The sequence below is a fragment of the Macaca nemestrina genome, chromosome 3 (assembly GCF_043159975.1).
Source record: "Macaca nemestrina isolate mMacNem1 chromosome 3, mMacNem.hap1, whole genome shotgun sequence".
Classification (NCBI taxonomy): domain Eukaryota; kingdom Metazoa; phylum Chordata; class Mammalia; order Primates; family Cercopithecidae; genus Macaca; species Macaca nemestrina.
In genome coordinates this window covers 37428058-37493614 of record NC_092127.1, presented here as the reverse complement: position 1 = coordinate 37493614, position 65557 = coordinate 37428058, and the positions used below count along the sequence as shown (strand labels likewise).

Below are 65557 nucleotides of genomic sequence, written 5' to 3'. Positions count from 1 at the left end.
TCTCTCTCTCTTTCACACACATACACACACACACACCAAATACGCCTCGCAGGTGGTTCAGTTCAGGCCTTGGTTCACCAGATTCTTGAGGAGGGTCCACAAGCCCACCCATACTGTACTTGTACTGAATTCAAGTTGAACTGTTGAGCCTGGTGGCCAGAACGCCAGACCTGAGGGACACAGCCAAAGCAGGCTGAGCCCAGTGAGCCCAGGCAGTAGAAGTTGTGTCATCCTGGGGTCAGAAGCAGGCAGCCAGCCAGTGGCTGCCTAGAAATAGTTCTGAGGCTCACAGTGACCAGCGGCTTCTGGCTTATAGTCAGCCCTCAGATAGCCCCAGAATGGAGATACAAGTCTCCCGCCTTTAAAGGCATAGCAAGGAGTGGACAGTTCCCTTCCTCTCCCCCATCTCTGGTCCCTGCTGTTATGACCTGTCTGGAATCCCAGGCCCCCAGGCCATAAAACTAAATATAGGACAAGGGCTGGGACTAGGCTATCCCTGACAATCGAAGGATAAAGATGTAAAATTTTATATTCAATAATGTACATGTGCACAAGCAAAAAACTAGAGGCAAAACTACATCAGTGTAGTTATTTTGGGTGGTGGGATTATGGGTGATTTTTATTTTTTGTCTGCTTTTCTGCATATCTTAAATTCTCTGCAATGAATATGTATTACTGTTATAATCGGTAAAAGGTTAGTTTTAAAATTCATATGAAACTACGGTTTTATGGAAGTCATTTTGCAATCAAATCTATTTTGCTTACATGTGGAATTCTTGTTTTTACTGTTCTTCCTTTATGCTTTTCCCTATCTCTATTTTTACTGTCCTGCTTTTAATGCTCTGATGGCCAGCTGTCCCCTCCAGCCAGGCATTCTGTGTGGAGGGTTTGAGTGACATGCACACACAGGAAACAATCCAAACTGCACAAAAGGTGCACAACGAGAGAAGCAGGTGCCTCTCCCTGCCCCCGTGCTCACTGGGCCCCTGGCCACTTCCCGCTGTTCCCTCAGGCAGGACTGGCTGCCCCACTCACCCCTGGCAAAGGCAAGCCTGCATTTTCTCCTATCCTCTGTCTAAAATTCTATTCCTATTAGAAAGCTGACACATGTCAGTTGTTCACTCATTCATTTATTCATTCACAAAATGGTTCTGGAGCATTGTCTCCACACCAAGTGCTGTGCTTGTCGGGGCTGGAGACACAGCCCTAAGCTAGTGTGCTGTGGAGGGTGACAGGCAAGGCTGGGGAGTGACCCGCCAGCCCAGGGGACTGGCTGCAGCAGCTCGCTCAGTTTATCCCCAGTGTGTTGTCAAATCTTAATATTTGCTGTGGGGCCATGACCTGGGAAAGGTTGGGGAGCTAGCAGTTCTTAGCATTGGGAGGACACTAACCAGAATTTATCACAGTGATAGCTAGCATTATTATACCACATACTTTTGTGTGTGTGTGTGTGTGTGTATATATATATGTGTATATATATATAATATATATATGTACATGCTGCATTTATATGTCTATTGGTTTAATGTTCTGATTAAAATATTGTTTTCCGATTATTTTAACAAGCAAGCTTTATCCTAATGGCAGCTAACATTACTGAGGACCGAGTATGTGCCATGCTGTAGTCTAAGTACTTTTAATATAAAATCTCATGCACTCCTCACAACAGTCCTGTGCTGTAGCTTCCATTAGTATTCCCATTTAATGGATGAGAAAATGGTGACAAGGATGGTAAGTAATTTACCGTAAGGTCACAAAACCAGTCAGTGGTGGGTCTTGGTTTTAGATCCAGAAGGTCTGACTCAGAGTTTCACTAATGTGTTGATTCCCAATTACAGACACTGAGAACGCTCTCTGAGTACCGGCTAAGAAAAGTTCCGGAGCAATGAGGCCCACATGGAGAATACCAGCCTAGTCTCGGAGAGTTAGAGAACTTCCCAGAAGGGAGGAAGCCGAAGGTGAGACTGAAGAACTGGAGGTAAGTGAACAAGGAGGTGAGAACATTTCAGGTGGAGAGATCAATGGTGAGGTTGAGAGAAGCAAGGCCGCTTGTAAAGGAAACAGTCAAACTGCCTGGAACTCAGGGGTGGACTTTGCATTAATACCAGGCTAAGGGGTTGGGCTTTTTGTTAAGGCCAATGGGAAGCCATTGAATTTTAAGGATTTTAAGAAGTAAACGCTATAGTGACATGTGCTTTTAGAGAGATCCGCTACTGTTTTAATGTGGAGAATGGGTTGGGAGGGACAAGACTGCAGCCGTGGAGACAGGTCCCTGTGATGCGGAGAGGGAGGACAGGAGCTCCCCCTGCACAGTGGCAGTGAGGGTGGGGAGAGCAATCACCTTCCCTTATTTGCATTTCCTCTACATTTTGGTTTGAGGGCTCTGCCATGCTGGCTGGTACTTGCTTAAATAATGCCTTCAAGCATATTGTTCTTTAGCTGTTTCTGTTTATTCATCCTGTCTCAACTGGACTGTAAGCTCCCCCAGGATAGGAACCACTTTTATTTATTTATTTATTTTTTAAGATGGAGTCTTGCTTTGTTGCCCAGGCTGGAGTGCAGTGCACAATCTCGGCTCACTGCAACCTCTGCCTCCCAGGTTCAAGTGATTCTCCTGCCTCAACCTCCTGAGTAGCTGGGATTATAGGCCCGCATCACCACACCTGGCTAATTTTTCTATTTTTAGTAGAGACGGGGTTTCATTATGTTGGCCAGGCTGGTCACGAACTCCTGACCTCAAGTGATCCACCCGCCTCGGCCTTCCAAAGTGCTATGATTACAAACGTGAGCCACCGCGCCCAGCCAGGAACCACTTTTAACACATACCCATTAGTCCTGGGCATAGTAGTGGACATGGAAATGAGCTATTGCTGTGCTTTGAATAAATAAATTATCATGTTTGTTATCTCAACGACCTTACCATCAAGGAGTTTTATAATCTAAATGCATCTTGCTGAAATCAAAGGCTCTTTCTCTAGCTTTTTCTTTTGGCTTACATGTAATCACATGCAAAGCAAAACTAGGTAACTAATATATATAAAGTGCCCCGGTAAAACAGTGCAGAGGATGAGTAGGAAGAATTAGTTATATGCAGATAGATGCGTGTATTTACCACCACGTGTTTGTGTGTTTTGAGTACACAGGGCCCTATAGGATTTGTTCATCTTGCATCAAACTGGATTTAGCTTCTTAAAGTCCATTTTTCTCTTCTTTAGACCTTCTGAAGGATTCATGCACCAAATAACTAAATTATGTCTTGGTAGCTAAACAAATTATGCTAAATTATATGCCATGAATATTTTGTAATTCTAAACCCTGAAGCCAGACTCCAGACAGTTTTATGTCTGCAGCAACTCGTATCATACCCAGATGAATTTGGCTGAAGACAAATGACTTCTTTCTAAAAAACGTAACTTTTTTTCATGTTGCGTTTTTCTTTAAGAATGTCTCAAAGGTTTTATTGCAAACAGATAATGATAGTAAATGCACTTCACCTTCCTCTTAGCAGGCAAAAGCAAGCGATTGTGCTTCATATAATTTAACTCTCTGCTGACAAGACCACTTAAGGGAAGTAGTGGTCCAACTCAGGCATGCATTGAACAGATACGAATCAACAGGGCACAATCGTCCACAGTTCAACTAGTTTCACATACTTCCTTTGTCTTAGAACTTGTCCTAGCTGTTGAAATGGCCTACAAAATGCATTTTTCTAAATAATGAGGTTTGAGTCACCCAGGGGTAGGAAGGAGAGAGGATTGCAGCGGCGTGTGATCTCAGTATTAAGAAAGATCAGAACTGCTTATACGTTACAGTTGGTTTCCTTCTCCTTCTTCTTTCTCAATTACCTTTGCTAGTTTTGATCCTCCCCTTCTGGTGTTAAAAGAAAGACCTACCCTACCAAGGTTCATGGTTGTGCTCTCAAAAAGACCAGCAGAAGAAAATGATGAAAGCGTAAGTTAATAAGGCTCTGCTGGCCCCTCTCCTTGGCTCCCGGGATGCAGAGTCTTGCAGGTTAATGCTTCCAATTGAGCAACTTCAAAATGGCTGTGAATCGGAGGAGGGCGGAGAGAGATCTGCGTCTCTCCCAGCTTCTTCGGACTGTTCCGAAGGCACCGAGACGAACCGAATGGAACTGGAGCGATTGCATAGGCGTCCAGCAAGAGGCTGATGAGGACGCCAAATAATGGAAACAGACGATTTTGTTGGGAGGGTGGAATTTCTGGGAGACAGCTCGTTCTTCTTTAGTTCTTTGTTTTTTGTTTGTTTGTTTTTTAAATTTCTGTTAGTCTTACTTTTTCATCTGTGCAATAAATGAATAAAATTTCTTTTTAAAATACTGCTGACTCATGGTAGCACAAAAGAAGCCAGAAGCATTTTTTCCTGTCTAATCAGCAGACTGAATTTCCAGAGATAGGGTTACCATCTTCTTCCCCAGAAAAGGGCAAGGAAAAATTTATAAAGAAAACGAAAAACACATTACTCAGAGGCCACTGGGCAAATCCCTGAGATGGTCTGATTCCGGGTATAAGCCCAGAATGTGATCAGGAACAGGCTAGCCTGGAGGCTGGAAACCACCCATGCGGTAGAGTCTTCGGGTCAAGCCCCACCAAAGCTGGGAGTAATAGAGGAAGGTGGATTAGCAGCCATGGGTTGATGGAAAGAGAAGGAACACAGGAGTCAGAGATGTGGGAGGGAATCCTGGAGCTGCCACTTACTAACCACATATCCATTAACCAGTTACCAGGCCTGGTTGAACCTCAGTGTTTTAATCTTTAAAATGGCTGCAAATTATACTCACTTCCCAGGGCTGTTATAAGATTGCAACGAAATAATTGCTTGAAATCGCCGAATGCAGTGTCCAGAGCCTAGCAGATGCTCCATAGCTACTAGGGCTTGCAAGATGAGTTCCATCTCAACTGACTCTGTTCTTTCTGTAGTGACCCTATCTCTCCCTTCCCACGAAGCAGTCACCGAGTGCCCACGCACTCTTCTCACTCGCCACCATTTATCCCTGTTCCACCCCTTTCAGAGAGGGACTCAGAAAGGAATTTCATAGAGGCCGACAGGGTGCAGGACATGCTACCCCAATATATGGCACCTTGGAGGTCAGAGGTGCCTTTCTGTGGGACAGATATCCATGGAAGAATTCTCTGTCCTACTCCTGAACGTAGGTCATAAGACCCTCACACAATAGGTGTTCTATCCTGTTCCCGGGAAAAGGGGTGTCTTACAGAGACACAGAAAAGAATCACAACAAACAGCCCCTACTTTGCTCTACCCACTGCTCCTTACTGTCACATCACACCCTTTTTGTCCAATCAACTATTTCCCCACAACTATCTACTTCTTTCCACAGACTTAGCATAAAAAATAGATAGTTTTCCCTGGGTCTTTGAGTCTTCATTTCCAGAGGCTCCCTGTCATGTAAAATTTTAGTTAAATAAACTTGTTATGCTTTTCTCTTGCTACTCTGCCTATTATTATAGGGATGTCAGCCATGAAGCTTGCAATTGTTGAGGAAAAGATATGATTTCTTCTCCCCTACAAAACATTTATATTCAAGAATATCTAATAAGTTTTTTCCTTTCTGGGACTATTTGCATGTGAACTGGGGATTAAAACAAAACTATTCTAGCAGAGCAATTTTAGTCCTCAGCAATCTAATAAGGGAGGCATGTTGCTTTTGTTTTGTTTGCAGGATGGGATAATAAGGAATCCTTCAGTGGGCCTTTAAAATCATGCAAATAAGTATCTCTTAAATGCCTGGCTGAGCCTCTAAATTTAACTACCAGTTTAGAGAAAACACAGAGGACAGAGGAACTTGATAAATGGCACGAAGGGAATGCAACAAGCATTTTTCCCCGTATTTTTTCTGAGTTTTTCCCATGCAAAACCTAGACTGTGAATGCTTCTATAGGACAAATAATATTTTTATAAATCAATTTCAAGCAAGAGAAATGTTGGGGGAACCTGCAGATTAAGAGGTATAAAACACAAATTTAATCACAAGCTATGGAACTTAGTTGGAACCTAAGTAACATTAAACAAATTATTAAATGAAAGTTATGACATTTATGAGACAAATTGGAGTTGAGCATTAGTTTAATTTGACATCTGGTGATATTAAGTGTAATTGTTAATTTTGTAAGTGTGATAATATAGTTGTTTTTTAAAAAGAGTCCTATTTAGATACACACACTGAAATATTTACTAATAACAAGGTCTGTGATGGTTAATTTTATGTGTCAACTTGGCAAGGCCGTGGTGCCCAGTTGTTCAGTCAAACACCAGTCTACATATTGCTGTGAAGGTATCTTTTTAGATGTGATTATGATATGGTTTGGCTCTGTGGCCCCACTTAAATCTCATTTTGAATTGTATTCCCATAATTCCCATGTGTTGTGGGAGGGACCTAGTGGAAGATAATTTAAATCATGGGGACAGTTTCCCCCATACTGTCTTTGTGGTACTGAATAAGTCTCATGAGATCTCATGGGCTTATCAGGGGTTTCCGCTTTTGCTTCTTTCTCATTTTCTCTTGCCACCGCCATGTTAGAAATGCCTTTCCCCTCCTGCCATAACTCTGAGGCCTCCCCAGACACGTGGAACTGTAAGTCCAATTAAACCTCTTTATAGTCCCTGTCTCAGGGATGAACTATGAAAACAGACTAATACAGATGAACACTTAACTAAGTAGACTTTGACTAAAGTATATACCATTCATAATGTAAACAGGCCTTACCCAATCAACTGAAGGCCTTAATACCAAAGGTTACGGTTTCTAGAAGAAGCAATTCTTTCTTAAGACTGCAACATAGAAACTCCACCCAAGTTTCCAACCTGTGGAATTCAGACTCAAGACAGCAATGAAAACGCTTACTCAAACTACTAGCCTCTACAACTGCATAATCCAATTCCTTAAAATAAATCCAGATAGATAGATAGATAGATAGATGATAGATAGTTCTCTTTCTTCAGAGAACCCTTGACTAAAATATGGTCTTTTGTCTGACACTTGCTTCAAAATAAGAGAAATGGGGGGAGTGAATTGGCAAATAGATGGGGCACAACTGACCATGGGTTAATGGCTGTTAGGGCTGGATGAAGGATATTTTTTTAAATAGGAGTAATAGTATCTAATTTTATGTATGTTCAAAATTCTCCATAATAAAAGTTTTAAAATAAGAAGCTCTCCTGATCCATGCAATTATTTCCCAGGCTCATTTTGCAAGGCTGCAAGGGTCACATAAGCAAATTTTTAACCCAGCTCAGTAATTTTAAGCCCTCCTCCCCCATGCTGCCCTGTGAGCAGTAGGGTCTGCCACTTGGCTAACTCAGCATCACAAGGGTGCAGCCAATAGCAGGGGCCAACTCCCGAGCAAGGCTGCCTTCCTAGGACGACTTCCAGAAACAAAGGCAGCTGGACTCCAGGAGAGAGTTGGGAAGCCCTGCCATTACAGAGCAGGGACCTGAGACTCAGGAAAGGGAACGGCTCACTGATGATCACTTGGGTCCTGAGAGACGCAAAACTGGTTCTGGAATCTTGTTCTTTGAACTCTCCATCAATGCTGTCCCATGAACATTCTTGTTTCCCTGAAAGGGTCAACTGATCCCATGGAAAAAACAGCAGCCCAGCTCTCCTCTAGCCCCCTTTCACTTTTTAATGAACTATTTCAGGTATAGTAAAAGGATCTCTGACAATAGCATGAGTAACTTGCCACCCAGCTTTAAAAAGTTAAACATTACAGTTAGCCCAACACAGTCAGCCCTCCTCAGATTCACTCGCTTGCTTCCCTCCTAAGAGGTAACCATCCCCCTGAACTTAGGCTACAGCCTGAACATGCGTTTTCTTTCTTTCCTTTAAAAAAAAGAAAACAAAAAGATGATACGTTGAATTTTTAAAATTGCCATGAATTTTTAAATGCTTACACTATATATATATATGTCACCCATAAACACTATACAGTATATTCATCATCATGTTTTAAATTTTTACGAATGTTTTCATATTATAGGTATCCTGTGAAACTTGTCTCCTTAAGCTCAACAATATGTTTTTAAGATTTATCCTCATTGATACAAGTAACTCATTCACTTTCTCACTGCTAAATTGTAATCCACTGTAGGAATGTACCACCATTTATTGATCCATTTCTCCTGTGAGAGCATTTCGGTTGTTTTTAGTTCTTTTTTACAAACAGGGGCAGAATGAACAGTCTTGCAGTTTCCTTGTGCACAGTTGAGGGCCTTTCTCTAGGCCTCTTTTTCAATCCATTGTTTCCCCTCCATCCTCTTTCCCGCCAAGTTCGTGGGGGAAACACTTACAGCGCTGGCCCGTATCTTCCATGAGTTAAGTGTTTGCTCTCTGTCTCCCTGAGCAAAGTGAGAGAAGGGTGGAGTAGTTACTTAATTAATTCAGGAAGGCATCACTCCATAACTGAAGATTTCCTCGTAGGGTCTTTAAGAATAAGATCTGGGGGCTTAGTTATCTGAATAATTGCCCTGTCTAGACTCCACTGCCTCCTCCCTGAAGTTCTTGGCAGTATCCAAAAGGGGTTAGCGTTTACGGAGCACAGTTAAATATAGACATCTAGGAATAAAAGGCCTAATTAAGAACCAGGAAGTTGCTCTTGGGAAATGAAAAAGTTTGCCAAGGCGTCCATAGCTGTGCCAAAGCCCAATTTGGCAGGGAAATGCTGAGTTCCAAAGTGGGGAGGGGGAGGTTTCTCCCCCACATCACCAGGGCATGCTGGCTGGCTGCATCTCATGTTTCCCCAAGTCACACTTTCTCCAATTCCGAGTAAGGACACCACCGAAGGCAATTGGATTCGATTCCCTCCTGTGTCAGAGTCGCTCTCTCCGATTTCTCTAAACTACGCATTTACCAGGATGAGTTTTAGACTCTGAGAAACCTTTCTAATTCAAAATGCATTTCTGATCCTTCAGACTTGGGAAGGACTGGCATTTACCTTTATGCCAAATTCCCCTGACCATGAGAAGTAACACAGCAGAAACCCCTTTTTCAGCCTGCTGGGAGGGAGCAGGGTGAAGACCAATATTCTAGCTTGTCAGTTTTCAGTGAACCCTTGCTCTATTTAAATTAATATGGTTTCTCAAATTCAACATGCTAATCTGGGTATGTGGCCATGTTTCTAGCAGATTCTCAAAGCTTGAGTTAGGAATGTTTATTCTTCATACAAATATAAATGAGATTCTTAAAGCTCTGTAACATCCCCTTGATATACAATATAAAGTTCATTTTTCTCTAGCCCTCATTAGAACGATGGAGGCTGCAGGGAGCAGCACAGACCTGGTTCTGAGCTGTCCCAGGCGGGGTGCATCCTGACCTCACCTGTAAATGGGGTTGCCTGTCTCCTAGGGTGCCTGGGTGGATCAATGGAGATAATGTACTGGAAAGCACTTTGAAAAATACAAAGTGCAATTCAAATGGGTTATTGACAGCCCTTTGTTCCCTTTGTTAAGTGTTCGTTTGATTGCTGAATGTCCTTGAACGCAATGAAGCATCATTTCTTATAAACCGTTTTATAACTCAGACCTTTTTACTAATTCTGAACGACCTTCCCTCCAATCAGTTCAGCTCTTATGGTTTTATTCTAAAGCCCAGGAAGCTGCCACATGGAATCTTATAAAGTAGAGGAAAAGACTACCTCGAGGTCACCTTGTATCTCACCCCTGTCCCCACCTCTCCAGCAGGAATCCCCTCTGCATCACCACAGATATTCCCCAGGCCCCCTGGCTTTGAAATCTCTGGTGAGAGCAGCTTCCCAGGGCACCCAGCAGCCCTCCCTACTGATGGGCCTCTCTCTCCAGCTGATGCTTCCAGCAACCAAAAGCCACTTCCACTCACGGGCTCTAGGCCGGCTATCTAGAGCAGGGGTCTGCAAACGATGGCCCATGGCCCAAATCCACTCTGAAGGCTGTTTCTATACAGTTTGTCAGCTAAGAATGGTTTTCATATTCTAGAATAGTTTTACATTTTTATAATGTGAAAACATTTTACATTTTAAAAAGAATATTTCCTAACATGAAAACTATATAAAATTCAAATTTCAGCCAGTCTCGGTGGCTCATGCCTGTAATCCCAGCATTTTGGGAGGCTGAGGCGGGCGAATCATTTGAGGCTAAGAGTTTGAGACCAACCTGGCAAACATGGCACAACCTCATCTCTACTAAAAATACAAAAATTAGCTAGGCATGGTGGCACAGGCCTGTGATCCCAGAAACTCAGGAGGCTGAGGGAGGAGAACTGCTTGAACCCAAGTGGCAGAGGCTGCAGTGAGCTGAGATGGTGCCACTGCACTCTAGCCTGGGCAACAGAGCAAGACCTTGTCTTAAAAAAAAAAAAATTCAAATTTTAGTATCTATAAAGTTTTATTGAAACACGGCCACGCCTACTTCTTCTCATATTGTCTATTTTTTGCATTACAGCAGCAGGGTTGAGTAGTTGTAACAGAGACCATATGGCCTGCATAGCCGAAAATATTTAATATCTGTCCATTTACAGAACATCCCCTAATTTTGGAGTTTTACAGGCAATCCTAATCCTGCTTCAAATGTGTTAATAATGTTATGTCATTTACCCATCCTAACAACTTTTTAAGGGCCTATTAAGGTCCAGGTGTCATGCAGGGGACTGGGGATGTAAAAAAAAAAAAAAAAAAAGTAGTATTAATAATGTTTAGTGGTTTCTAACTTCAAGGGTCTACGATCTAGTAGAAAACAAAGGATGCACCCGGTGGTTTAAGATCACACGCCCTGGAGTCAGACAACCTGGGCTTGAATCCCAGCTCCACCCTTACTAGCAGAGCCACGTTCACTAGGCAAGTTATCTGAACTGCCTATGCCTCAGTTTCCCTTATCTGTGAAATGGGGATAGTCATAGTATGGACCTTAAAGAGCTGTTGGAAGGATTAAATGAGGCGATATGTGTAAAGGGCCTGGAACCATGCCTGGCCACAGTAAATGTTCAATGGGCATCGTTACTGTCACAGGCAAACAAACAAATACAATGATGTGCTGTGGAGGCAGCAACAGAACCTGCTAAGGAGAGAATAGGGATAAAAAGTGGGACACGACCGCTTCTGTCTGGTAAGGTGTGGGGCTGAGAATGGCTTCATGCCTGTTGGAGTGTTAGAGGACAGACAGGTGTTTTCCCAGCAGACAAGTGGGATGGTGATATTTTAAGGAGACTGCATTTTAAGGAAGCTGCATGAGCAAAGATGTCCCAGACTGATCTCATCTTCCCCCCACCCCCCACCCCATCACTCCTTCCCCTCTGCTCCGCATCTCCTTGAACTGGACTCCTCTCTCCTCAGCCCCCATCACCATCACCATCAGCTGCTCAAGACAGGACACACAGGGAAGGGGACATCCTTCTCTCCTCCCCCAGCTCATCTCCTTCACCAGGTCATGCTGATGCTGCCTCCTGCATATCTCTCAAATCCATCCCCTCTCTGTATCCATAGATCTCTCTCTATCTCCGTGTATTCCTCGAATGGCTTCCCCTTGCTCTGAGGATCAAATCCCACTTCCTGACCCTGTGGGGTCCATTCCTCCCCTCCACCTCTAACCCCAGCCAGCTTCACTTTCCTTCCAGTCCTCAGATGCTGGCTTTTCCCTCTGCCTGAAAAAGTTCCTTCCTCTTTCCACCCCACTCTCCCCGAAGTACTCACCTTTCAGGCGGCCGTCTCAATGCCACTTCCTCAGGAACACTTCCCTGACTCTTGCACTAGGCTGCTACCCTCTTTGGGTACTCTGTCCTTACCACAATCAGAATTGATTAATTATTTGTGTGCTTGTTGTATATAATCTGAAGACTCCATGAGAGCAGGGATTTTATGGATTTTGCATGGATGCCCCGATAGAAGCCCAGCTTCGAAAGCAGTGGCCGGCAGATAGTTGGCACTCAAAAAATATGTGTTGAATGATTGTGTTTTTCTCGCCAGACAGTAAGCTTCAGTAGACATGGGCTGTGTCAATATTATGTCCCCACAGCCTAGCCTGGTGTTTGGCTTGTGCTAGATATGCCATAAACATTTGTTTGATAAACAAATAAATGAATGACTTCAAAAATACATCTCCAGCCAGGTACAGTGGTGCATGCCTGTAGTCCCTCTAGGCTGAGGCAGGAGGATTGCTTGAGTCCAGAAGTTCAAGTCCAGCCTGTGCAACATAGCAAGACCCCGTCTCTAAAATAAATAAATATATATATACTTTCCATTTGTGGCCTGATTTGTGGTCTGAATGGCAGGGAACTCTGCCTTCACCTCTGAAGAGATGTACACTGTGCTTCTGACAGCATAGCCTAAAAGGGCAGAAACATCTTAGCAGCCAATCCCACTAATACAACCATCATGTCTCAGGAATGAAAAGGACCTTATGGATGATTTAATTCAGTCCCCATTTGATATGTGACTCCTTTCTGCACTGCTCTCATGCCTTCATTCAGCCTACACTGGAATACTGCAAGAAGCAATAACTCACTGCTTCCTGAGGAAAACAATCCCATCTTTTGCCACCTCTGCTTGATAGAAGTTTTTTGTGATCCTGAAGCAATAGCTGGCACCTCATAGCTTCCATCCATGGGTCCTAGCTCTAGTCCTTAGGGCAATGATTTTTAAACTATGAGTTGCAACCCATTAATAAGTCAGAAAATGAATTGAATGGGTCTTGACAGGTATTTTTTTTTTTCTCCAATGAAAAAGAATAGAATAGGATAGAAAGAATAGAATAGAAGGCCAGGTGCGGTGGCTTACGTCTGTAATCCCAGCACTGTGGGAGGCCAAGGCGGGCGGATCACGAGGTCAGGATATTGAGACCATCCTGGCTAACATGGTGAAATCCCGTGTCTACTAAAAATACAAAAAAATTAGTCCGGCGTGGTGGCGGGCGCCTGTAGTCCCAGCTACTCAGGAGGCTGAGGCAGGAGAATGGTGTGAACCTGAGAGGCGGAGCTTGCAGTGAGCTGAGATCGCGCCACTGCACTCCAGCCTGGGGGACAGAGTGAGACTCCCTCTCCAAAGGGAAGGGAAGGGAAAAGGGAAGGGAAGGGGAGGGAGGGAAGGGAAGGGAAAAGGGAAGGGAAGGGGAGGGGAGGGGAAGGAGGGGAGGGGAAGGAGGGGAGGGGAAGGAGGGGAGGGGAGGGAAGGGGAGGGGAGGGGAGGGAAGGGGAGGGAGAGGGGAGAGGAGGTCAAAGTGAACTGAACACAGTAGGGTCAATATTTTCTGGTGTGCTTATTTCAGTTACATATGGGTGTTTACACATATTCTGTGTTGAGATATAACACACATATATATACACACACATATATATAAATAAATATATATATATATATATTTTTGGAGACAGAGTCTTGCTCTGTCGCCCAGGCTGGAGTGTAGTGGTGCTATCTCGGTTCACTGCAAGCTCCGCCTCCCACGTTCATGGCATTCTCCTGCCTCAGCCTCCCGAGTAGCTGGGACTACAGGCTCCCGCCACCTCGCCCGGCTAATTTTTTGTACTTTTAGTAGAGACGGGGTTTCACCGTGGTCTAGCTCTGCTGACCTCGTGATGCGCCCGCCTTGGCCTCCGAAAGTGCTGGGATTACAGGCGCGAGCCACCGCACCAGGCCAACATATAATTCTTACTGTAGGTAACAGCCAAGCAGCTTTGAAAACCAGTGTCCTGGAAAATTAGCAGACTTGTACTTTTGATGGCCCTTTCAGTGTGAGAAGACCAGTTGAGATGGCTTCTAAAGCCTTCTCCTCTCAGCCCCAAACCCCTGGCTCCTTCCCTTGTTTGCATATGATGTGGTTGTTGGTTGCTTTCCCCTGGAACTCTCTCTACAGCCCTATCAAAGAGTAGTTCTGGGAAACAGCAGAAACAGCATTCTCTAACGCCACATTTCTCTCTCACCAGCAGTTGGTGTACATTTTGTAGTCCTAGTGTTTTTCTGAAAATAAAGACAGACAAAAAATCGGGGTGAGGAATTCTGCCTTATCTCTTTAATCCATCATTACACTAATGGACCCAAACAGCAGACATAGACCTTTTTCTGTCTTCTTTGTCCAAATCTCATTGTAGCTGTGCTATGCTCTCAAGGTAGACCAAAATCTAATTAGTTAGAGTTTTTGTTTTGTTTTGTTTTTTGGCTGCCACAGAACACTATTGTCTCAGATTCAGATTCCTGTCAGCTAAGTCTTGTTCACATAATAAACCATGTCTATTCCATCCTGTACTTATGTGGGAACACTGTGGGGTAGGAAGTTAAATTTTCCCAGTTAAATTGCTTCTTGTTGGGATTCAGTCTATGCCCCTGATGATACCATGTTGGGTCCTGATGATCTCATCTCCCTTGTTCACCACTCCTCCCACCACTTCAGCTTTTGAGCCTTTGGTATAAAGGAAAGAGCAATGACTTTGGGTTCTAGGGCTCCAATCCCCACTCTCTGCCTTCATCTCAGTGTACCTTCAGGAAGTTATTTAACCTTTCTATAACATAATATCTATCCCACAGTTTTATAAAAATTCAATTAAACGATGTTATATGCATATATATCACATCTCATCTGACACATAGTGGGCTTGTAATAAATAGTAATCATGAATAGCAACAACAACAAAATATGTGAACTCGACCGGAGGAAATAAAGCTTTTTTCACCACTAGAAACACCCCTGTGGGCTGAGAGTTTCCATGATCACAACCATTAAGTACAGCCACTCAAGCAGTTCCCAAGTTTTTTCATTACTTGGGAACCAGCCTATTTTTATTTTTCTTACCCTCAACAACATCCTGAGAGAACTATCAAATGCTTTGTTGAAGTCCAAACACAAGGCTGGGCATGATGGCTCAAGCCTGTAACCCCTGGGAGGCTGAGGCAGGAGGATCACTTGAGCCCAGGAGTTCAAGACCAGCCTGGGCAACATAAGGAGACCCTGTCTCTACAAGTAGAAAAAAATTAGCCAAGCATGGTGGCACATACCTGTAATATCAGCTTCTTGGGCGGTTGAGTTTGAAGGATTGCTTGGGTCTAGAAGTTTGAGGCACAGGGAGCTATGATCATGCCACCAAACTCCAGCCTGGGCAACAGAGCAAGACTCTGTCAAGAAAGAAAGAAAAGAAAGACATAAAAAAGAAAAGAAAGGAAAAAAAAGGAAAAGGAAGGAAGGAAATGAAGGGAGGGAGGGAGGAAGGAAGGGAGGGAGGGAGGGAGAGATGGAGGAAGGAATCCAAACACACAATTCAGTTGACCTCTCAAGACTCTGGTCCCAAAACACCAATGAAAAAGAAAGAGGAAGAAGAGAAGAGTTGAGATCAGCCTGTTGCAACCTGTTCCTTGTCAGCCTGTGCCATATATTCATGGTCTCCACATTCTCGGCGAAGTGTTCACCAATTAACCCTTCCGTGATCAATTCCTGTGCAAGCTGGACAACATGCTTAACTATCTGTAGTCTGTAAAATGAACTTGTTTTCCATCTTGAAAAATGGTGAGATGTGCTCATGGGCATTTTTTTTTTCCAGCACATCTTCATTTCCCTAAGATTCTTTAAATTTCAAGAAGTAATGACTGAGAATCTGATTTGCAAATTGCCTCAGTACCTTGCAACATCATTAATTTATTCCAGAGATCTGAACTCATCAAGAGCAGCCACATGCTTCTTAAAAGCTCACTGGTGGGCTGGGCACGGTGGCTCATGCCTATAATCCCAGCACTTTGGGAGGCTGAGGTCGGCGGATCACAAGGTCAGGAGTTTGAGGCCAGCATAGCCAACGTGCCGAAACCCTATCTTCTACTAAAAATACAAAAACTAGCCAGGCATGGTGGCATGTGCATGTAATCACAGCTACTCGGGAGGCTGAGGCAGGAGAATTGCTTGAACTCAGGAGGCAGAGATGGCAGTGAGCCAAGATCGCATCACTGCACTCCAGCCTAGGCAAAACTCCGTCTCAAAAAAAAATAAGAATAAAAATTAAAAAAAGCTCACTGGCTTCCATGTCACTGGCCAGTGCTCATTCTTTCTTTGCATTCTGTTCTACCATTCTCCTTGTTGGATAAAAGAGACAAAAGCAAGTCTTGCAGAGTTCTGCCCTCTCCAGACTGCCCAGCTACAGTTTCACCATCAACTCCAAGCTCTAGATCTGCCGCTGTCTTCCCTGAGCTTCTTGCCTGGAACGTCATTAAGTCCTTTTTTGTTGTCTTTAGAAGTTTCTTGCATGCCTCAGCTCATTTTAAACTTTCACCTTGCCAATACTCCTCTTGTAATCATTCTTGGTTGTGTGTTTTTTCCCTGCAAAAGTCTTTGTGAAACCTGAGCTCATTAAGTATATTGCAGCTACTTTGGCTTCTTTAAATACTTCCAAATTTCCTTCCTCCTCGAGACTGTCGTGGTTGCAGAGACTGAGTTCATTGTTGAGAGGTTTTCACTATCAGGAAAGGTTCTCTCTGGTAGGGTCACATATCGCAGAAGTGCACAGTGGGCCTGTTTTCTCTCTGGTCCTATTGATATTTGCCTCCCTAATGGCTTAAGTAGGTGTCCAACCATATCCAGATTTTCTCTTCTTGCCTATAGAAAACCCCAGGATGACACTTTCTTCTTTTGGACTGAATACCAGGTATAAAGTAGTGAGTTGCACGCTGCCTCCTGCCCTTTTAGACCAGCGTACAACCCAATGAGCTTATCAGAGAACTGCTGACTGCAGCTGGGCAAGTTGTAAATTAAAAGTCTGGGATCTTTCTTTTTTGCTTTTCTAAAAGAACCCTTTGTGAGTAATAACAATCCCTGTTAGATCTTACTGAGGGCTGATGTTTTTGCCAGGCAATTTTCTAAGAACTTGAAAGGTATCATTTCATTTAATCTCGCCAACAATGCTTTTGGGTAGGACCTATTATTGCTTCCATTTTATAGATGAGGACACTGAAGTACAGAGAGGTGAAGAAAATTTGCCACAGTCATGGAAGAAGTAATGGCGGGGCCATGATTGGACCTGACCCACTAGTGTATGTCCTTGCCAACCACATCATGTGGAGGTATCCCCAATCTTGTTATTATCCCATGGGTATTTTTACTCCTATGCTGGATGCTGTATTTATCTCCATCAAGTATTATCCTTTGGTCTTTTTATACGTGTGCTGGATCATGTATTTATCCCCATTAAATGTTTCCCTGCCAGTTTCGCCTAGGACCCAGGGCCTATAAATGTCTTCTTGAATTTTGATTGTCTATAAATTCATTGAATACTTCCACTTTTATGTCAGAAATCCTGGCTTTCTAAATCTCCCTCTATTATCCTTCTTATGACTACCCTGACCTTCAATAACTTGTTTATATGTCTGTGAGTTCCCTGATATAAGGGGCGATTACTTATTCATTTTTGGTGTCTGTTGAATAAATGAATGAATGAACGAATGAATCCCATGTATTCATTCACATTCTCAACTTTTAGGAAGTGCTGAGTAGGCTGACTCTCAGGGAAAACAATAGCATCTGGGTTTTTCAAGAATGATGCTGTCTTTTTCCTGGTGGGGTTGACCTTTCCAAGTAGACTGCCTGGTGGAGTGTCATAAAACTCCCTCTTCTCACAAATTATCCCACATGCCTGCAATTCCACCATGAAAGATTTATTCCTTTGACCTATGTCTTACCAGCCATTTCTACCTTAGTCCCCACTTCCCCAAAGAAAAAAGATTTCCTAGACCCTAGAGGAGGAAGCTTAAAGACCATGAAAACAGAGCAGAGGAACCCAGGGGACCTCGGAGAGGAGCCCAGGGCCCGCACGATGTACTGATAGTGACTGCAAGTCATACGATAAAGCCCTTGAATAAGAAAAGAAAACAAATAGAAGTGTCCTGTTAGATGACTCTCAGAACACTTTCCAAGGAGATATAGGCTCATTATTTTAAAGCAGGGAAGAAACTTAAACCAAATCATCTTCTTTGAAAACGAAAGGCTTTATCAAAGCTATTTTCTTTAAGAAAATAGTCCCAAAGGCCTTGGTGAAACACCTGAGGAATTAGAGCAGATGAGGTCAGTTTAATACGTATCGTGTGTGTGTCTATAAAGATGTGAACCAAATTGAACTGTACTTATCAGCAAAGTACTGAGTCGGCAGAAGAGCCCAGCTGCACCCCGAAGTGGCCACTTCTGAGAGCCTGTCGACAGCTTTATCTTGGCCCAGTGGCCACCCCTCTTCTCAGCACATTTTTGACTTCGCAGCTATCCACACCCTGTGTTGGTTTAGAAATAAAAGGTTGCTGTTATCTTAAGTGAGCGATTTAGCCCTTATTTAAGCATTTCTTTAAAAAAAAAAAAAAAGTTCCATCAGCGTGCTGAGGAGCAGCATCCCCGTCTTCCTTTTGCTGCTGACTCTCCAGGGGCCTCGGGTCAGTAATTTCAGCTCTCTCTGCCTCAGTTTCTGCATCCAGGCTTTGCGATTAGGGGCAGGGGAGGAGGAAGTGATGGCTACATTAGCAAAGTGCTTTCTACCATTTCATTACTCCATTAGCGTCTTCCTTCCTTTCCTCCTCACTGGAGTATTTTGAGAACTAATGAGATAATGGTCTGCAAGTGGTTGGAAGCCCCTCAGAGGGCCTTAGTACCCAGGACACTGGTCTGACTTCCTCCTAAACCAATTCCAGTTATGAACAATGCACACACACATTCAGATCCGAGGAGTGACCTCACTTCAAGACTCGGCAGCCAAAGCCACACACATTGCCTCACAGCCATTGATCACAAGAGATATCCACATTATCTACCAGTTTTATTCTAATCTTCAAAGCAAATACATAAAGCAAATATACAGCAATTCTGCATGATCCCAAGAACTGCATATTTTAAAGTGACAAATAATAAATAAATAATAGAAAATCACTCAATTCTGATCTGGAAACGAGCCTGCAAAATGTATTTCCAGTAAGCATGCTTTTAAAAGTCCAAATTCACATCGAGAAAAATCTATTTGTGTGCAGATTAAGATTTTCGTAAGGAATGCTTCACTTCCTGTGATGTGTGCCTCTAATAAGGATACCAGAGTAAAGGGAGTTTACTTGGAACTGCATAACATGAAAGGAAAAAGACCTGGTTCTTTAACAATCTCGTAGAGATCAACTTAATTAACTGATCAATTTGGAGTGGGGCAGGTTAGAAAATCCATTCAAGTATCGCTGATGAAATTGGCAGGTGAGTTTGGTGCAAATAGGCGGGGAGAGGGCAGAAAGAGAAAGACGGAGAGAAATGAATCTCATGCAAGTAATTCCTTCCAGGTCTCTGGTTGGTAGATTTGGAGGACAGTCCCCTCTCCAGTTTCACAGCTTTGCAAAATTTAACTGTTTCTCTGTGCTCCACTGAAAAACTTCATTTCAGAATCCTGCAAATGATTTTGTCTTCTGTTCATTTGTATTAGGAATTTAGAGACTGACATCCGAGCAGTGCAGGCTGTGGGAATTAGGGAAATAATGTTAGAGTTATTTAGATTTCCGCTTTTCATTCAACAAATATAAGGGGAAGACTTTAAATTTTAGATGGAGGAAATAAAATATGGATAAAGAGGTATTCAGACTAGGTCTTTATGGAATAGTAATTGCAAACCCTTTCCAAGTCTCTCTCCTAATTGCTCCTGAATATTGAGGCTGCCTCTTTTAGTTTCTGTGGCTAAGTTCACCTCTGTAGGATTATGTCAGGCAAAGAACTATGAACACAAACGGCTCCCATTAGGGCTCTCAGCTCCGGGGTTCCTGACAGCTGGGAAGTGTTGCAAGTAAACTATTACAAATAATGGAGAATTGAAGTTTATCAATGATTTATTACACAGACTATAAGCAATATTTCAAGATTATTACCATAAGGATACCTCTCATTCACCCGCATTCCAATTTTATTTTACTTCCTTTTCCTGTCTTTTGGACCGCAGATCCACAGAGTTGCATTAATTCTACTGTTTAGTGCATGGTACACTCATAGATTCATAAAAAGCCCTTCAACAATGCTGTTGTTGTTTTCCCTCCAACTCGCTCATCCCACTCTCACTCCCCCTCCCTCCAGATCCCCTTATTCCTATATTTATGTAGATATATGGACATCCTTGAATAATGTATAATATTGCTTTGTGTGTGCATGTTTAATGTCTAATTTACAAAAGGCAATGGGCTATAAATCTCATTCTCTCTATTACTTTTTTCATCCAGCTGTTTTTTGGAATCTCTCCTTGCTGTTATATTGAAATCTAATCATTATTGCTGACTGCCTTGCATCCAGCACAGTTGCTTCCTCGATTGCCCTAGGGATGAACACCTCGGTTGACTCTACCATACAGACACACACGCATAAATGGTGCCTCAAGAACCACCCACGGAGATGTCCCCTCACAGATCTGTGCAGGTCTGTCTCTGGGGGTGGCACTAGGAGTGGGATTGCCGAAGCATAGGATATTACACTCCCACCAGCAGTGTCAGAGGGCTCTCTTTTACCCACATCCTTTCAGCACTTGATATTAATAAGGTTTCCAATTTCTGTCAATCTAATTATTTTAAAGTGGATCGTGTTATAATTTAAATTTGCATTTCTCTGATTACCAGTGAAGTGGGTATCTCTTCACATGCTTAATAGCAATTTGGGTTTCTCCTTCTACAAACTGCCCATATCCTTTGCCCATCTAGCTCGTATGTGAGTTTCTGATCCTTTTTTTTTTTTTTTTTTTTTTTTTTTTTTTGCCAATCTGCAGGAGTTCCTTGGGGCATTAATTCCTTACTGATTTTAGACACTGTGAACATCTTTTTCCATGCCACTGGACAGGCAGGTTAACTGTTTTGAACTGAAATCTTTAATTTTTTAGATAGTCAGACCCATCAATTTTCCCCTTATGGTTTATGTTGTTTGGGTATTGGTTAAGAAATGTGCACAAAACTACAAAGCCACAAAAATAGATGCCTATAGACTCTTCTGTAAGATTTGTGTCTTTTCCCTTTATACTTGGGTCCTTGGTCCATTTGAAATGTATTTTTGTCTGTATTGAGAGGTAGCCATCCAGCTTTGGTTTTTTCCACAGTGAGTCATTTATCCCAACACTATTCACTAAGTGATCCAGCTTCCTCCCACGGATTTGGGAAGCGGCTCTATTGTATACCAGTTTCCCATGGATACACGATTGGGTGTCCAGGTGCATGTTCCATTTTTTGGTCAATTTGTCTATTCCTGCACCACTGCCCCACAGTTTTATTGTGGTAGTTTTGAAATATGTCTTAGCTAATGTGTTTTCTTAAGTGGGAGAGAAGGGTGGGGTTATATTAGTGGACTAAGAATGGTACATGATTCCACAGCCTCTCTCATCCTTGTCATAGCCCATAATTCCCATATTAGGTCACTCATGGGAAGGGATCCTACATGAAAATTTCATCTGCAATCTATGTCAAAATGGGGCGGGGGAAGCTGAAACATCTAAGAGGTCACCTGTTTGCCGTGCACAATATCCTGGAATTAAATTCCATAGCTTTCAAAATAAGAAAGAGTGTCAATATTTTTTTACTCTGTCTTGAAAGTTAATACCTTAAGAACCTAGAACACAATTCTTCTGTGGAAATCACAGAGCTTCAGGAGTTATTTCACTGGATTGCCAAGAGTTCCTAAGCGGGTAATGTGTATGCAGCAATTGAGGGGCAAAGTAGTTAATAATAAGCCTCACTCCAACAGCTACTAACTCGTTTTACTAATCTGTAGTGGAACTGAAACTGGAACCCAGATCTCCTGACAGTTCCTCTTCAACTTTACAAATACATGTCTAATGCTCCCTGTGTGCTAGGCATCATTACATGGAGTAGAAAAATAAATAAATAGATACGGTCTCTGTCTACATATTATTCAATCAGTGACTTGCCTGGGCCCTGGCTGTGTACTCTGAATCATGGAAAAATGGACCTATTATGAAGTTATGAAGATATTTAGTCTATCTTATCAGCCAGAGGTCAATTCAAATACATTTTACAGACTGGCTGACAATCAGCTAAAAATTCCAAAGAGACTCTGCTGTGGTGGATTAACTGGCCAAATATAGACCTAGTCTATCACTCAGATGAGACAAAATGGTATGCCAAAAATGTCCTTCCAGAACAGGAATTAGATTAAAGCTACATTAGGGTTTCTGGATTGTCAACATTTGAGCTGTTTCCAGCTAAGGGAAAAAACAGAATATTCAGGCTCAGGAAAGAAAGAAAGAGAGAGGGAGGAAGGAGGGAGGGAGGAAGGAGGGAGGGAGGAAAAGGAAATGAAAAAGCTGATGCTCAGTTGGGAATACCTAGGAAAAGGGCAGGATGTAACGGGGCAGAGACATCCAGAAAATCTTCTCCTTTCCTCCTCTCTGACTTCACCAGAATCTCCTTTTGAGCCTGAATTACTTGTGAGTAAGTATCAGCAATTAACCAGCACAAATAAGATGTGGCTGACACATGGAAAATGTTCAATAATTATAAGTATTTTTAAAAGTAGACAAATATCTCTTAGAAATAATGAACTGAACCAAGGAGTATATCAAGCTTTCACTTGCAAGTGTGAAATAAACTGAACATTGTTTACGTTGTCTATTTATCTTTGCTTTCCCTACAGCCAAATTCCTGAAGGAATTATCTCATTAAAAAAAAAATCCAGGTGTTGTTTATCATAGCAAAAAATAAAATAAAAGTAAATATAAGAAAAAGAAAATCGCCTTAAAGTTTGGTTGAAGAAATTTCAACATATTCGTATTTTGGGATTCTACTCAGTCTTCATAATTATTCAAAATCGTGTGGTGGATTGAGAGTAACAAAGAAAGATATTTAGACTTTGTGAAATTTAAAAAGCAGGTTAGATGATAATATAATTTATTATTGAAGAATTCAGAGCCTAGAGGCAGACAACTTGGGTTCAGCTCCCACTTCTTCCACTTCAATAGCTGCGAGGCTTTGGGCAGTATTTGTAATCGCTCCCTGCTTCAGTGCCCTCACCTGCAAAATGGCAATAGAAATTAAACCTACTTTGGCCTGGCACGGTGGCTCATGCCTGTAATCCCCGCACTTTTGGAGGCCGAGACAGGTGGATCACCTGAGGTCAGGAGTTCGAGACCAGCCTGGCCAACATGGTAAAACCCCATCTCCACTAAAAATAACAAAAATTAGCTGGGCATGGTGGCAGGTGCCTGTAATCCCAGTGACTTGGGAGGCTGAGGTAGGAGAATTGCTTGAACCCAGGAGGTGGAGGCTGCAGTGAGCTGAAATAGCGCCGTTATGCTCCAGTCTGGGCAACAAGAGCAAAACTCCATCTCAAAAAAAGAAAGAAAGAAAGAAAAAAGAAAAAAGAAAAAAAATTAAACCTACTTCATAGGGTTCTTAAGACAATTTAGTGAATCAATTAATACACGCCCAAGCAATCCAAACAGTGTCGACAGATGTTAGTTGTGGTGATTATTATTATAACAGTATCATCTCATATCTTCCTATAGAGCAATGTCTGTAAAGATATACTATAAAATTTGAACATTGTTTATCTCTGGAAGGTGAGAGTATGGATTTATTTTTCCTCTTTCTGCTTATCTGCATTTTTCTAATTTTCTCAGACATGAAAATATATTGATTTTCTAATAAGGAGCAACAAGTTACTTTTAATTTGTGAAAAAAGATCTATGAGATGTCTAGAGGCGGGGAAGAATGGCACGTCCATACCATCAAGAGCTCCCTGCTGACAAACAGCATGGCAGTGAGGATGGTGCTGGGTTACATCCCCAAATAAGTAGGGGGTGAGGGGCTAGGAAAGGGAATAAAGGAATGTTGGAGAGAGTGACATTCTCCTCCTCTTTTTTTCATCTCACACTCAAGGTTAAGGTTCAATACAGCAGCAAAGTGAATAAAGAAATGAAGTGCTGTGAGAGGTCACGGGGACAAACATCGAGTGGTTCTGGAGTTTTGAAAGGCATTGGATAATTTCACCATCATTAATAACATCTGCAGTCCTGCCAAGCAGGCTAATGGCAGGGGTAATTAGAGCCTGTGCGCTAAGACAGATGACTGCTTGTCAGAGCAAGAGAGCAGGTCCACCCCAGGGGCTACTGCCCAGGGATAGTCAAGGCCAGGAGGCGGCAGGGCCTTGTCAGGAAGGACCCTACCTGATCACAGGAAAGAGATGACCCAGACTGTCGTTTGTGGGCAGATTCTTAGTTCACAAAGGAAATAGGGAGTGTCAGGGAGGGTCAGGGCTTGGGTCTAAATATAAAGCTGGTACATACTAATATCTTGTCATGAAATACTTTCATACTTCACATATCCAGGATTTAGGCTTACAGAGAGATGTTCAGTTCAAAGAAGTTGTGAAATCAATAAGTTGTGTCATTAACCAGTGATCACCCAGCCATCATTATGCACCGGTAGAGTGATTTTCTAGTCACTCAGACTAAGAAGTGGCCATTTGAAGACTTACTCTTTCTTCATGGACGAGGAAAGGAATGGGTTTAACATGAGCATTTTGGTCTTTCCTTGTCTCTAAATCAAATTAAGTTGTTCAGCTTTTTAATAAAGATGACTAATGTATTTTTTCTGAAGATTTTGTTATGAAATACAAAGAGTTATTTTTGAAGTGAAGATTTCCATCTGGATAAGTCTCAGAAAGAATCCTTCTATCCACGAGATAGTTCCCTACTGAGGATGCCAAAGGGAAACACTTGCAATGCCAGTTGGGGATTTGTCCCAATAACTTCACTTAGGCAAAAGTATATCACATGATTATTATTTCAGTAGACTTCTATACAAGTTTACTTGTTTGGAGATATTAGACCCCCGAATGCAATGCTGCACAATTTTAAAAGACGCCTAACCAACTTCCATTTATACATTTCAGATTGAACAAGAGTGTTTGTATTAGTCTGTTCTCATGCTGCTAATAAAGATGTACCGGAGACTGGGTAATTTATAAAGAAAAAGAGGCTTACTTGACTCACAGTTTCATATGGCTGGGGAGGCCTCACAATCATGGCAGAAGGCGTAGGAGGAGCAAAGACATGTCTTACATGGCAGCAGGCAAGACAGCAGGAGCAGGAGAACTGCCCTTTAGAAAACTATCAGATCTCATGAAACTTATTCACTATCACAAGAACAACACAGGAAAAACCACCCCCATGATTCAACTACCTCCCACTAGGTCCCTCCCACAACACATAGGGATTATGGGAGCTACAATTCAAGATGAGATTTGGGTGGAAACATAGCCAAACCATATAGTGTTTATTGCATATTTCTCCTGGAACCCCTCTAAAATGATAGAAAAGGAATTGAAGATGTTTACAGTCACACACATCAAAAAAAAGAAAAAGAAAAGGAGATGAGAGCAGGTTACTGATGCCAATTAAACATTACAAGCTGGATGAGACCTGGAACTTTCTTTACCAGGAGTATGACAGACTAGACATGGCAAGCTCTATTGCCCAAATATACTGATACCCTTGTTAAAATACATTCAGCAAATATAAAGAGACAAGGTGGGAAATATGAGGGAGAGGTTAAGAAAACTGGAAGACAAAGTGAGAAGGTGTGATAGAGCCTTACAGAGAGATAATGAAGAAAATGGAAGAGGTGTAAATGTTCCTGAACAAATGAAAAGTATCCATCTACTGATCCAGGAAATAATACATCTTAGATGAAATTCACTAATATTGGTAACATGCTACTTTTCTTTAGTTGAAGGTGTATTCATTAGTACTCATTTTATTATTAGGCTTTTAACATGTAGATACATCAGGTATACACTTTTGAATGTCTTAAAAATTACATACTATAACAAATTAAATATTTGCATAAGTGCTGAGTTAAGCTTCAGCTTTATGAACTTTGCTAAGCTCCTATAAAAAGATCCAACAACAAGTTAGTCTATGAGAGTGTAGTCTTAGAGGGTAATGATTTTGCCCCTCCCTGGTTTTCTGTTTTCTCCTTTCTGAACCCCTAGTATTTGTATGTTGGACTTCTTGATTGATATCATATTTTCTTATCTTTTCTCTGCAAATTTTTATCTTTTAAATTTTGTTTCCTGAAAGACTTCTTCAATGTTTATCTCCAATCCCTTCTATTAAGTTTTTAAATGTCTGCTATAATGTCTGAATTTCTTTAAATGTCTGAATTTCGTCTAAGATGGGTTGTTTCCCAGATCAGTAGATTGATAATTTTCGCTAGTCCAATAACATTTATATTACCTCCGTCTTCTCTATTATCTCTTTATAAGACCCTGGAAAGTCTTCAAGGTTGGAAGCACCACATACACCAGAAGACTGGGATGAGGGGTGGGGCTAAAAACTAGAAGACTGGTTAAAAGTCTGTACAAGGAGTAACTGAGCCTGGATTATTTCCCTCTAAGCAAGATGGCTGGTGTTCCTCCATTCCAAAGACTGTAAGTTTTGTCTCAGGAGAAATTGAGTTGAAAGAGGTCTAACCTTGACACCAAACATAGCTGAAAGCACACTGGATTCAGTGACAGCCTCTCTCCCGTTCCCACACTTATATATTACTATTATTACCACTCCAACCCTAATTCCCAGAAAGCAGATTAGAAATTTGGTCACTGGAGAAAAAGACTGATGACTGAACCCATTCCCCCAAATCTAAGAACCCATATTTCTAGGGGTTCCCCTATTGCAACCAGAAAGTGCCCACTATTTGTCCTATTGTGAAGAAAGTCTACTCTCCATAAATAAGCCTTATCCCTCTCCTATCCAGTTTCCAGTCATCTCTTTTGTGTCCCAGTCTGAAATGTAAAGAGATGGCCATGTTTTAACAGACATTTGATGAAAGCTCCTAATATGAAAGCCATACATCAAAACAAATAATTTGTGGGGGGAGGCGTGGAAGAAAGTAGGAGGAAATAGAATCAAGGCAAGTACTGAGGAAAACTACAATGTTAACAAACTATAATTAATATTGAAAGATAAGGGATAACATTGCATCTAAGAAGCAAGAATTAAATGTTATAAAATGGAACATCCACAGAAAGAGAAACAGTTTTTTTTAAAATTAGAAACATCATAGCAGACATTTAAAAATTCAATAGAAGGAACTGGATGATAAAAGTTGAAGATCTCTTTCAGGAAATAGAATTTAAAAGATAGAAAATTACAGAGAAAAGAAAAGAAAATATGACATCTATCAAGAAGTCCAACATACAAGTAATAGGGGTTCCAAAAGCAGAAACCAGAAAACCAAGCAAAATTAGGAAACACAAATTCCCCATATTTAAAGGTACATGTTTTCAGTTGGAAAAGGACCTTTGAGTATCAAGTAAAATGAATAATAAGAAGATCCACAACAAGTCACATTGAGTGAAATTCTAATATAACAGGGATAAAGAGAAGAACTTAAAACAGATGGTGTAGGGAGTAGGAGGAGTAAGTCATATATAAAAACTTAGAAATGAGAATGTTATTAAACTTTCAACAGTCACAGTAAAACCTCACAGACAGTGGAGTGATGCTTTCAAAAAACTAAACAAAAAATTATTTCTCACCTACAGTTACACATCCAGCCAAATTCTCAATCAAATAGGAAAATAGAATGAAGGCTTATTCAAACCTGCAAGTTTATTTTGCATGCATTCTTCCTCAAAAAACATTATGTCCCAGTAAAACAGTAAGTCAATAAAGTAAACCAAGATGGGAACTAAGAAAAAGTAGAATCTAAAGTTGCAGAGAATAAAAAGAATTCCTAGGATGATGGGAAATCAAGCAGTAGAAATAGAGGCATGTTATTTAAAAATATAAGAATTACTATAAGAAGACCAGGTGCAGTGACTCACGCCTGTAATCCCAGCATTTTGGGAAGCTGAGGCAGGCAGATCACAAGGTCAGGAGATCCAGACCATCCTGGCTAACACGGTGAAACCCCGTCTCTACTAAAAATACAAAAAAAAGTAGCCAGGCGTGGTGGCGGGCGCCTGTAGTCCCAGCTACTCAGGAGGCTGAGGCAGGAGAATGGCATGAACCCAGGAGGCGGAGCTTGCAGTGAGCCGAGATAGCGCCACTGCACTCTAGCCTGGGCGACAGAGCAAGACTCTGTCTCAAAAAAAAAAAAAAAAAAAAGAATTACTATAAGAAGAAAATAAACAGCCAAAAGACTTGAAAGAAATTCTTCAGGAGAATGTAACTTGGAGTTGGGAAGGGGTAGGGTCTACTCTGATTTTTAAAATCTATATGTATATATTACTTTAAAATATTTAAGTTAAGAAAAATATATCTCAAGACTAATCTAGAACACTCTGGGGCCTAGTTCTTTTTTTTTAAAGCATCAGCTACAGTTTATTTTTACCCATTTCAGTTCTTAATTTAAGCAACGAAGCACAGAGAAAAATTGGAAACAGTAAAGAAATGGGGAAAAAAGAAACCACATTATCCATAATCCTCCAACTCTATGTGACCATCTGAATCATTTTGCTTTCAATATTTTCATAGAGTTGTAGTCATGGCTTCCATATAATTATATCCTGCTTTTCTTCTCCCACATTATATCGTGATCAATTTCCAGCTTGCTATATAGCATTGTAATCATCTTTCTTAATGGCTTGACAAGTCTTTTTGATCTGACTGTCACACTCAACAAAGTAAGTCACCTCTGTATTAGTCAGGGTTCTCCAGAGAACTACAAGACCAATAGGAGGTATGCGTATATAAATACACACGCACACACACACACATTTATTATGAGGAATTGGCTCACATGATTATTGAGACTGAGCAGATCAAATCCCATGATCTGCTGTCTGCAAACTGGAGAGGAGACCGACAGTATAATTCCAGTCCAAGTCTGAAGGCCTGAGAACCAGAGGCTGAGGTTGTAAATCCCAGTCAAAGGGCCGAAGACTAATGTCCCAGCTTAAGTACATGGCAGGAAGCAAAGGGGTAAATTTCTCCTCCCTCTGCCTTTTGCCCTCAAGGAATTAGCTGATGCTCACCCACACCAAGCCAGATCCACTTCACGGAATCCACAGATTCAAATGCTAATTTCATCTTCAAGCAACTTCAAAAATATGCCTAGAAATAGTGTTTAAACTGGGCACTCTGTGGCCCAGTCAAGTCCAGTCATAAAATTCACCATCCCAGCCCCCTCTCCCTCCCTCCCATGGTCCTATTTTCCTGCTTTTCAGACACTCCTAGCAAGTGCTTCTCCACCGGCCTGGGCCTTGTGATGCTCTTCCTCGCTGTCACCACTCAAGAAGTGGCTTAAATGCAACTCCCACAAGACCTTTTGCAACCCTTGGGCTCCAGTAGGCCCCTTTCTTTCACACCTGTTTTCATCACCTCAGTTTTCACTCCCTGACATTTTCTTGTTTATTTCTTAATTTGTTTATCTGGGGCCTGTCTCCCTCAATTGATTGTAAACTCCATGGATGCAGAAATTATATCTTTCCTATTTCCCACTCGAAGACGAGCACAGAGAACAGAGCTTGGCACAGAGAAAGCACTCAGTAAATATTTGAGGGGTTGGGGGTGAATAAGTGACTGAATAATGAGTGGATGAAACGCTAACTGCTCAAGGCACAGAGAGAAACCTGAGGCTGAACAGGAATAACGCAGAGCTTGTTAAGCAGGGAGTCAAGAGATCTGCTTCTAGTCTTGGCTCCGCCACTCATCAGGTGCATAACTTGGAATAAGACACACTGAACCTCTCTGTGCCCGGGTGTCTCACCTGTGAAATGAGCAGGTTGGAGTAGGTAGCCTCCATCATCTGTTTTGACTGTAAATACTGAGGTGTGCCTCTTTGCAAGTCCTCATTTTGCTAAAGATTTGTGTTGTGACTTTTGGGGAATAACTTTAGTTGGTTTCCCAGGAAGACGGATGAGTAGAAAATTTAGTCAAACAAATATATCTCTTCTTTTTTTCTTTTTTCTTTTTGCACTACATGACAACCAGCAATTAGTTTTAAGATTTCTTGACTCTGTCTTTTCTTTTGTAAGAGAGAGTAACTGACTCATCGATTAGGTAAAGGAAGCAGCCTGAAGCTGGAGGGTTCCCTCACAAGAAACTTCCTTGACAGGCAATGATCCTTTAGAGAAATAATAGAGAATGGTGGCTGAAAGCACATAGTCTGATGTCAGACAAACCTGGTGATAAGTAATCTCCATGCAGGAACCTGGACAGGTTACTTAGGCAGAGAGGGTTGGATAGTAGTGCCAAATGCTAGAGCCTGGCTGTAGGGGGTTGAGTCCTAGCTCTGCCACTTGCTGGCTGTGAAATCTCGCTTGTCTCAGGTTTCAATCTGAAAATGGAGATAAGAAAGTACCCACTTTATAAAGTTACTGTGAGGCGTAATGAATTCCAACTGCATGAAACCCCTTAGTCAGCGGGCACTGGGAGCACACAGTCACCACTCTTTGGGTTTGCTGCTATTGTTTTCTGTCATTACTTAATTTATCTAGGTCTGTTTCTTCATTCATTCATCAATGAATATTTACCAAGTGCTTTTGAAGAGGCATCCTATCACTTCATTAACTTAAGATGAGACTTCTGGGTCTCAATTATAAAATCATTAGCCTATAAGTCTGGGAGGAAGTGTGTTAATATCTCTTGCAATCATTCTCAAACATGCTCCCCTGGCAGTACATCTCGGGGAGAACTGGCTGTGCCAGTCATCCAGGGGAGCACGGCTCACCTCCGACGTGCAGGATTCCCTTCCCTTCTGTCATCCCACCAGAATTTGGACCTCACTGTGCTCAGAGTCAACTCTTCTGACTCCCAGTCTGGGCCAGAACAAGCAAGGCAGGTAAATGACAAAGTGAAGGGGAAGAGAAACTCAGAGGTATAAATGGAGGCACTCCAAAAAAGAAAGAAAGAAGTAACAAAGCACTAGAAGTTATTTCCTCCTAACATACAGAGCAATTGGTAGAGATGAATTTTGGATCTGATGTTCATCTCTGTCCTCACTTTCTCTGTCATTTCCCTTACTTTCATTTCTGAGAATACTTCTGAAGCAGAGATTTGGGTCCATGATAGTGGATGAAATAGGAAAATGTTTAGAAGTAAATAATGGCAACTTTAAAGAAAGGACGATCAAAGTTGCTAACAGCATATTGATGCACTTGCATATAGAAGAATTAAATAAGTTCATAAATAAATGAAGGTAGATCTTGAGATTATAGCTATTGAATTATCCTTGGATCAATAACTGGAGCTTATCTTTGTCGAGTATTTATATTTCTCCTAGTCCATAGTTAAAATTAACACTTAGGATCATGGTCTGTCCAACTGCCTCTATTATTAATAGGGCTTCAGAAGGAACTTATAACCTTCTCCTGCAAGCCGGGTCTTCTTCCATGGTCTCTAACTTCATCCAAATAAGGCATATAACCTAGGAGTTTATTCTTCACACTCCTACTCTCTCATCATATCCAAACATCAGCAAATCTTACTAATCTTAGCACACAAATACCTTTCAAATTGGTGAATATTAATTAATTCAAAATAGTTATGGTTAGCATGTTCAAAAACATAAATTAAAAAATAAAATATAAAAAAGAATAAGACATAATTAAGCAAAACAGGTGACTCTATAACAAGAAAAGGTGGATAGGAAAAAGAACTAGTTAGAAATATCAGAAACAAAAAATATCATAAAATATACAAAATCAGTAGATGCAATAAAACCTAGCTTGGATGCAGTCACGATAATTAGTTTAAGTTGAAAGATAGTACTGAAGAATTCATGCAGAATACAACACAGCAACAAAGAAATACTGAGTAAAGAGGAGACTTCAGAGGTACGGTGTGGTAGCTTTCCTGCAAAGATGGTCACCATTAATTCCATCTCTCCCCATACACACAGGCTTCTCTCCTGTCAAGAGACACTGTCTCCCTTCCTCTGGAATCTGGGCTGGCCTTATGATGTTTTTGACCAAGAGAATGTGGTAGGGGTGATATTTAGAGCTTCTGTGGCTAGGTCTTAAAAATTCTCGGCAGATTCTGCCCAGGGTGCTTAAAACACTCCCTCTCAGAAGCCAGTAATCCTACTGCGAGAAGCCTGAGCCACATGGGGAACTGACTAAGACCCATGGAGAGCCAACATGTAGGTGTGCCAATGGATAGCCCCAGGTGAGCTCCCACCCATGGAATCAGCAGCTGTCGACATTTTGGGCCCGTGAGCCATGGGGCCAGTAAGTCATCTTGGACGTCCAACCCAGTCAAGTTTCTGGATGATTGCGCTCCAGCTGGCATCTGGCCTCAACTGCACAAGAGGTCCCAAGTGAGAACAACTCAGCCGAGTCCAATCACCCTGTGGAACCATGGGAAATAACAATAAATTATTGTTTTAAGTCACATTTTGTGTGGTTTGTGGTACAGCACTAGATAATCGGAACCTACCAAGAAGAGACTGAGAAGTTCTGATTAACAACTAACAGGAAGTCCAGAAGAAAATAGAAAAAAAAAATGGCAGAAAAATTACATTCAAGAATATACAGGAATTTTCCAGAATTGAGAAAGACATGAGTTCTCAGCATGAAAATGCACACCTCATATGTCAAGCAAACTAATTAAAAATAAATCCACACCTAGTCACATTGTTGCGAAGCTGCAAAGCTTAAAAGCTAACAGACAAAAAAGGCAGGTCGCCTGCAGAGTAATGACAACTGAAATGGCAGCAGACTTCTCATCAACATCAAGAAATGCATGATGGCAGGAAAGCAATATTTTCCTTGTTGAAATAAACAAACTGTCAATCTACAATTCTGTACTCATCTACTTCATCATTTGAGTGAAAGCATAATAGAGACATTTTAAGAGATGCAAAAACTCAGAGCTACCTTTACACTCCCTCAATAAAAGATTTAATTCTAACTGGGCACGGTGGCTCACACCTGTAATCCCAGCACAGGTGGGAGGCTGAGGCGGGTGGATCACAAGGTCGAGAGATCCAGACCATTCTGTCCAACATAGCAAAACCCTGTCTCTACTAAAAATACAAAAATTAGCTGAGCATGGTGGTTCACGTTAGTGTGGTGCCGTGGTTAGTCCCAGTTACTCGGGAGGCTGAGGCAGGAGAATCACTTGAACCCGGGAGGTGGAGGTTGCAGTAAGCCAAGATCGTGCCACTGCACTCCAGCCTGATGACACAGTGAGACTCCGTCTCAAAAAAAAAAAAAAAAAAAATTAAATTAAAAAAAAGATTTAATTCTACAAGAAGAAATAAGAATTTAAAAAGAAAACTGTATCCATGCAACAGAAGGCAAACCTAAAGTACAAAGTAACCAACTGCAGAATGATGCATATAGTATAATACTGTTTAAGTAATACTTAAACCCCTACCAAAAGACTATGTATTGTTTATTAAAATATCCACATATAGTAAAGTGGGAAACATGGACAGAAATGATACCTACCAGCTTCAGGGCAATAGTAACCACAGGAGAGGGAGCAAAGAGAATGAAATTGAGAGGAACACACCAAAGGCCCCAACTATATCTGTAACACCTATAATTCTTACTATTTGAACTCTTGTCTCTACTTAGGAACTGAATAGAGTCCAGTGATTTTTTTTTTTTTTGAAAGAGAATTGTTTGGAGGAAATGGTATCTCCTCACTCTCTGAAATCTTACGACCTGAAACTTAAGACCTACATGGATTCAGATAAAATGGTGCACATTGCTCTCTAAGCTTCCTGTCTGAACTGTCACTATCCAAGTTCACTAACTGCATAGAATCAGAGAGCACAGAATACCAGGTTTCTGTTGCTTTAAAAATATAAGGTCTTAAGCAAAATAGTAAAATGCTAACAATTTGTTAAATCTGAATGGTCGGTACTTTTGTGTTTAAATATTTCAAATATTTTAACAGAACAGTTTTTTACTAGTAATCTGTGGAAAGCAATGTCATGGCTTTCTTTTAGAGTCACAACACAAACACAAACTGGTGTCTATGTCTATGTAGGTGACAGCACTTTGTGTTGGCCCCACTGCGGGAGCAGCAAGATATTGCCACTTCCTGAGCTGCTTCATCTGCATTTGGGTCCCCAATGCCACCAGACAGAGCTGGGCTGTGCCCTCCACTTCATTCACAAATTTATAGAGCTAGGAGGAGACATTCAAAGATACATGACTATGTCTGATGAAGTAAGTTTCCGGACAAGGCCAATTTTTACTTAAAAGAAAATAAAAATCCCAAGAGGAAATTTACTTAAGAAAGGTGACCCATACTTGGAAGTTGAAGGGGTATGCTGGACCAGGGGCAAGGAGCGCTAATACCAAGCTGAATGGGTAGAGAACCACAGGAACAGTGATGTGAATGTGAACACGAATTAGGGGCCACCAGGACTTCTCCTGACTAGCAACTGGACCACAGAGCCCACAACCCACTGTACCTGGGTGAGGGCTGGACATCCAGCCTCCAGAGACTTGAACTGGTTCTCTGTATGGTAGCAAAAAAGGTCAAGTCTAATTAATGGGCAAGTCTAACTCGTTCCATGATTCTCAGGAATCTTTGGGAGAAAAACTCAAGAGAAGTCTAAACTTCCTGCTGATTTGACAGGTGGGACCTGGACTTTTGTGATTTGGATATTTGAGAGGAATCGTTATCTTATATTGGAGATACAGACTGCTGATGGCAAGGCTTTGGGCTATTGACTTTATCCTCATCATTTGTACACTTGGCAAAGAGGAAGCAGAGGTGGAAAGATTTCAAAACGGCAGCCTATCCCCAAGCAATACTGCAGTCAGTGAGGCCTTTCCTGACCACTCTATTTAATATTGTATTCCTCCCACCACGTACTCTGGACCTGTCTCCCAGCTTTATTTTCCTTAGTAGAAGGATTACCTTAACATTTAAAGTATTATTTAGTATTTTTTTCTGTCCCTCCAACTAGGATATAAACTCCATGAAGTCAGAAATTATCCGTTTTGTTCGCTGCTGGTCTGTAAGTTTCAGAGCAGTGCCTGGCACAAAATAGAAGCTCAGTAAACATTTATTGAATGAATGACTCTCAACCTGTGTTTGGCTTAGGAGTGTGCTCAGACATAACACATACATCACAAACACTCTCAGTGGGATAAAATTTATGGGAGACCATTGATTTGGACTGAGCTCCTGCACTAGACCCTGACAAACCAATCTAAAGTGAAGTCACTCATGCTAAGGCTCCATGTCACCAAACTGAAACCTAAGCTGTTTACCTGTAAGATCTGACCTTTTGAGAAAACAGGAGAGACAGTAGCCTAACACCCAAATAGGGCCGTTTACCAAGAAACCAGAGATTCACAGCAGCCAATCAAAAGGGGCCCACTCAACGGAGCTTGTGATAAGGAAGTCCCCTCTGCTGTAACCCACACAAGGAGAGTAACCTGAAGTGACGTGATGTTAGCCAATCTGCTCTTTGCACCAGGCTATCTCCCTGTTCCTGCTCAAGTTGCCTTACAGAAACCCACTGTTCTGCCTCACCCAGTGGAGCTCCAGTCTATTTTGTAGACTGGATGCTGCCCAGTTCATGAATCACTAATAAAAGCCGCTCAGCCCTTCTCAGCATACTCAGGGCCCAGTGCTTGCTAAATATAATGGTATCTAGAAACAGTGTGAATGGAGCACCCTGTTTTTGGTTTAAAGCTGAAAGAAACCCTAAGGCAGGTTAGAAGAAAGCAGCCTGCCCAGACCACAGCCGTTGCCTACGGATCAGAAAGAGGCCTGGGCTGGAGTAAGGAGCAGAACCTTCCCACGGAACCCAGGGTCACACCAACTCTGAGGAGCCCAGTGACACACATGGGCCTGGGAAGGAGGTGGCCAGGATAGGCTTGCCAGGGACAGTGCCTGGCTCTCCACTTCTACCCCATGGTGCCTCTGGAAGGGTGATCTCACCTCCTGTCCAAACCCCAGACTTCTAGTAGCTTCTCCAGCTTTTTTTACTATGAAAAAAAAAAAAAAGAGAGAGAGAAAGAGGAACTGGGGAGAATTAGAGGAGGGGAAACGTGGAGGAGCAGACAGGCTGGGCTGAACCAGCAAGCGTCCTCCCGGGGGCAGCTGTGCGGGAGAGGGACTGAGGCTGGATGTTAGCTAGAGCTCTGCTGCGATGGAACAAAAGTAAGTCCCTTTTCTGCAGGGTGGGGGATTCCTGAAACAATGTCCATTGTGGACTTCTAAAGCCTGGCTGGGGCCCCAGCTTCTAAAATGGGTTTTGAGTTGTAACAGCAACAACAACTTGGCTTCTTTTTATGGTGATCCCTAGGCCACCCTATCCTGATGGCCTGACCTTCAGGAGGACAAGGTGAACTGTTCCCCTTATCTCGCCTTGCTTGACAGGACAGGGTTATCAGGAAGGGAATCAAGTTTAAGTTTGGAGTTTTTTTTTTTTTTCCTCCCTTCTGGTATTTCCTACTGTACACGCTGCCAGAGGCAATGACAATGGTGGAAACTAATAAACTGTATGCATAAGCTTTTCTTTCTGGTACAACAAGCACAGTTTATGAGTTTCTCTCCCTCTTTTAATCCTTGCTTAAAGTCTTTTCTTTTCCTTGCCTGTGGAGTTCAGCACTTGCCTTGCTAAAGGCCTCTGCCTTTTGTTCTGGCCTGAAGCACGAACTTCAGTGGCAGCCTCCTTATTTAGGGCATGCTTTCTCATCCTCTTTCTGTTTCTCCTTCCCTGTGTCTGTCCCTCCCTCCCCTTCCCTTCTCCGCACCCCCCCACCCCACCCACCAAAACTAGTTTATTTGTTTGAAATTGCCAATAGAGCATTTCCTACACTGACAGTGGCAACCTGAGTTATGGATTCTGAGTTTCCAGTTCACTGCCCAAACGACTCAGGGCATTTATTTCATGGGCCTCTTCCAGGTGGAACAGGTAGGGAGAGATGCTAAATAACTGACTTGCCAGAGTGTGTTCATAATACGTGTTTCCTCTGCATAAACTAATGAGACTTACATAATTAAGTGCGTGTACGTCTTCCCTGATTGGCGGTGTTGGTCCCTGGTTTGGACTGTCAGAGAAGGCTGGCAGGTGCCATAGAAGGGAGGTGGGCTTGCCAGGTATCTGCACCCCTCTTGTTGGTCCTCCTCTTCCAGGGATCTTCACTACTGCCTCCAAGGCTCCACCAGCCAGAGGACCAGGCCTCTGAGCATCTCATGCCCCTGGGAGGAGAAAGGTAGGAAGCAGAAATGGCCTTGCCTTATCCTGCATATCTAAAAGCAAATTACCTTAGCTCCAAACTTAAAAATACTCCTATATGTAAACAGCACCCATCAATCGCTGGTAAATTATCACCTTCTCCCTTCACAAACACATATCCAGCCTTAATTCAGATGATCTTTGACTTAGAAGTAAGAACCCACAGAAGGACTTTCAGATGTAGATTCCAGTATTTTGCCACAGATTACTATAGGATGGTACGTGACCTTCAACACAAATAATTCCTCAGTTTAGACTGAAACCACCAGAGAATATCTGAATAAACACAATATTTGTCTCCAACAGCTCAGCTGTCTTTGGCTGCACCATCTCACCTATAGCTGTGTTATTGATAAGCCCTGGCTGGGAGGAGAGAGCTGGATGGATCCACCTCTGCCTTGCTGTGTGGGATTGGGCAAGTCACTTTCCCTCTGGGCCTGTGTTTCCTCAGCTCTAAATTAAAAATTAAACTGAATTATTTCTAAGATCCCTTCCATGTTTAAAATTCTATGAGCCTGAGATGAAATTTGACTACTACTATCCGAGTCCATTAATGATTGTTAATCCCTAGACATCCCCACAAGAATATGAGCTACTGGTGACTTCACACTTTTATTAAATGTATATATAATTGAAATACAATACATATGCAAAAAAGCATATAAATGTACTGCTTGATGGGTTTCCCAAACTGAACATACCTCGTCTAACCAGCACCCTAATCCAGAGGTAGAACATTCCCGGCTCCCACAGAAATCCCTCACCCGCCACCTCTCCAGTCTCAGGTTCCATATTAATGCTTCATAAATAAATTTTGACTCTACAGCTAATCTGCCTTCAATTCTGTTACTTAGGCAAATTCACAAATAGTCCACACCTGCATTGTAATAAACAATAGGGGACAAAATAAGCAGTTCTAGGGAACTAGAAATGATTCTTTATTACCCAGAGAAAGAGCTTGTCAAACACAGGAGATACACAGAGCATAAATAAAACGAGAAATGACTTAAAACATGACAATTGTGGCAGTGGTCAACAGCATTAATTCCTTGAGTGCTCCTGCCTAGATGTGGAAATCAGCTCATTACCAAAAGGAAAACAACAGCAATGATACCCATTTCCAACGCCAAACACACATACACCACACACAGACACACACACACTGGCATGGTTCATTTCGGTCACTGAATATAACTCCTTCTTTTAGAGAAAAACAAGTGTTTAGGGTTTCATGAGTCATAAAAATTTATGCAAAGCACATTATAAACACCATATAACCTCTATGAAGATTGATTTGTAATTCCCATATCGGTGTATTGAGAGGTCATTGATGGATGTGTTTTATATTCACCGGCCATGAAATCAAATTGTGGAGCCTGATTCTACCCTCTGGGATGGCCCAGAATTGGGAGGTGACTGGAGCCGAACTTTCCTTAGGCTGCTGGGATTTTTTTCCTAGGTCAAGAGGAAGGGTAGGGGTTTTAGGTTTGGAAGGGTCTATGGAGGACCTGCAGTGCAAACCCTCTATTTTATAGACAAGCAGTTTGGGCCCAGAACAGGGAAGGGAGATGACAGGTCACCGGCCAGATGGTGGCAGGCCAGGGAACCCCTGTGCTCTTTCCGCCACCCCACGGGTCATTCCTGATCCCGTGCCCTGCTGTGGCAGCTCCTGGATGTGGAGTTCCCTGCTATTCCCTTTCACAGCACCAAAAGCAGGGGAGATGGGAGGAGCTGCCACTGGCGCCCACAGCCCTTCTCTTCTTGGCCTTGTGTGGTCATCCAAGACTGTCTTCTGCGCTTTTTCCTTCTTGAATGTAGATTTAGGAAGTTGAGGTAACCTCATCCCTAATTCCTGTCACTTCATCATCATCTCTCCATGCCAGTTCCCTCTCTTATTTGGGGGAGGTCCCTGTTTTTCTCCTCCTCCATTCTAGACCCTGTGTGCACCCCCTCCTCCCTGCAGGTGCCCTCTCTGAGTTTGATGCACACGTGTCCTTGGTTGTGTCCTTGTAAAGTTTAACTTGATGGGTGTAGAGGTTTCTAAATTACATCAATGATAGTGTGCTACAGACTTTCTTCTGGTTCTTCCTTGTTTTGCTCACCACCATGTTTTTGAGTTCTATCCATGTAGGATATGCACACTGAGTTGATTCCGTCTAACTGCTGTGATATATTCAGTGGTGTCGAGGGCCACATTTTACATCTAAGCTCTCCTCTTAAATGGTGAATGTTGGCAATCTCCCCAGCTCCCCTCCTGATGGTTTTCCCTTTCTCCCTGGCTGCCCAATGCTTGGACCCTGTCCTTCCTGCCTCCAGGCTGTGCTTCCTCCCCACTGTGTGCTATTACTCTCTCTGCATATTCCCAACTTTTTCTTTACTAATTTCACACCTTCCCCTTCCCTCAGTTTCACCAGCCAAACCTTCTGCTCTGCTGGGTTCCACCTCCTCCACCAGGCCTTTCCTGCTTCCAGTAGCCCTCAGCTTCTACACAGCCAGAACACACTTTGTCCATATTATTCCTTTTTGGGTCTTGATTATATCTTGCTTCAATTTGCTAGATAACCTGAATAAATCCCAGAGCCCTACATGGTCCATTCTCAACCCAGTGGCATGTTCAGAGAAACACAATCCAACAATTTAAATTAATTACTAATGCTTCAATTCTTTACTCCATTTCTCTAGCAAATATTAAAAGAAAGAGAGAATGGTCAGTGCACAGCAAACACCATTGAAAACAAAACGAAGCAGCCAGGCACAGTGGCTCACGCCTATGATCCCAGCACTTTGGAAGGCCGAGGCAGGTGGATCACCCAAGGTCAGGAGTTCAAGACCAGCCTGGCCAACATAGTGAAACCCCATCTCTGCTAAAAAAATACAAAACTTAGCCAGGCACGATGGAGGATGCCTGTAATCCCAGCTACTTGGGAAGCTGAGGTGGAAGAATCGCTTGAACTCAGGAGGCAGAAGTTGCAGTGAGCTGAGTGACATTGCACCACTGCATTCCGGCATGGGCGACAGAGCGAGACTCTGTCTGGGGAAAAAAAAAAAAAAAAAAGCAAGCTTCTCTCAGTATCACAGCCTCTCTCAATATCTCCCGGGCATCGAAGGCAAAAGTTCTCTGCTTGGCTGTTTCAGCACCATCTTCCCTTTGGCTTTTTCCCCATACCAGAAATGGCCACCAACACTTTTCCTCTGCTCAACCGCCAAGCTGGTCACACCAGGATGGGTGAACGAGGGGCAGCTTCACATCTTCCAGAGCTCCTTTCTTGTGAATGGACAAGCACAAAGACCCCTGGGATAGCTAATTCTATCCAACTATTTTTCTGTGGAACTCTGATGAATGTAGTTCTCTGCTTTATGGCAATTATTTAACTTTGCAGCAGTCTTGCGGTTTTGGGAAAATTAACCAAAGTCCCAGCCCCCAGGGTGGGCCTTCATTGGCATAACCATGCAGTATAATCTCATCCTCTTTCTTTGCTGTGGTCAAGAGATGGGACTGAGCCACTCATCACATGGCTCTCCCTGTCCATAATAATTGATTAGTCTAGTCCAAATGAACTGCAGGACTTGGTTCATTGTGCTGAATCAAGAGAAGAAGCTCTTTCTTGCCTCGATGGGGGTAGGCTGAGGCTGCGGCGGCCCTTTTCCTCTGAGGGGAGCCAGCCTGTGGATGAAGCCAGGGCACGGAAGAAGGCAGTCTGGAGACTCACGGGGACACAGGAACCACAACCCTGGAAAAACTGTCCCAGCCACCAGCAGCACTGTGGGAGTTACCTCCGCCAAAAAGTTTCTCCTGTTGTTTGAAACGGTTTGAGTTTGGTCTGTGCTATTTTAGTCTGCAACCAAAGTTCCTCTTCCTTTTTCCAACCTTGCTGACTCTGGCTTGTGTTTGTTTCTTCTAGCTAGCTGCAGGTACCTCCAGGGACAAGCCATGAAACACGAATTGTGTAAATCCAGTGATTCTGCATACAAGTCAAATGCTCATATTTGCGTTTGAAAGAGATATTACACAATGTAAAGACGAAAAGTAAAATTCATGCTAGTAATTTGAATTTGAATTTAATAATGTCACCATCTCAGTTGCCTCTTTTTTCAAAGGGGATTTTTAAATATTGCCTCGTCTGACAAGATTACATGAACTATCATATGTAAAGTGCCTGGCTCTTTGTTTAACACTTAGTCAATGAGCATTTAGTAAATGGTTTTCTTTTCCTTTTCTCTTCTTCCTTAACGCAGGAACTGGGCCACACAGCAGGAGGTGAGCCACAGACAAGCGAGCATTACCACCTGAGCTCCACCTCCTGTCAGATCCACAGTGGCATCAGATTCCCACAGGAGCACCAACCCTATGGGGTGAACCGTGCACGCGAGGGATCTAGGTTGTGCACTCCTTTTGAGAATGTAATGCCTGATGATCTGAGGTGGAACAGTTTCATCTCAGAACCATCCTCTCCACCCCGCTGTTCACTGTTCGTGGAAAAACTGTCTTCCACAAAACCAGACACTGTTGCAAAAAAGGTTGGAGACCCCTGCCTTAAAGGACCAGCCATTTGTAGGGAGTTAAGAGAGATACATACGCATCCTGATACAAAGAAAAAAAAGAAGAAAAAGAAAGGGGAAAGAGTGTTGCTGTAAGTCAAACTCAACAGAAGCAATGTTGTCCTCTAAGCCAGATGACTGGGGAATGGAATCCAGTGTGGGCTCTTTGAGATTCTTAAAGTGCCATTACAAGGACCCTACCCTGTTTCCCTCCCCCTGCAGCAAACCTGGCTCCTCTACTGCCTCCTGATCTCCTGGAGCAGGCTGCTGTGTCAGTAGGTGATTGTCCCCAGTCAGTGTTGGTGTGGCTGGAACTGGGAACCTAGAAGGGCTATGGCTCCACATAGAACCAGCACGGGTCCTGTTCTGGGAAAGAAAGTGTGAGACTCTTCTGCCTGTGGAAGTAAGTAGAGGATTCCTAAGTAAAAAATATAAAGATGGCTTTTTCTTTTAAGATAAACTTTTTGTTATGGAAAATTTCACTAATATACAAAATAGACACTGGTATATGAGCTCCTCTGTACCCATTGCCGGCTTCAACAGTTATTAACACCTGGACAGTCTCGTTTCACCCGAGTCCCTACCCACTTGGCTATGTTCTATGTTATTTTTGAGACAAATCCAAAACATCATATCACTTTATCAGAAACTATTTCTTTTCTTTTCTTTTTTTTTTTTTTTTTTTGAGATGTCGTCTTGCTCTGTCACCCAGGTTGGAGTGCAATGGTGCCATCTTGGCTCACTGCAAACTCCGCCTCCCAAGCTCAAGCAATTTCTTGCCTCAGCCTCCCAAGTAGCTGGGATTACAGGCACATGCCACCACACCCAGCTAATTTTTGTATTTTTCATAGAGACAGGGTTTCACCATGTTGGCCAGGCTGGTCTTGAACTCCTGACCTCAAGTGATCCACCCGCCTCGGCCTCCCAATGTGCTGGGATTACAGGCATGAGCCACTGTGCCCAGTCATAATGTGATATTTTCAAGGCTTTCCTAACAGGTAGAGATGGCAGCAAGGACGTGCCATCACCTGCTTTCCTCCTTCCCCCATCTTGGTTAACCCAGGAGCACTCTTGCACTGTGGATATGTCTAACTCAGCCTAGCATGGCTGATTGCAGATTGGTGGTTGGTGCTAATGAATATTGCTTTCATTTCTCCCAGCCCAGACCACCTGTGTCTAAAGAGACCCTCATGTCATGGTGGTATTCCCATTCTCCCAGATGGGTACTTATTTTAGGGGTTAAAAAAAATCTTTGCTTTCTTGTACCTTTTTAAAATGTAGAGTTGAAAAGCTACTCATCTTTTATGTCCTATTCCCAGGAAGCCTGCTTTAGAAACTTGAGGGGAGGAGGTTTCATGTACTTTTCTATTTAAAAAAAAGGTATTACTTTGCCTTGAAATAATTTTCTGAAAAATCATTTGGGATTTTTTTATAGCTATGATGTACTTCTCATTTCTTAATTTCCTTCTCGAACATGTATCTGTTTTGATCTTTGATTTCCTTTAAACTTACAGTGAGGTAAATGTATTCTCTTACCACCACCTTTGATGCATCCCAAATTATACCCCTTGGAATTGCTTCAGTATTATTCATTTCAAAATGGTTTCTCAACATTTCTTGAATTTCATTTATACAGGTAAAGTCTTTAAGCAAAAGGTTATTTTGGGGCCAGTGCTCACAGAATCCTGAGCTTACTCAGCCTCCTGAGATGATTTCCTTTGGAAGCCACCCAGGAGAGAATTCAGGCTGAGAGCTACAAAGCACAGCAAAATGGGCAGAGAATTAAATATATATATCGGAATGCATTTGCATTTAAAAACTAGTGTGGAATTCCTGATTTTTTTCCAAAGACCTATTAGATTGATATGTTTGTTTATTTCATAATTTAATCTTTCAATTGCAGATTTAATATCCAATTAAACCCCCCTTTTAAAATAACACTGGCTTCAGAGGAAAATTAGCATGTTAAGAAAAGAAGCGTGCTCATCATTTGAAGTCTGTATAGAGCTCAAGCAATGACAGTCGACCTCACTAAAAAGATGATTTCCAGTAGCCAAGTAGATGATTGGTGAAGTAATTATGTTATTTAGGGCCCTTCTCCAGCGCTGAAAGATGAATCGCATTTGCATAGGTAAAAACAAAGACTCAAATGGGAGAAAATAAACCAAAGTTGTTTTGCAGAAACAAAGAAAAATAATGCTCAGTGGTGTCTCTTTCCGAAACATTTTCCTTCTGCTGCCAATCTATGCAGGCTGGAACCCAAATCCTCGGTGGAGCATTGAGAATGAAATCTGGGCATGTCTCTGAGGCTCCAGGTCCCCCACGGAGTAGCTGCAGCATCCTTGTAACACTCAGTGACAGAAGCTAAGTTTTAAAATACAATAAATTGTACATCTGTGATCATAGCAGCATTATTCACACTAGCCAAAACACGAAAGCAACCCAAGTACCCATCAATGAGTAACTGGTTAAACAAAATGTAATGTACATAGACAATGCGCTGTTAGCCCTAAAAAGGAAAGAAACTGTGGCACAGGCTACAGCATGAATGAACCTTGGAGACAGTATGCTAAGTGAAATAAACCCATCGCAAAAGACAAACACTGGGCAATTTCACTTAAATGAGGTACCTAGAGTAGTCAAATTCATGGAAACAGAAAGTGCAGTGGTCATTGGGGCCAGAGAGAGGAGGAAATGATGAGTTATTGTTTAACGGGTACAAAGTTTCAGTTTTGCAAGATGAAAGGGTTCTGGGGAGGGACGGTGGTGATGGTTGCACAGCAACATGGATGTACTCAATGCTGCTGAACTGTTCAAAATGGTCACCATGATAAAGTCTATGTTACAGGTGTTTTATAATTTTTAAAAATTGGTTAAAAAGACAATTAAAATTGTAGGATTTTGGCCAGGTGCGGTGGCTGACACCTGTAATCCCAGCACTTTGGGAGGCCAAGGCTGGCAGATCACTTGAGGTCAGGAGTTCAAGACCAGCCTGGCCAACATGGTGAAACCCCATCTCTACTAAAAAAAAATACAAAACATTAGCTGGGCGTGGTGGTGGGCACCTGTATTCCCAGCTACTCGGGAGGCTGAGGCAGGAGAATGGCATGAAACCGGGAGGCAGAGCTGGCAGTGAGCTGAGATCATGCCACTGCACTCTAGCCTGGGTGAAAGAGCAAGACTCCATCTCAAAAAAAAGAAAAATATATATATAGGATTTAAACAAATGGACAGCCCCTCTAAGATGTTACTGAGAAGCACCGCACATATACAGGCTCCCCAAAATACCTATACACCCCACGTACTTCCTTTCCAGTTGTGCTGACAGACATTACCAACATCACTATATTGCTTGAGGTCGGGACCAGCTTTAAGGGGGCACAAGCAGTGCACTTGCACATGGCCCCACATTTGGGATTAGGGCTCTGTGGTTGTGGTCACCATCTTGAAATTCTTAATCATTTTATTTGTGAATTCGTGTTTTGTAAGTGAAACCCAATGGGACAATGGAGCATACACTGGGGTCTTTGGCTGACACATGGTCCAACCTCCTGCTGACACCCCACTTCCCCTAGGATAGTTCTCAGTACCCATCTCCTTCCATAGCCCAGAGACCCAGGGCTGCCCTTGGCCCCCAGCAGGCTGGGGGCTCTACACTCTGCCAGGGGTGCCTCAGTGGGGGCAAGTCTCTGGCCTACCCCGATCCAGGCACATAGCTGTCCTGGTACAGAGGTTGCAATACTCTTGGAGGTCATCTGTGCTTGTGAGGCTGACTCTGCGGGACTTTCCTGCCCTTGACCTGGAAATGGCTGGTTGGTGCAGCAGCTGGTGGGAAGAAGGAATGGGACAGACATTAAACCTCATGTGCCCTGAATTGTAGGGGAGACCCCGGGCCTTCCTTGAGCATGTGCACTCTCCCTGCAAGTATCCCTGTGCCTGAGGGAGTGCTCATCCAGGCCCACTCCACCACTGGGGAGCCTCTCTTCCTCCTTCCAACCTTGCCCACTCTGGCTTGTGTTTGTTTGTTCTGGCTAGCTGGAGGCACCTCCAGGGACAAGCCACAAACTATGAATTGAGTAAATCCAGTGATTCTGCATACAAGTCAAGTGCTCATATTTGCATTTAAAAGAGGTATTATACAATGTAAAGATGAAAGGTAAAATTCATGCTAATAATTTGAATTTTAATTTTTCTTTACTTAGAATGACATTAAAAAGCAAATAGAAAACATGGCAAATGAAGAGAGAAGCAGCAGAAGGTAGGAAAAAGCTTTATATTTTAGTACCTTTAACAGCACTTCTTTCCTATTTTTGAACAAGGGGTTCACACTTTCGTTTTGCAGCATGCCCAACAAATTATGTCACTGGTCCCGTTCTGGGGTTAGCATTATCTCTAGAAGACCCATTAGGATACCAGTGTGTTCTGTTAAAGTAGGAGTCAGTAAACTTTTTTTGTAAAGGGCCAGAGATAGTATTTTAACATCGTAAGTTTTTCTAGTTATACAGTCTTTATCATGACTACTTAACTCTCCCATTAGGGCACAGAAACAGCCATGGACATTAAGTAAATGTCAAGGCATAGCTATGTTTCAATAAAACTTTATTTCAAATAGATGGGGCCATGGGCCATCATTTGCCAACTTCTGTCTGAAGGGGAAGAAAGACCATTCATGTCTCCTCTCAACTCCAGTTACCAACTCAGCAAGGGTCCATCTCAGAAAGTACGCATAAGACACCCCCCTCCCCCCGCAAAAGGAGATGAAGATCAGTCCTCACTCAAAAGTTTTGTTTTAGCAAGAATAACCTGGAAAACTCTGAAAAAGAAGAGCATAGTTTGAAGCGTCCATAATTCAAACACTGTGGTATTGGCACATGACTGGACAGAAGGAACAATGGACAGAAATAGGCCCAGATACATGTGGAACTTTATATATATATGATAAGGTGCCATCGCATATCAAGAAGGAGGAGTTTCACATTTCAGTAAGTGATGTTGGGTTAACTGAAAGGCCATATAGAAAAGATAAAGTTGAATTTCTTCTTCACCCAGTCACAGTAAGATAAATTTCAAATGGGTCAGAAATTTAAAGGTAAATAAAAATGAAACCATATACATATTAAAATAAAATATGGATGAATTCTCCTATAACATGGGAATGGGAAAAACCATCCTAACTATGACTCAAAATTCAGATGAAATAAGGAAAAGATGGATAAATCACTATTTATCAATTTAAAATAATGAAACACTTTTGTATGGTGAGAAGCCGAGTAAGCAAAGTTAAAAAGAAAGAAAATAAATGACAAACTTAAAAAAAAATTTTCAATGAATTTGAAATATAAGGCTGATTAAGTAAATACTCTGTAGTCCTGAATTTGAATTAGAAGTATCAGCAAAAACTCAAAATATATTTTATCTTTAAAATACAAGCTACAGACTGGGGAAAATTTGTGCAAAACACATATTTGACAAAGGACTGTTATTTAAAATATACAAAGAATTCTTAAAACTCAATAATAACAAACAACACCATTAAACAACAGACCAAAGACCTTAACAGACACCTCACCAAAGAAGATACACTGATGGAAAATAAGCATATGGAAAGATGCTCCCCATCATACATCATCAGGGAATTGCAAATTAAAGCAACAATGAGATACTACTACGCACCCATTAGAATGGCCAAAATCCTAACACTAACAATACCAAAGGCTGGTAAAAATGTGGTGCAACAGAAATTCTCAACAGGATCTTTGCATTCCCTGCTGGTGGGAATGCAAAATGGTGCAGCCACTTTGGAAGACAGTTTGGCAGTTTCTAACAAAGCTAAACATACTCTTACCAATCTCTGTCCCTTCTGCTCAATTTTTCTGAGAACATAAAACTGCTCTTTAAAAAAATCTCTTTTAAAAATTAAAAAATAGATTGTAAAAATGCATATTTACTCTGAAAAAGCCCAGAAATAAAAACCAACTCTGTACCACTGAATATTCCTAGCATCCAGATTGTGGTCTTTATATGCCATTTCCACTAAAAGGAACCAGGGGGAATAACTGATTTCTCCAGGAGAAAGAGCTAATTCCAGGTCTAGGGTAGGAACTGTACATGATGAGCCTGGGGCACCTTGTTATATCAGGTAGCACGCAAGACATCAAAGACCACTGGAGCCAGGTCAAAAGAACTCAGGAGCCGACTTGCAGAGGATCCCCAGAGCCAAAAGTGGAATAATATGTCTATCAACACGGAAAAACAGCTGCAGTGGATTGAAACACACCAAATATGTTTAAATCCATGAGTCCAGAATAATACTTGAGAAAGAAACTCATTGATCACATTTAATGGATCAACAAACAACGAGGGAACCAGCAAACAACTTTGAAGCAAGCATTTATCTTCCATTTCCTACATGAATTACGTCTCAACATCTCAGGATAACTAGACCATTGATAAAATGTTCAAATTTAGAAAATGTGTGCTAATAAATGAAGAAGGAATAATAGAATTAGGAATGATCCTCAGTGGCCGCTGACATTGCAAAAAAGGGAGGTGCACAATATCATCTTTAAAGTGTTGCCAAAATGTTGAACCTGAATCTGATTGAGACTTCATTCTAGATCGAAAAACCAATTTAAAGAAAATACAGTGGATAAAATAACATTTTAAGTAAAATCATAAAGATGTAGTCAGCAAAATCTTGACTGTAGAGTACTGCAGGACAATGACCCCCTTTCTTCAAAGACTAAATTGCAAGGAAAAGAGAGAGAACGAAAGAGGGAGAAGAGAAAGAAAAAAAGAAGAAGAAAAAGAAGGAGACATTCTTAAAAGTTAAAACAGTTAAGCAACATATCAGCCTTGATAAGGTGTTGAGCTTATTTGAAATAGGTTTCCAAAAAAGGAACTATAAAAAACACTGGGCCGGGGCACAGTGGCTCATACCTGTAATCCCAATACTTTGTGCGGCCGAGCTTGGGGGATCTCTTGAGTTCCAGAGTTTGAGGCTAGCCGGGGCAACATAGTGAGACCCTGTTTCTACAAAAAATAAAAAAATTAGCCAGGCGTGGTGGTGTGTGCCTGTGGTCCCAGCTACTTGTGAGACTGAGGTAGGAGGATCACTTGTGTCCAGAAGGTTAAGGCTGCAGCGAGCTATGATCACAGCACTGCACTTCAGCCTGGGAAACAGAACAAGACTTTGTCTCAAAAAAAGAAAAATATTGATAAGACAATTGGGGAAATTTGGAACACTGGATAGTTAGTAATACTAAGAAATTGTTATTAATTTCATTTCATTGTAAAGACAGTATTTTGGTTATATTTTTAAAGAATTATTTTATTTTAGAAATACACACAACAATATTTGTGTAATATTGTGATATCTTAGATTAGCTTCCAAATCCACATGAAAGAAGAGGAGGCAGGAGAAACAATGTGAAACAAGACTCGCCCTGAGTTGATCTTTCTTGGATCTGTTATGAATATGTGTGAATTCATTGTATCGTTTACTTTTCTATATGTTTGAAATTTTCCATGATAAGACACTTTTTTTAAAGTTTTGTTTCCTTTTGTGAAGAAATGGCTTTGAGGAGTTTTGGTTTTTTGCCTACAGCAGAAGCATGCAACAAGCACTTAACGAGCACCTACCACATATATAGCTTAGGGAGACCACCTGGATACTTCACTAGGTCAAAGGACGCAAAGTAGCAGAGACATAGAATGAACAATCCCAGAGATCTGATGTTCAACATGAGCACTATAGGTAATAATATTGTATTGTATTTGTGATTTTTGCCAAATGAGTAGATTTTAGCTGCTCTTGCCACAAACACACACACACACGCGCGCACGTACACACACACACACAATGAGTAACTATGTGAGATGATAAATATGGTAACTTGCTTCACTGTAGTAACCATTTTATTCTCTATATGTATCCCATGATATCATGTTGAATACCTTAAATATGCACAATAAAATTTATTTTTAAAACATAGTTCAGGTGGAAGAGAATGTAGTATTGTGGTGGCAGGGGAAAAATGGAAAACAGGGGATGTTTATCAGGAAAAAATGCGAGCCACTGTGAAATCTATGCAGGCTCCAACAAAGAAACATTCAGATGTGTTTTCTTTAATGTCCTTGGATGGACCTATGAAAAAGCCAATTGTCTAAAAGGACAATGGATTTCTCTATTTGAATGGGAATTTAAGTTCTTTGAATTCTATTAGAATTAAATACCTTGAGAATTTACATTTAAAAAATTCATTTATGATCAGAAACCAAACATTCTATTACAGTTTACAAGGTCTGCACTGTTATCTATAAAATAACGGATAAACAAATTCCTTGCAGAATAATTAACAGTGTTCCATATTGCTGCTGCCACAGAACAGTCTTGACCTTTATCTTACCTATTTATTTATTCTACTCCTGCTGTCTTCCAGCAGCCAATACTGGGCTTGAGGCTTGAGGTGGTCTCTTATGAGGACACAGGGAGAGCCCATACTCGTCAAGTTACCTCAAGCCACAGGGAGTCTGTCAAAGTATGGAAAGACTGTGTGTGGAGTCGGAAAACCATCTGGAACCAGAACTGCACCCAGAATTAACAAGATCCTTGGTTTCTCTCCAACTGACCCTGTTTTCTCTACATGGAGGCTGTCTTCCTCACTCTTCTGACCTTCCTCTTCTTTCCCTTAGCTTCTGTCCAGTCTTAACTTGCACAGGGCCCATGAGAGCCCCTTCAGATCCAGTTCTATCTCATCCCTTTGCAGTTCCACCATAGTGGTGTTTAGTTTCAGTTACTGAGTGAAGAAATACAATTGGTTCAGCCTGTCTTCCATGTCATTGCACAGCCTAAGGACTGCCCCTGCTCAAAGGCCTATGCATGTCCCATCAGCTGTGGCCTAGGGAGGAGGTGAGCTGAATCACATAGCATAAAACATGGCTGCCTGTAACTGCCCCTTGAGGAGGGCCCGTGGATGGGGCAGTCTCTTAGATGGGACCCCGAGAAGTCTAGTACCATGCAGATTTCTAATATATCCTGCCAGCTTTGAGCTGACTGCTACTAATTTTTATATGAGTCTCAAAACCAGTTTGGGCCTCCATTTACCAAACCCCAAATTCTAATTCATCTGAAGTGAAGGAGATTTAGGGTTTGGCAGCCTACTCACTGCACCTTACCAGGAAATAACCTTGGACCCCAAGAATAAAAATATTTTCAACTCCTGCCACCCTCTCAGCTCCTTAGAAGACACAAACAGAACCGATTACCATCTTGGCCACTAGGGAAAATGCTTAGGGTGAAGGGGTAAGTTTTGTTACTGCTGATATTTGTCAGTGTTGAAGCTACCAATAATTATATGACTAGCAATTGTTTGCCAAACATTTGTGATATGACAGGCAGTGTTCTTGGAGCTCTTACATAGGCCACCGCATTTAATCCTCCCAACAATAGGTCTCTCTCTACTTGACGGATGAGTAAACTGAGGCTTAGAGAGGCTGAGTAGTTTGTCTGAGGTCACACAGCTATGAAGTGGCACATCTAGAATCTGAATCCTGAATTGATTCCTTAACCAATATGTTATGTTGTCCTCTGTGCTGGATTCTATCACTGCTGTCTTGTGACCTCTGGTCATGTCACTTAACTCCACTGGCCTTCATCATATCTTCAATAAAAAGGGCCCATCTTTTAATCATTGAAATATTTTTCCCAACTTGTTTGGACATGGTTAGGTGCAGAAGCTGCAGTCTCAGAGTGACCCGACTCATTCTGGGAACAAATGCCCCTGATTTAGCAAACTCATTCAATGGCTACAACATTTTCAGATAAGGGGGTCTTGGCCTGCACAGCATGCAAATGCATTTCAAAATCAACTCATTTATGATAGCTTAAAAAAAAAAAATCCAACATAATGAGTTTCTGTGGCTTTGTTTACAAAAAGGGAACTTTTAGACTCTGCAATTACCCAAAGCAGTAAAGCAGCAAAGAAAGCCAGCATGTTAAATAATAATTGCAAATGTTATATAAATGAGAGTGGTTTGATTGAATTTATTAGATATGTGTTGCTGGCATTTTAAGATATAAAGCATTTATCACAAAATGATGATTTCTTCACTTAAGCTTATTAGGAAATCACAACTCAATTCACACATAATTACAGAGGAATTTCTGCTGCTCCCCACAAATCATTACCATGTTAGCTGAAGTCGAATTGGTTTTTCCATGATTTGGAAAGATGAGTTGTCAACAGGAACCCATAGAGAGAGGAGCTACACCTCCCTGGGGTCCCCACATCCTTGAATCAGTCAGAGGAAAGAGTGGCCTAAGGACTTTACTACAAAAGGCTAGGACTAGTCCCAAACAAGAGCTGAGGCTTTGTCTCCATCAGAATCTCGGCATGTGGCTCACCCTGCTTCTGATAGATGATGAGTTGAGAGTCTAGAGATATTACTTGCACCGGGCAAGTGATGACCACTATTTGAGAGAAAACTGGAAGTAGGAGAGAGTGAAGAGAAAAAAAATGAAGGGGGCATAAATATAAGTATATAAAATGTGTTCAATGTGAGTGTTATTTATAGTTAATCAGTAAGATACAAGGCTGCCAAGTAACTAACCAAGAGGAAGAACAGTCTTTTGATACTCCTATAGTTGGCAGGTAATGGCTTCAGATTTTCTTCGTATGCATCTTGTGATGGCCACTCAAAAGTGTCCCTCCTTGCAAGACTGACTCTTAGCTTTCTTTCCTTTCACTATAAATGAGAAAAATTAAATATACAAGGAAGTCACAGGAGAGACAGGGTGGGAGACAGAATAAGGAAAAGGACATATGAGAGCAATGACTGGTTATTAGAAGTAACAAAAAATGGAACTTTAGCTAGCATGAATCATTGGTCTATTTCCTTAACATATAAAAGCTCTTATGAATCAAAAAAAAAAAAAGGCCAACAATTCATAGAAAGATGGGCAAAGATCATGAAAAGGTAACTGACAAAGAAAGAAATACAAATGACTTTCCAACACAGATAAGAGACTCAATCTCATTTAAAATTAAATAACCGCAAGTTAAAACAGTAATAAGCCACAAATTTTAACCTATCAAGTTGATAAAAATCAAAAAAGTTTGATAATATACCATGTCAGTAAGGAAACATTCTTATATAATTGGTGAAGTTTCGTGTGCAACAACTTCTCTGGGGAGTAAAATTTGTCAGTGTATATCAAATTTTTAAATAAACACACCTTTTGACCCAACAAGTTCACTTCTATAAATTTATTCCATAGCTATAATTACACATGTTGGACAATTTACACGGGGATATTTATTGTAGTATTACAATAGCAAAAGAATGGAAAAATCTAAATTGTCCAACAATTAGAAAACAAAGAATGCCATGTAACAATTAATAAGAGTAAGATAGGCTTATTTGTATGCACTGAGAAGTAACAATCTCCTAGAAATAAACCAAAGTTTTAGAAAAGGAAGGAAAGTGTATAATATACTAACATTTATGTAAAAGCAAAAGAATATAGATGTATATGTATACATATGAATATAGAATATATTCATATATAGAATATGAAAATAAAAAGAATCCTTTTCCTATGGAGAACTGGTAATAGAATTTGTTATCACTGCCCATGCCAGACCAGCATTAGAAATTATAGATTTGTTTAATATAATTCTCAAGACTTCTTATATTTCTCTATTAGAAAAATAATCTTTGAAATTTAAACTCGTGTGTGTGTGTGTACATACACATGCATTTGCATGCTTATAAACAGTATATTTCTGGAAGGACGCTAAAGAAAGTGTGGTGATCTCTGAGAAACAAGGGGGTTGGGGACCTTGGAATCAGAAATTTTTTTGCTGTAAGTTAATTCATAGTATTAGGCTTTTTTTTTTTTTTTAACCAAGTTCCTATATTACATTTTTAAATCAAAAACCAGACGTATGGGTTGGGGGTGGGGGGGCTCTTTGTGATACAAATAGAAATGAGGTCTGTCTGTGAGAATTATTTAAACCAAAGAAAAATCACAAGTTAGGTTCTTGGGAGCAGAGAAGCGTCATCTTGAGAATAAAGACAATGTCAGATGGAGGAGGCAACCCTAACACTGGAGATTACACACCGTCGCTGGACATGTATGTGTTTCTATTACTCTGTTTCTAAAACAGGGAAAGTGGTGGAGGAGAATACACTCTCAGAGCCCCCCTCCCCTGCCTCTCAGGAGATGTTTTTAGGGTGATGGAACTATTATATGATGTGCCTCCTAATGGCTTTTTTACAGTATGTCTTCTCAGGAAAGATGTAAGAGATCAATGACAGACATCAGTATTAAAATTCCCCTTCAGAGAGCAAACCACCCTTTGGAGGGAAACTGCTTTGGAAAGTGAGTGAGCTTTTTCTGGAAATTAATGCAAGTCAAAAATCTTCAAAGAAAGATTGTAATTGAAAACTCATAGTTCTGGGAGCTGGAATTTCTCTTCAGTTTGCCTTGGGCTTCGTAAGACATTTGGTGTCCTGGATCCCGTGCACAGAGCCAGTACTTTACGGAGCATGGCCATTTGTCCTGGGTCCCACTGGGAAGTCACAGACAAAATACCCTGAAGACCCCAAGCCCTTCAGTGCTCTGAAAGTCAGCTGTGAATAAGAACACTGCACTTCCTGGACTTTACCTGACTCCTGGGTACCAGAACTTGAGTCTCCCTCAGGCGTCCTGGAAGTACTCGAGGTTGTGAGTGATTTTGCCTCAATTCCAAGGGGAATGAATGCTGACTAGTGCTTGCCATTTCAGAGCTGCAGGAGGCTAGTTAAGAAAACAGAACTAGAGGTTTTTTTTAAACTGTGCTGAGACCAGGCAGTTCAGGGCATTTTCTCATGAATGAGCTTTGCATAATGAACTCAGGATGCTGCTAGCCTAGGACCTGAACTGCTCAAATCCAAACTTTGCTAGCCTAATAGTCAATAAAAACAAACCAAAAAAGAGGGGGGGAAAAACCCAGTGTCTTCCTGAAGGATTAGCTGAAGAATTACGCTAATTTTTTTTTTTTAATGCTGAAATCTCCAGACAAGTGAGAGTACGAAAGAGATTCTCTTGTTAAGAATGAAAAGGGGGAAAGAATTCACCTCTCCTTTCAGGTGTAGAAGGAGAAAAGCAATGAATAGAAAAGTGAAATGGTTTTCTCCTTTTTGGGAAAGAACAGTTTTAACCTTCAAGTAACTGCAGAGGTTGTTGGAGCTTATACAAGGAAACTCTTCAGAAAGACAGAAACATGAATCATGGGTCGTTTTATCTGCACTTTAAAGCGCTCCAACATTCAAATTCCCTAAAGAAAAGAGAGCGGGTGGTGCAAATGATCCAATCTACTGGATTTATTAATATCCCCAGCGCCAGTCCAGGAGGTTCCTTAGTTTCTACTAGTGACACCAGCAGTGTTTTTTCCTGAGGTTGAGTCACCGTCTCCCTAGTCATGGGGTTGAGGTCACTGGAGAGGGGAAGTGGGAGCCATTCTGGGTGTGCTTTTATTTTTAATATACTAGTGAGAAGTCGGCAGGACCCGTTACAGGAAGTCACATGCTGGAACAGAGCTGCTTGATGCCGGGAGTTTGACGAATGTCTGAAGAATGTTCTCTTAACAATATGAAAGCTCCAGATGGCAAACTGGGAAGGAGCAATCCACTAAGTGCATTTAGAAAGACCGTGTGCAGTTGCCCAGTGCAGTACCAGGTCAGTGAAGAAATAGGAGTGGATGGGAAGTGGCTGGCTCGCCTTGGTGATGTATGAAGGATTATGGGGCAGAAGTCTTATGATAGGAATTTATTTTCTCTGGGAAAGGGCCAATGCATTTCCTTTTCCAGCGACATACATCAGGGCCTGACATTTATTTGACATTCTCCCGTCAGATATTCATGAACACATAGCCTGAGCTGAACATTGTATTTGCAATTGCATGGCAAATGTGATGGACGAGGCCCCTGCCCTCGGGCAGCTTGCAGGCCCGGGGATGGCACCCACAAGAAAGAAGTGATGGCATATTGTGTGGCGAGGACCACAAGGAGGAGAAGCATTGATGTCTGGGGCCATAAGAGGGGTATTTGGGTGTCAAAAAGGAGTCTTGGAAAAAGAATCAGTCAGCTCTAGCAATACAAAGGGAGAAGAGTACAAGGTAGAGAAGGCAGGATGTGTAAGGACCAGCAGCAAGGGGCAGAAACAGAGGCCCCTCCATTCCCTTGCCTTGTCTATCTTTCTCTTTCTCCTCTCATCCCTTTCAAATCTTGACTCCACGCCCTTCAGAATTCACCTAGCCCTGCTCCTCTCTGCCCATACCATGCCCTGTCAACTCCTCACCCAGCAGTTCCAGCTGCAGGCTGCCCTGATCCAGTCTGACGCTCCAGCACTGGATCTGATGCCAGCCCCAGGCTCAGTCCTGGTTGCAGCTCTGGCTTTTTGATCTCCAGCCTCAGCTACTACTGAAAGCTTTCTCCCTCTACCTGATGTTCCCTCTCCTCTTTCTTCTCCTCTCCTTCAGCCTCTCTGTCTCAATGAAAAAGATGAAGAGGATTGTGAGGGGCAAGTAAGTAGAAAGGGGCAGGTGAAATGCAGCCCATGAATGGTTTATACCAGGAGCAGAAGTGAAAACAAAAAATCCTTAACTTCAAACCAGTCCTTCACAGAGAAACTGAAGTGCATTTCATCTTGCCTCACCTCATCTCAAGTGCTCGTGGGGGAGACCAAGGAGCTGACAGAAAAGGAGAAGAGTCTAATGTTTTCTGCATACTAGCAAATGTCAATTTTGAATGGTTTTTCACTAAATTACCTAAATACTTTTGTTTTCCATTACAGATCCTTGGACACGTGATCTTTTCAACAGAACCCTAACAGACTTTAATCATGGTTTTATACCTTCATATCTTTTTATTTCCATAGTGCCTAACCTACTTGATAAATTATTTTTTAATGAATGAATGGCTTAAATTGTTTTTGGGTTGAGCTTGAACTTGCTTAAAGGCAAAACCCAAAAAGAAAACCTGTCTCATCTAGGCAAGGTGAATGCAGTCTGTAGATATCACAAATGGTTTTTGTTACCCAGGAAATAAAAAAAGGGTGAACCTCAACTTTTCTGACTGGCAGCTCATCAGATCAATACTCAACTATTCACTAAGAACATCCAAATAATGTCAATAAAGCAAACTCTGCCTAAAGGTATTTTGTCTGTTAAAACTCTCCAAGATTGTATTTATGTGTCAGAAACAGAGCAGTGGGAGAGAAGGAGAGTGGAGCCAAAGTCTGAGCTGATAATGTAGGATCACCTTACTGCTCATTCTTGGGACTTTACCCTTCCCTCCGCCTCCTGCCTAAAATGCCTATCACTTTGCACAGATTTGCAAGTCAACCCACCAGATCCTCCCCACAGCCTAATTTGCTATGATGTGTATTTAACAGAATTTGGATCTGGGACATCATCCAAAATCATTACCAGAAGGACCAGAAAAATCTCATTAGGACATTCACACCCATGGTACAAGCCCATGACAAGGGTCCCAAGACTCCCAGCATTTTTATATTTGAGAATTCAGTGTCTCAAATGGTTGTCAGTAGAAGGCTATCCTTGTTTGGTTGCTTGTTTTACCTTTCCACACTTTTTGCAGAAGCTAAGAGATCATATAGTAAACTTGTATATTGTAAGACTCTTAGGAACCCCCACATTCATAATCTCCCCTGAAAACCCAATGACCAGCAGGCAACAACAATGCAGACTTAAGATGTGGATGCCGGGCAGCAAGGCTGGCTCCCTCGCCAGCCAGAGGGACGTTCATCCACACCAGCGCCTGAGTGAAGTTCCATTTTGCACCTCTGCAAACTCTACATGCAGTGGGCTTAGGATTGGGGGCGGGGAACATAACTGTGAAAGTGAGAACATTAAATCTGAGGATACCGACACTCTGCCATGAAATAATCTCATAGATGGAGGTGCTTCACAGTTGAAAGCAACCCCACATCATTGTGCTGATGACAATGGGATGGAGACTGAGAAAAACATCCTGACGAGTCTGGAAGGAACAAAGGTCTTTCATTGCCTACACAATTACCCAAAGAGGCCACCATCAGGGAGAGACAAAACAGGCACATTCCTGTCTTTCATCTGGAAGATGCAGTCATCTCTGAAAGATGGTATTCGATTCTTTTCTGGGGGTGAAAAGCAGTTAAAGATACCCAGAGAAGGAAGGGGTGCACACCAGAAGTGGCACCCGCAGGAAGTGCCTTGCTGAAAGCAAAGCTGGGTGCTCACAACTGCTCAAAGCTTGGCAAAGTTTCCTGGGACTGCAAGAAGGTTCTCCACTGAGCAGGTAGAAGGTGCCTCCCAGCCGGAGGGGACAGCTGGGTACAGAATGTGAAGAGCACAGCATTGAGGAGCAACTTGCCATTGTACCCTCACCTCTTTGTTTCCCCCCTGCCCCGTCAGCTCACTGAGCACTGTTGATCTTGTAAATGAGATGAGGGAGTGCGGAAGGAAGGAAGAAATGTGGCTTCTTTGAACTTGTCCTCCATGCCCCCACCACACATGCTCATCAAGAAGCTTGCTTTGGCTGGGTGTGGTGGCTCATGCCAATAATCCCAGCACTTCAGGAGGCTAAGGCGGGACGATCACTTGAGGCCAAGAGTTCGAGACTAGCCTGGATGGGCAACATAGTGAGACCCCATCTCTACCCAAAAAATAATAATTAACTAATTAAAAAACAAACCAAAAAGCACGTTTCCTCTGGGTTCTGCTGCATTCCCACTGATGTAACTAGTTGGGGTCTCACCAGACACACGGCCTTCCTCAAAGGGACTCGGCACCCCACACAAGATAGAGCTAGGCAATGTAGTGTGTGTCACCAGGACCCGAACAGGCCTCTAGCTCTCCAGGTCCCCGGGCTGAGGCCACCAGTGCAGCTAGGCTAGCTTCCTGCAGGCTATGGGGGTGGAAGAAGCTGGCCCTCCTCCTCTGAACGTCAGAGCCTCAGGGAGGCGGCCACAGATGTGTCCTCTTTACAGCCTCCTCTTTGGTTCATCAAGCAGCCCTTCTCCCAAATATAACCTTCAGCAAAGACAGCGCCGCCTAAGCTCAGGACACAGGAACAAGTCATTCATCTGCCAGCCAGGACGCAGCGGCCCCAGGACCCAGCCGGCGAGCTTGGCAGTAGAAATTACTCAGCCTGGCAGCCTCTCTCCCCGCGCGTGCCTGGAGCCAGAGCCTCTCTGCAGAGGCAGCACCTGATCCCCCTGGGGCTGCAGCAGACGCAGTCTACAATCCAGCTCCCTCCGCCAGAGAGGGGCGCCAGTGTCTCGGCCTGACCTGCAGCTGCCGCCCCAGCTTCCGGAGGCCCGCTTCTCCCTTTCCGTCTGAGTGTGGAGGAGCAAGCCAAGGGGCCCATGTTACCCCACAAACCGCAAAAGTGGAATTCCCGTTGGCAGTGACCCCCTGGAATGTGTCCGAGGTGCTCCCGAGCTAGTGCGGAGGAGAAGAGGTCACTTGGACTCCCCCCGCCCCAGGTATGCTGGGGAGGCTTCTAAGAGAGGGCCTCCTAGTCTCCACGTACCAGCACCTGGGCCCTCACCCCGCACAGCTCACATCACAGAGAGCTGTGGCCAGGCATGAGGGCCAGCGCTTTCAGGGGAAGGAGAATAAAGAAGTGAAGGTCGAAAGAAACCAAAAGAAGAAAAAAGAAACCAAATTTAAATACAGAACAACATATAAACACATGTGTGAATTTACATATACAAATCAATCAGTGCAGGTAAAGGCAGTTGGCAAGTGGTCAGTTTGACAATTCCGTTCATTTAGTCAACAGTATTTATTGACCCTTATTGTGTGCCAGGTACTGCTCTGATTACCCCAGCCCCGCATGGGATTGCAGAGGCCAGGGCCCAGGGTGGGCACCTCTGGGGTGCTTTGTGACTGGGGCTCCAGTAGCAACAGCCTTCCTCCATTCTCCAGAGGAGAAAGTGCAGCTGGAATCCCGTGTAGATGTTCAGTGTTGCCTACAAAGGCCATGATGGTCACGAATAGAAGGAAGAGTGACCTGTTCCAGGCCAGAGGCTCAGGGAGAGCCATTGAACCGGCCCCATGTCCCTTCGGCTCGAGGAAACCTGCCCAGTTCAGGCTCCTCCGCGGGCTTTGTCAAATCCCCCGAGACCCAACATGGCCAGAGAGAAAGAATTCCCTCCAAGCTAGAGTCTGTACAAAGAGGGTAACTTAAAGCAGTATTGTGAGAAAAGTGGAGGTGTGTAAGCTCTTATAAAGATGAAAAGGAAAGGACTTAATAATTCAGTATTATCTTCTGATATAATCAGGTATTTTTATGGGGCAGTCTGTGCTGTTAACCATAAGGAACATCAACTAATTTTATAGATATTTGAGGAGTAGATGTAAAACAACCATTAACCATCATTTTCTTTTCTTAACAAAAATAAAGTCTTAAGTATATACAGTATATTCAGCTTTCCTAGGTATACCTGCCTCTTTTGACTCCAGCCCACCCCACCTAGCTATACAGAACTCACAGACAAGTCTTGGAGGATCTACCCTATGCCTATTCTGGCTTGGGCCAGAAAAAGCCACTAACAGAGAGTGAAGAAGAGGAGGAGGAAGATGGTTATAAAGACAGTGATGGATGGTAGTGGTAAGGGGGTGATGGTGGTGATGGTGTAATGGAAGTTAGTAAGATAAATCAATTACAATTTGATACTTTAATCTTTTAACACAATATCCTACAGATAGTTTTAAGCATTCATTAAAAGGTTAAATTCCACTGGTTTAGCCTCAGTCTTTCCAGATTTTTCTCTCTATAAAGAAAACCAATCCCATAAAGGTCAGATCATAAGGATAAATTATTTTCTATCTCCAGGTGCCAGAGTTATTTTAGGATTTAGACTAAGACTCATTTTGCTCCACACAGAGCAGATCGGCCCCTTCTTCTTCAAGGCATCACCCAGAAACGTAACTTTTTTTTTTTTTTTTTTTTTTTGAGACGGAGTGTTGCTCTGTCTCCCAGACTGGAGTGCAGTGGCGCGATCTTGGCTCACTGCAACCTCCACCTCTCAGGTTCAAGCAATTCTGCCTCAGCCTCCTGAACAGCTAGGACTACAGGCGCACACCACCATGCCCAGATAATTTTTGTATTTTCGGTAGAGACAGGATTTCACCGTGTTGACCAGGATGGTCTCGATCTACAGCCTCATGATCCACCCTTCTCGGCCTCCCAAAGTGCTGGGATTACAGGCATGAGCCACTGCGCCCAGCCCAGAAAAGCCCAACCCAGAAAAGCAACTTCTAACTTATTGAAACGTTTACTATATCCTCATTGTTAAAAACATTCTCCTAACAATCTTGTCATTTCTGCTCTTTCTTCTGACCCCCCTGATATTAAGTCACTAAGACCCAAAGCAATTAAACTCAAAAGGGAAAGGGATAAACAAAGCTAGGAGAATCTAAGAATTATGCCTTTGTTGCTTTACACCTTTGATAAAAGAGCTCCTACAGCATTTGTTCATTCATCATTCATTACTCATTCATTCATTCAACAAGCACTTACTCCTAGCACTCTGTACTAGGCCCAAGTGAAAAATGGGAAACTAGCAATTCCCATCCTTCCCTCAAGGATCTTATGCTCCAGAAAATACAATAAAGAAAATATTCCGACTTGGAAAAGTAGCCAGAGCTAGGAGGATTCTACACCCTCAAGAAATATAGGAAAGAAAGATGAAGCTGTTTTGAAATAAGACTTCCCGGCCAGGCGCTGTGGCTCATGCCTGTAATCCCAGCTCTTTGCAGGGCCGAGGCGGGTGGATCATGAGGTCAGGAAATTGAGACCATCCTGGCCAACACGGTGAAACCCCGTCTCTACTAAAAATACAAAAAAATTAGCCAGGTGTGGTGGCGGGCACCTGTAGTCCCAGCTACTCGGGAGGCTGAGGCAGGAGAATGGTGTGAACCTGGGAGGCAGAGATTGCAGTGAGCCAAGATCATACCACTGCACTCCAGCCTGGGAGACAGAGTGAGACTCCATCAGAAAACAACTTCCCGAATGCCCTGCAGCAATCTTTGAAAGATCTCCCTTATAAAAACCACAGGACTCTATAACAACTAAGAAGCTAGAAGGCTGTTTGTCCAAATGGGCCTACTAATGGTACTGTACCACCAACAACTGTTCAAAAGGCAGGTTGTATAGTCCTACCACAGGCCCATTGAATCAGAACTTCTGCAGGGGCAGAAGGTAGGGATCAGAGAATTTGCTTTATTAACATGTCCCCGTAGAGATTCTGATGCACACAGAATCACTAAGCAAAATATAAGAAAAGGTATTTAAAAATTGTGATTAGAAGGGGCTTTTTATGACCAAGGTATGAAAATTAAGATGCCAAGGAACAGCTAAATGGGGATTGCTTTTAAACAGCAGAATGTGTGAGAAATTCTTTGGACTGGGAGCCAAGAGATGTGGTTCCAGTACTGACGAGCTAAATGATCTTGGCCAATTCATGTAATCCCCTCTAGTACTCAGATACTGTTTCTGCAGTATCCAGTATAGTAGCCACTACCCACATGTAAATATTGAGCACTTAAAATCTGGCTATCTGAATTTAGCTGAGCTGGAAGTGTGAAATATACCCTGGGTTTGAAAGATAGTATGGGGGTCATACCTATAACACCAGGGCTTTGGGAGACCAAGGCAGGAGGATTGCTTGAGCCCAGGGGTTTGAGGCTGCAACGAGCTATGATCACACCACTGCACTCCAGCCTGGGAGACCAAGCAAGTGTCTCTAAAAACAAAAGCAAAGACAAAAAAAAAAGCCCCAATTTTTAAAATATTGATTATATGTTCAAATTAGAATATTTTGGCTATATAACATCAAATACATTTAAATTAAATCTAAATTAATTTTAACCGCTTTTACTTTTTTAGATTATTTTTAGAGCAGTTTTCAGTTCCCAGCAAAACTAGGAGGAAGGTATAGAGATTCCCATATACCCACTGCCCTACACGTGCATAGGCTCCTACATTAACAAAGTCCCCCACCATGATGTATATTTGATACAATTAACGAACTTACGTTCCCACAGCATAATCACCCAGGGTCTGTATTTTACCTAAGGTTCACTCTTGTGAAACTTGTTCATGAGTTTGGACAAACTAATAATGTCATGCATCCACCATTATCATTCAGAGTAATTTTCTCACCCTAAAAATCCTCTGTGCTCTGCTTATTCATCCCTGTCTCTCTCTCAACCCCTGGCTACCACTGAGTTTTGCCTTTTTCAGAATACCATACAGTTGGACTCATTCGGTATGTAGACTTTTCAGATTGACTTCTTTCACCGAGTAATATGCATCATTTAATGTTCCTCCATGCCTTTTGATGGCTTGATAACTGTTTTTTTTTTTTTTTTTTTTTTTTTTTTAGAGACAAGGTCTTGCTGTGTCACCCAGGCTGGAGTGCAATGGCATGATCACAGCTCACTGCATCCTCCAACTCCTGGGCTCCAGTTATCCACCTGCCTCAGCCTCCCAAGCAACTAGGATTACAGGTGCAAGCCACCATGCTGGCTCCTTGATAACTCATTTCTTATTAGTGCTGAGTAATATTCCATTTGTGGATGTACTACAGTTTATCCATTCCCTATCAAAGCACATCTTGGTTCCTTCCATGTTTGGGCAATAAATAAAGCTGCTACAAACATCTGTGTGCAGGTTTTTGTGTGAACGTAAGTTTTCAACTTTTTAAGGATAAATCCCAAGGACCATGATTGCTGAATGATATTATGAGAGCATGTTTAGTTTTATAAGAAACTGCCAAACTGTCTTCCAAAGAGGCTGTATCATTTTGCATTCCCATCAGCAAGGAATGAGAGTTCCTGTTGCTCCATATTCTCACGGGCCTTCGTGTTGTCAGTGTTCTGGATTTAGGCCATTCCAATAGGTGTGTAGTGCTACCTCACTGTTGCTTTAATTTGCAATTCCCTGATGACACATGGTGTGGATCATCTTTTCATAAGCTTATTTGCCATCTGTATATCTTCTTTGGTGAGGTGTCTGTTAAAGTCTTTGGTCAATGGTTTAACGGCAGTTTATTTGCTTGTTGTTAAGTTTTAATATAATTTGTATATTTTGGGCAACAGTCTTTTATCAGATAATATTTTTTGCAAATACTTTCCCCCCAGTCTGTAGCTTGTCTTCTCATTCTCTTGGCATTGTGTTTCACAAGGAAGTTTTTCACAGAGATTTTTCATTTTAATACAGTCCAGCTTAAGAATTATTTATTTCACAAATCTTACTTTTAGTGTTATATTGTATCAGAAAAGTCATTGCCATGCTCAAGGTCATCTAGGTTTTCTCCTATGTTTTTTTTTGTTTTTGTTTTTGTTTTTGTTTTTTTTTGAGACGGAGTCTCACGCTGTTGCCCAGGCTGGAGTGCAGTGGCGCGATCTCGGCTCACTGCAAGCTCCGCCTCCTGGGTTCACGCCATTCTCCTGCCTCAGCCTCCTGAGTAGCTAGGACTACAGGCTCCCGCCACCGCGCCCGGCTAATTTTTTGTATTTTTAGTAGAGACGGGGTTTCACTGTGGTCTCGATCTCCTGACCTTGTGATCCGCCCGCCTCGGCCTCCCAAAGTGCTGGGATTACAGGCTTGAGCCACCACGCCCGGCCGGTTTTCTCCTATGTTATCTTCTTCTAGAAGTTTTATAGTTTTGCACTTTACATTTAGGTCTATGGTCCATTTTGTATTAATTTTTTATGAAGGGTTTTAGGTTTGTGCTTGGATTCAGTTTTTTAAATGTGAATGTGCTGTTGTTCCAGCACAATTTGTGAAAAAGACTATCTTTTAAATCTATTATTTATCAAGTAGAGGAAGTCCCCCTCTATTCCTAGTTTACTGAGAATTTTCATCATGAGTGGGTGTTGGATTTTGTCATATGCTTTTTCTGCATCTACTAAAATGATTATATGCTTTCTATTTTTCAGTCTGTTGATGTGATGGATTATAGTGATTGATTTTCCAATGTTGGACCAGCCTTGCATTCCTGGGACAAATCCCACTTGATTGTGATATATAATTCTTTTTATACCTTATTGGATTTGATATGCTAATATTTTGTGGGGATTTTTGCATCTATGTTCATGAGAGATATTGATCTATAATTTTCCTTATGTGTCATGTCTTTCTCAGTGTTAGGGTAATTCTGGCCTCATAGAGTTAGTTAGATTCCCTCTACTTCTATTTTCTGAAAGATATTGTGAAGAATTGGTATAATGTCTTTCTTAAATGTTTGGTAGAATTCACCAGTTAACCCATCTGGGCCTGGTGCTTTCTGTTCTATTATTAATTATTAATTCAATCTCTTTAATAGATACAGGCCTATTCAGATTGGCAATTTCTTCTTATGTGAGTTTTGGCAGTTTGTGTCTTCCAAGGAATTGGTACATTTCATCTAGATTATCAAATCATGTGCATAGAGTTGTTCATATATTTCTTTATTATCCTTTAAGTGTCCCCTCTTTCATTTCTGATATTAGCAATTTGTGTCCTTTCTCTTTTTTTCTCAGTTAGCCTGGCTAGAGGTTTACTGATTTTATTCATCTTTTCAAAAATCAGCAATTGGTTTTGTTGATTTTTCTCTGTTGACTTAAATTTCATTGATTTCTGGTCTAATCCTTATTCGTTTGATTTTTTTTCTGCTTACTTCAAATTTAATTTGCTCTTCTTTTTCTGGTTTCTGAAAGTGGAAACTTAGATGATTGATTTTTAGATCTTTCTTATTTTCTAATATATGCATTCAATGTTACACATTTCCCTCTAAGCATTGTTTTTGCTGCATCCCACAAATTTTGGTAAGTTGTGTTTTTGTTTTCATT

At 42.1% G+C, this 65557-nt stretch overlaps 1 long non-coding RNA gene across 1 annotated transcript; it reads right to left on the bottom strand.

Annotated features, from left to right (window-relative positions):
- Window positions 1-18748: 18748 nt before the first annotated feature.
- LOC139362160 (uncharacterized) lies at window positions 18749-37504 on the bottom strand. Its single transcript, XR_011620510.1, has 3 exons — window positions 37463-37504; window positions 36885-37090; window positions 18749-19437 (listed from the first exon to the last, which is right to left on the bottom strand). It is a non-coding gene; the product is annotated as an uncharacterized lncRNA (long non-coding RNA).
- Window positions 37505-65557: the final 28053 nt, after the last annotated feature.